This window comes from Notamacropus eugenii, chromosome 1 (assembly GCF_028372415.1).
Source record: "Notamacropus eugenii isolate mMacEug1 chromosome 1, mMacEug1.pri_v2, whole genome shotgun sequence".
Taxonomy (NCBI): Eukaryota; Metazoa; Chordata; class Mammalia; order Diprotodontia; family Macropodidae; genus Notamacropus; species Notamacropus eugenii.
In genome coordinates, this window is record NC_092872.1 from 429,339,607 (window position 1) to 429,411,695 (window position 72,089).

General features: G+C 39.5%; 1 protein-coding gene across 5 annotated transcripts; it reads left to right on the forward strand.

Annotated features, from left to right (window-relative positions):
- Positions 1–722: 722 nt before the first annotated feature.
- Positions 723–28,644, forward strand: CDK5RAP1 (CDK5RAP1 mitochondrial tRNA methylthiotransferase). 5 transcript variants are annotated; one of them, XM_072631570.1, is made up of 15 exons: positions 723–1,252; positions 2,294–2,437; positions 2,581–2,925; positions 3,855–3,958; positions 7,617–7,651; positions 8,873–8,973; positions 10,924–11,134; positions 11,408–11,528; positions 13,420–13,650; positions 14,975–15,072; positions 19,581–19,636; positions 21,206–21,336; positions 21,590–21,739; positions 27,376–27,516; positions 28,264–28,644. In XM_072631570.1, exons 3-15 carry the CDS (start codon positions 2,613–2,615, stop codon positions 28,342–28,344), a joined length of 1,773 nt encoding a protein of 590 aa, XP_072487671.1. In that variant the 5' UTR covers positions 723–1,252; positions 2,294–2,437; positions 2,581–2,612; the 3' UTR covers positions 28,345–28,644. The 5 variants fall into 5 exon arrangements, with proteins under 5 accessions (XP_072487671.1, XP_072487672.1, XP_072487674.1 ...); XM_072631571.1 differs by having other exon boundaries at positions 727–874; XM_072631572.1 differs by lacking the exon at positions 723–1,252 and adding an exon at positions 1,267–1,416.
- The last annotated feature ends 43,445 nt before the right edge of the window (positions 28,645–72,089 follow it).

Consider the following 72,089-nt stretch of genomic DNA (forward strand, 5'->3'; position numbering starts at 1 on the left):
TTGTAATAAGCTGGAAACATAAAGAGTATGGCCTAATGTTCCACATAGGAAAAAAAATAATGCTTATTTCCAGTATCAAGACGCATATTGGCGCAGACAGTCCTTGGAGTCTCTCCATCAGCAGGCCCGTCTGGGAGAGACCCAGCAAACCGGACAAAGGCTTTCACAGAACTGGACAGGAGGAGAAAGCCTTTGGGGAACGGAAGCGTCCTTTTAACGACCCTGAGCTTGCCTTGAAACAGGCTCATCATTTTAACTACTCTGTCTTTCCGGGGATAACGTCTAGGACGGCAGGGGGTGGAACGTGAGAGTCTCCACGTCGGCGCCAGTGTAAGGCTTCCCTCCTGAAACTTCCCCCCCATCGCTCCCCAAACTGTCTTCCGGGGACATGCGGGGCCAGGACGTGCCCCTTGGCACTTGGCCAAAGCCTGGGCAGGCCGTCATGGTGCCCCACACGCTGCTTCTTCCGGTTCAAGATCCCCAGTTCTTTAATGGAAGCACAGCCAGTTCATGGACATTATAAGTCATAGAATTTCCTCCCGCTCCCGCCCCAGGCCCTCCATGTTAGCATCCTTATCATTTCCTTGGGGAGGGGAGGGCTGTCGCCCACATAAGAGAAGCGAATACTTCTCCCATTGTAGGGAAGCCAAGAGAATGGGAGCGGGGGACGGAACTCACCTCGTGGGGTTTGTTTCCGGGAGGGCCCGTTTCGGAACGGGACCAGACGCGCCTGCGCAGTCGCCGCGGGAATCGCGTGGTGATCGGGCTCTCTGGGGACCCAGCTGGCGGTCACGCGTCCTCCCGGCAGCGGCTGCCGGCTGGTCGCTCTCCGCAGCGTCCTTGCAAAGCCGAGAAGGGGACCACTGAGGGACAGGTGGGAAGGAATGATATTTTCTGGGGTCAGCTTAGCGTGTTAAGAGGCCCTAGCAGCGGGCCAGCTGGTGTTACTGGGCATCTCGCACGTGAGTGTCCCGCCCTCCCGGCACGACCCGCCTCCCGCATGTGACCGTGAGGTTCTGGCCGTGACCTTGAAGCCTGGGGTCCCGATGACGAACGTGGAGGGACTGGTGGCAGTCAGTGTAGCTGGTGCTGTGGGGACGGAGACGGGGGCCTTCGCACCCAGAGTCGGGTAGGGACCCACCGGGCGGTGGTGTCGAAGCAGGAGCGGCAGAAGGCGCCAGGCGCTCCATTGCAGGTGCTGCACCGTGAAGCGCACGGGCTCGTCTGATCTGGAACGGAAACTTGCTCCTTTGTAAGTATTACTGAAGTAGAAGAGTACGGTAGCGTGAGCGCCCCGCCTGCCTACGCTCTGCGATGGACCTTAGGGTGACCCCCTGCCCTGGACAGCGCTAAATGCCGCAGCACTCGAGGGGAAAATTTTATATCCCTAATACAATGGCGGTCTGCAAGTTATATGTCAGTATACGGTGTCTGGGAAAAAATTCTGTCTCCCAACTGAACACTTAATATATTTTTAGTAAGACCATCCTCCCCCCCCCCCCCCCCCGCACCTGTATTTTAGACTTGCCATCTGTTTGACCTTTGTTTTCAGCTTTTCTGGGACTAAAAGATGAAGTCTCCAACCTTTTCTTCAGATCAAAAGTTCTCTCGTTAGTCATTCTGATTCAATTAGTATTTCTTGAGGTTCCACTGAGTGTACTCTGGGAAGAAGCAAAAGTAATGAGAGTTGTGGACTTGCCACAATAAGGAAATTATAATTTAATTGGTTAGTCAGAATGTGGCTTGATGTGAAACAACTAAATAAATAACAAGTAAAACCGTGAATGTTATATCACATGGATTTTTCCTACTCTGATATCACATGTGTTATGATCCTGGAGTAAGGTGAGATGAATTGGCAGGTAGATGGCTTGTAAAATGGCAATTTTTTTCATGCACTTTTGGAAAAGGAAAGGGTCTGTATAGGTGGAGAGGGTGTTCTCGATGCGGGCCATGAAATATATAATATGAGGAGAATGAGAGATTCCTTTTCCAAGATACAATGAGGTTTACCTGGCAAGTGTGCAGCATGAGTTGGAGAAGAATGAAGAAGGAAGTTTGTGAAAGTTTGTGATTTGAGGGCCTTTGTCCATAGAAAGTCTTAGTGATTTATATATAATACTTCATGCAAAATGGCTTTATGTGGGCAGAATTGCAAAGGAATAACCTTAAGATTCAAGTATTTACTATTTTTCAAAAATTTTGTTACATTTATCATACTTTGAAACTTGGGATCAATAATTTTGTTGATGTGAACACACTCTCCAAATTTCACTCCTTTTTAACTTGACAGATGCCTCTTCAGAGATGCTTTGGTTAAAAAAATTTAACCACCTGTGGCCAAGCTGGTGCTGAAACCCTATGAATTTAGGCAGATCTGCTGGATAGTCAACATACAATTGGTGTCTGAATCCACACTCAAAGTCTTTCTTACTTGGTAAGACAACCAGGGCTTGCACACTGCTGTTATAGACTGTGAGGAGCCAATTCTATCTCTATGCCATATTGAAGCATCAGAAGCAGTCTTCAATAGAAGTTGGTTCATTGATTGTAATTTGTTTATAATATTTTTTTTTTTAGACTTGGCACGGTTTGGATCTCTTACTCCCAACATGCAGCCTTTAAAATATGCATTGAAAACCAGTCAGACTTTGAGACAGAGTCCATTGTCCTCAGTAATCTGGCAGATCCTCAGGACCTACAGAACAACAAGCCATCGCAATACAAAAGTATATCCAGAGTTAGTGAAACATCAAGACGATGGAGTCCAGAGGGATTTCAGCTCCAGACTGGCAGCAGGACCAACATTTCAGCACTTTTTAAGAAATGCCTCAACTCCTCAAGAGAAATCTGATTCCTCTGCAACAGTGGAGGATCCTCCCCCTTATCTTACTACAGAATCCCTTGCAGGAACAGGGAGAAAAGGTCTGTCTTTACTTCCTTTCTGTCTGTTTGGTATCCCTCAGTGCCAACATACAGTTTGCATGTCTCAGGTCTTAACTTTTAAAAACTGTCATGATGTTGATTATTGTGACATTTATTTTTCTTCTTTCTTTTGTTTTATTTTGTAGGTCCATGACATTTAATTACTAAGATAAGGATCACTCATTTTTAATATCTATTAATTAGAGCCCCTATTTTTTAATTTAAGCAATAATCTGTAGAATGGATCCATCATACTGGTTCATAACGGTTCTGAGCCCTAAGGGTTGAAAAGATTTGGCTTCAGTTGAGGGTCATTGTGGAATTGAATATCTCCATGGAAAAAACTTTGAAAGTATTGCAGATAGAAAATTTCACAGGGTTGTATGTTAACATAGAGGAACTCTGTACCTTTCCTGGGGTTTGAATTCTTGGGAATTTATCCTTTTGGTATGCCTCTGTCTTGCTGCGTGACCCTTGGTTATCTGTCTGCCCTTTTAATTGTTAAAATGATTGCCAAAAGGCATAAAAGAAATAAAGAATCATTTAGGCTTATAATGTTAAACAAATTCACTGTTTATTTTTGATGTGGGGATTCAGTAGAAACTTAGTCACACTTTTTAGTTTTATGGAGAGTTTTGTGAAATTAATATTCCTATTTCAGAATAAGCAGGATCACAGATCCCAAAGCTAGTAGCAGCCTCAGTAAATCATCTGGCCCAATCCCTTTCTTATCTTATAAAAGAGGTAACACATATTGTGGTGATGTGATTCTGTTAACATATAGTTACAGCTGCTATTAGCAGACCTGATATGTCACTGTAGTATTTCCAGGTGTTGTCAGGGTATTTGAAAAGGTATTCTTGCCTATGACCCTATGTTTTCTCCCTCCTCTGTACTGTATTTACGTGGGATTTCCCTTCTTTTTCTAGTCTATCTTGAGACTTACGGCTGCCAAATGAATGTTAATGATGCAGAGATTGCTTGGTCCATTCTGCAGAAGAATGGCTATTTGAGAACTAACAATCTCCATGAGGTAAGATGTCGCTTTAATTTTTCTTACATCCTAGGCCTAGAAGAAAGTTTTCATTGATGGTAAGTTCTTAAATATGGTTTGATATCTTAGTCACAAAGAAGAAATAATGAAATATACTTACCTTCTCTTGGTAGAAGGGTGGAGGACTGTGAGAACAAAATGTTGTATAAGCTATCAGGCATGATTATTTTATCAGTTGGTTTTACTTAACTTTTTCTTTGTTATGTGAGGGAAAATTTTTTGGTGTAGAAAGGTGGTGTTTATTAGGAAATAATTTATGAAAAACAAAAAGAATCAGTAAGATATTTTTTAAATGCGGTGCACATTGGAGTCTTCTTTTTAAAGAAAAAAAAATCTTCCATGTATGAGATTCAGTTAATCAGCCATTTAATGTCTATTATGTGCTGGATACGCTGCATAGAAAAATGACAAAATAGCACTTCCTGCCCTCAAGGACTGTACATCTACTAGAAAAATATAACATGTTTATAAATAAACATGATAAAAGTAGAATGTGAGAGTGGTAAAGAAGAGATCCAGATAAAATATTCTAGGTGAATCAGGAGAGGGAGTGGCCATTTTTAGTTGATGGTGAAGGTGGGTAGTAGGATAGATCAGATAAAGCTTCATTGCGGAAGTGGCAACTGAGCCTCCATCCTGAAGGGAAGAAGAAAGGGATTTTAACTAGTAAAGATGAGGATGGAATTGTGTATCAGGCATTGTGGGCAGTTTACATGAATACATATAAATCTGAAAGGAGGCATGAGGTCAGGGAAAAGCTCATAGTTTGGTTTGGCTATTTAGAAGTCAAGGTGCCTGAATTGGAATTGAATGAAAAAATGCTAGAAAGGTAAGTTGGAGCCAGAGTATGGAGGGCCATATATGCTAGACTAAGAAGTTTGTATTTGTCCTATAGATAGTAGGGAACTACTGTAGGATTTTGTGTAGTGAGTGACAGAGGTAGAGCTGTGTGAATGGTTATTTTGATGGTTGTGAGAAGGATAGATTGAAGGTGGGAAAGATTTAAGACAGGGTTTCTTCCAAAGCAAGAGAAAATGTGGACTAAGGTGACAGGATTGTTAGTGGAGAGAATACAAGATATGTTATGAAGATAGAATTGATAGGACATTTGGTATGAGAGAGAAGAAAGAATCAGAAATAACATTTGAGATTCCATTCTGAATGACTGGGAAGATGGTGGTACCATTAATAGTAATATGGAAATTGAGGGGAAGAGTGACTTTCAGAGGAAGATGAGTTCAACTATATATAGATTGAATTGGGGATTCTCTTGGGACATCCATATATAGATTGGACTTAGATACATAGATTTGGAAGTCAGCTACATAGAAGTGATAATTAAAGTCTTGAGATTGAATGAGATCTCTATGGGAAAGAATAGAAAAAAGAGAGAGAAGTGGGTAGAAGATAAAGCCTTAGGGAATACTCACACTCAAGTGGCAGGTGGAGGATGAGAAACCAATGAGCAGTCAGAGACATGGGAAAACCAGGAGAGAGTATTGAAAAAAAGGAGATAGTAAATAGTGTGAATTACTGCAGACAGGGCAAGTTTTGCAATTTAGAGGCTTTTGGTGATTTTAGAGAGAATAGTTTCACTATAACACTATGGTTAGAAGCTGGTTTGCCAAGACTGGAGGAGTGAGTGGATGGTGAGACTATCAGTAGAATCATTGGAGTGCTGATTATTTTTTTTGGAGGTTAAGCACTTAAGGTAGTAAGAAATATTGATTAGTAGCTTGTGGGAATGTCAGATTTAAGGTAAGGTTTTTTTTTGTAGACATCTGAGCCTATTTGTAAGTGATGGGAGGAGGAGCTGATAGATAGGGAGGAATCAAAGATGATGAGAGAGAGATTGGAAATGATTTTTGGAACAAAGTCCCAGGGAAGAAGAAAGGCTTATGTGTATAATTTAGCATTTGTGAGGGGGTGGAACATATCCTCCGAAACTACTCTCTCAGTTGGCAACTTTTAGTTGCCAAATGTCATGACCTTTTCTTAAGTCTCATCCTTGATCTCCCTGAAAAAATTGATGCCAGTGGCAAGCCTCTCCTTCTGTATACTCTCTTGGTTTTCCTCTTTCTTATTGGATTCTCATGCTCCTTTGCTCATCCATTATCTAGCACACCACCTAACTGTGGATGTGTTCTAAAATTATGTTTTCTGCCTGCTTCTCTCCTTATTAGATCTCAAGGGTTTAATGATCTTGTCCATACAATTAATTCAGTAAGTCACTGAACATTTATTAAGCACCTATTACGTTCCAGGCACTGGACTAAGTGTTGGTGATATAAAAAGAGACAAAAGATAGTCCTTGTTCTCAAGCAGCTCACAATCTGATGGGGAGACAAGAAGCAAACAAATATATAAAACATAAGATATATACATGATAAATAGGACATGATTAACAAAAAGAGAAGGCACCAGAATTAAGAGGGTTGGAATTAAGGCTTCCTTTAAAAAGCTGGGATTTTAGTTGGGGCTTAAAAGAAGCCAGTGAAGCTAGTAAGTGGCAATGAGGAGGGAAAGCATTCCAGACATGGGGTACAGATACCTGGAGAAAATGCCTGTGGCTGAGAGATGAAGTGTCTTGTTCCTAGAACAGCAAGCAGACCAGTGTCACTGGATTGAAGAGTAAATTCATGGTGGGGAGTAAAGTGTGAAAAGACTGGAAAGGTGGGGGGAAGGGATAGGTTATGACTCTAGTTGACTCCAACCTATAATCTCTTTCCTGAATAATAGTCTTGCATCATTAATTATCTGTTGGACATTTTAAACTTCCTGCCCTGGATGTAGCTTCAATTTAATGTGTTAAAAACAGAACTCATTGTCTTCTCATCAAACGCACTCCTTTTCTGAACTTTTTATTATCCTTCCAGTCAGCCAGATTTGCAGCCTCAGTGTTATCATGGATTCCTTATTTTACTCATTCTATAAATCCTGTCATTTGCCAAATCTTGTCATATCCACCTCCATAACATCTCTCAAGTCTATCTACTTTTTTCTGCTCACATCCTTTGCATTCCCTTTATTACCTCTTTCTTGGACTATTGCAATAGCATTCTAACTGGTTTCCCCACCTTGTCTTCCCCCTCCAATTCATCCTGTATATAGCTGCCAAAGTGATTTTCTTTGTCCATGTCACTCCCCTACTCAGTAAACTTCAGTTGTTCCTGATTGTCTCTAGGCTTAAATATAAACTCTTCCCTTTGGCATCATCTTTATAACCTGATTACAACTTACCTTCCCAGCTTTATTCCCTATTACTCTTCTTGACTCTACAGTCCAGCCAAATTGACCTTTTTATGGTTTCCCATATACAGTATTCCATCTCCCATCTCTTTTTTTGTGCACTGGTTGTCACTAGGGTCGGGGTTGTGGGTGATAGGATAAGGGGTCAGAGGACTCAAGGGTAGAGAATAGTATAGTTCAACTAGTTACCTGTAGGTTCTAGATCTTGAAGGGGGACAAGGGAGGGCAGACCTGGAGAGAGAGCCTGGGAAATCAGAGCAAGATAGACTGATCAGAGATTGTCATGAGGATAGAGAAGAGGTGGAATTTATGGTAATGATTCTTCAAGGGAATCCATGATTTCAAAAATGATCAATTTTCTTTTTTTTTTTTTCTGCTTTCATTTCAGGCTGACGTGATTCTTCTTGTCACATGTTCAATCAGGTGAGGATTTGTTCATGTGAGAAGATAAGAATGATTCAGTGTCTTTTGTATTATGGAGTACTGACCTGCTATCTATAGGATACACAGTGTCTGGTACTTAAAAGGTTCTTAATAAATGTTAATTGATTGAGTGATGTAATTGAGTGATGTAATATAGGATGTAGTATTTTTTCTAGGAGTGAGGATGGAGATGACCTGTGCTCAGTTTTTCTCATTCCTTAGATAGTTCTTGGATAGTTCATCAAAACATTTTTGAGGCTACATTCTAGGACTTAGAATATGCTGTATGTTCAAAGGACCTATTTTTCCTCCATTTGAAGTTAGGTGCCTAAGTCTTACAAGCATCCTTTACTAGTTAAACGTAGGTGTTCTGTCCTTGTTTTCCTTTCTAAATACGGCTATATTTCTTTCTGTTTTATTAATGCTCTTTTAAAAAAATTTGTCAGTTCCCAATGTCCCTCTCCCTACTCCTATAGAATACCTGTGATAACACAATTAATTCAGCTATGCAAAGCAAACCATTCTGTTGGCCACGTCTGAAAATGTATATTACCTTCCATACCTGTCATCCAGTGCTTCTCTACAAGTGGTCAAGGGGCAGCTAGGTGGTGCAGTGGATAGAGCACCAGTGCCGGAGTCAGGACAACCTGACTTCAGATCTCACCTCAGACACTTGACACTCACTAGCTGTGTGACCTTGGGCAAGTCACTTAACCCTAATTGCCTCATCCTGGGTCATCTCCAGTCATACTGATGAATATCTGGTCACTGGATCCAGATGGCTCAGGAGGAGAAGTGAAGCTGGTGACCTGCATAGCCCTCCCTCACACAAAACAAAGTCAAGTGCAAGTCATGTCATTATTTCTGTGATGGCATGGTCTTCTTCAGCAGCGAAGGATGAACACAAGTAGTCAGAGCCTTGTTTCATTGTCAGTGCTCTGAAGTTGCTAATAGTTACTGCACTGAACAGGAGTTGTGAAGGTTTAAAGTGTTGTTTTTCTTTATGTTTCTGTGTAAATTCTTTGCTTTGCTTACTACACACATTTTCCACAGTTATTTTTTCACCACTGGTTACTTTAAAGTTAAGTTACATTAATTGTCCTTCTCTGCAAGACCACTAAGAGGACCAAAGTAATTTATAATATTATTTTCTCTGTCTCCAGTTATGTGGTATGTCCTGATCATTTCAATTCTAACTTGGTCTATTGATTTATGCCACAGGGAGAAGGCTGAACAGGCTATCTGGAATCGCTTGAAACGACTTAAATCTGTAAAGGCCAGACGTCTCAAATCACAGGTTCCTCTTCGAATTGGGATTCTAGGTATCCTAAAGTTTGGAAGTGAAAGCCATTTTGGTGCATTGGGCTCTGTATTGCTGGAGTGTACTAGATTCTCCCTTGGACATGGCCATTTGTGAACTCTGAGCAGACCCAATAGGACATCACTGTATCTTGGCTTCACTGTACAAAGGCCTTCCATAGTGCAGAATTTTGTGTATTATAATGTTAGAAAATGAGAATAGAGTGACAACATGTAGTTTCTATGAGTAAATGGCAATCTAAAAGAATGAAGAAAACACATGGCCCTATGTACATTGGGAGCACATCTGATAAGTCTGAGTTAGGACGGTGCCTTAAGTCCTCAAAAGAACCATCATTTTATCAATGAGAGTGCTTTCTCCTTGGGTACAGGTCACAACCCCATCATACCTCAGTTGAAAGTATTCATGATTGCTGTGGCCAAAAAGTCACTATCTGATGACTAACCTCCTGGTTATGGATCCTTTTGAGCTTAACTAGCCTGCCTTTAGGATTTAGAGCAGGAAGCGTCCTTGGAGAGTTTCTAATCCTATCACCTCCTTTAATGGATGAAAAAATTGAAGCCTAGTTCTTCAAACAATAGACGTTACATATAGCTGTTCCCAGAGACCAGACTATAACAACAAAAACTCTGTCCTGTTTGTGATAGACAAACTCTGTCAGAGTTTGTGGTCTTCCTTGTGTACCCCTCATAGGTTGCTTCCATACCAGGACTCATCAGAATAGCACTTTAATGAGAGCCCACTCTTCCTGCGCTTCTAAATGAGGGACTGAGACTTCTTCTGAGCCAGTCCTTGGATGATTCCAAAGAGAATGGGGGAATGAGGCAGCATCTGTGATTGCTTCTCACACTTCTGATCTAAAACACATTGTTGGAGAAGATAAACCGTAAAGTGGTAGTAGAGACTTTGCCAGTAATGCTGTGGAAGGAACACTGACTCTGGAGTCACAGGACCTCCTATGTTTGCTCCTTGTGTAACCTTAGACAAGTCACTTGACCTCTCATGCGATCGTGAACTTTTTGGTAGTTTCATTTAAGAATTACTATATATAAGATACATTTTCAAACTTCCTCAAATATTTCATTAACCTGTGATCACATTGGTGTTCACCCTCCTTCCACCAATGCAGATAACTCCTGTATGATTTAGCAAAATTTCTTTGAGATTTGTTGTGTTTGAAAAATCTGTCTCATTACATACAACTGGTAATGAATGTCTCTGAATTTACTTTGTCTTTGCATGAGAGACACCACAGTCTATCAGCATTTCCCTTCTAGTACCGTAGGGCTAGTCAGAGCTTATAACTCCCTGGCCCAGCCTTTGAGAACCCAGGGTAGCTTCTACATCAATATTAGGCTCCGGGTCAAATGCCCCAGGTTTTTTGCTTACACGTAAGTGTGTCTTCGATACCATCCAAGAAGATTTGTTCCTGGTATTCCCAGAAACATCCTCCTTCACAACCAGGCATCGTGGAGTGGCTCTCAGACATATGCCAGATTCCATTTCCTGTATTTTTAGCAGCATTTAGTAGCACAGGGAAAGCGGTGGGGGGAGGGAAAAGCATAGTTTTAGTTGCAGGAAAAAAGTTAAATGAACTCCTGACATAGTGTCATTTTTGGCCTACAAATTATTACAGTTAATGGTCCATTCAGTTTAAGGCTCATGCATTTAAAAGGTTTCTGAATAGAAGGACATTATCTTTTCTTTGAGCAGTTTAGGAAGTTGGTGATCATTTGGCTACGAGGATTTAAGGTTCTTTCTTCTTGATTTCCTTGTGCAGAAAAATATTGATTGCAAAATTATTCAAGTTTTGATCACTTTCAGAGGGTAGCTGAATGCTCTCAGACAACTCATGTACATAAATTTTGTAGGTGGATGTGGATTTATGTGCTTGGCATGAACTGTAAGAACAAATATCTCTGGATAAGTATATTTATTTTTTCCTCTCCAGGATGTATGGCTGAAAGGTTGAAGGAAGAGATTCTGCAGAGGGAAAAATTGGTGGATATTATAGCTGGACCAGATGCTTACCGGGATCTTCCTCGGTTGCTGACTTTAGCCGACTCTGGCCAGCGATCTGCTAATGTTCTCCTTTCACTAGAGGAGACATATGCAGACATCATGCCTGTCCAGACAAGTTCAAATTCCACATCAGCGTTTGTGTGAGTCATTTCCCCAATGTTGGGTTTTGAATTTCTCCTTTTGATGGTCTTTGTATTACATCAGATACAAAGGATTCAGAGCAGAGCCCTGTGTTCTAAGCCTTAAGAATCTTAAAGATGACAAGTTTCTGCATGTCTCTACAATGTGAATTTGATCTTGTGTGGATTTATAGCTTAAAAACACACAATGAAATATGGTAATGTTGGGAAAGATTTTATTACTTTTTGAACCTCAGAATATTCTTTGATAATTTCTGATGATTTTCTCCCCAGGTCAATTATGCGAGGTTGTGACAACATGTGTAGCTACTGCATTGTTCCTTTCACACGTGGCCGTGAAAGGAGCAGGCCACTTGCCTCCATTCTGGAAGAAGTGAAGAAACTCTCTGAGCAGGTGATATATTGCCTGTGCTTTATTCCTTTTCAGCATTGGGGGAAAGTAAGACACTGATATTGTGGGTTTGGTTTGCCAGTTCTGGAAGTGAAAGACAAAGAAGTGGGAAGAGAGAACTTCTCAAATGGAGTTAAGTAAGGTCTCTGGGCAGTTGATATTTGTTTCTATGTTCATGTTTGTATCTTTAGCTTCTTACTTTCAACTAATTATTTCTCTTTTGTCTTCAAACGTACCTGAGTCTCCTTTATCCTTTAGAACCTTCTCATTTCCTTAAGGTATCTTCCTATATCTCTTGTTGCTTTCTCAACCAAACACTTTGAAAAAATAGCTTGCACTTACTGCCTCTATTTCATTTCCTCTCATTCATTCCTTGGCCCTTTGTGATTCAGCTTCTAAACTAAAATTACTCTTTTCAAAGTTACCAGTAATCTCTTAATCGCCAAATCTGAAGGTCTTTTCTCAGACATCATCTTTGGAAATTGTCATAAAATTTGAAGAACAAGAATGTTGGGTTGCCCATCCCTGTTCAAGCCACTAGTTAAACTCATGGGCATTAATTATTGTTTCATATTCATCTAGCATGGTCAGATGGTTCATTTAGTCTAGTCAAATTAGAAAGAACATTATTTGAAAACCATACTGCTTTGCAAAATTATGATTATCACCACCGTTTCAACAGAAGTTATTTATTTCAAATGGTTATATGGATATTATTAAGTAATGATGTAATTAATTTATTAGTAATTTTTATGATGATTTCTTTTGAATATCATAAACAAATATTTAGATTGTGACTATAGAAGGAGTCCTGGTGCCCTTCTCTTTATTTCATTCATATTTTTAAGTTCTGTATTTTTTTAAGCTGAACTTAAATTAGATCCATCTTGTTAGTATTTATTCAGCTACAGAATGCTAAAATTTTAAAATGAGAAGGTACTTCAGGAGTTGCCAGACAAGACATCCCCAGTTCCTTCCCCTCATTCTTATGTGACAGGGTTTTCAGTACCAATATCATCTTGGTCACCTTCTTCTGGATACTCTCCAGTTTGTCAGTGTTGTCTCAAAAGTGTGTTGTCCAAGTCTGAGTGCACTGCCCTAAATGTCATGAGATTAGAACAGACTCCAATGGGGACTCTCATAATGAGGGAAAGTCATTATGACTTTAATGTCTCATTATGAAAGTTAGGAAGAGTATACTTCCTATCAGCATATCTTAAAATCAGATATTTTTTCTATTACTGAAATATCATACTGTCAGCTTACTGAATTTGTAGTCCAGTCCTGTAGAATAAATTATTTTGATTATAATGAAGTTATGATTAAGAAGAGACTTCCCTTATAATTCAATTCTAAAGGTAGTAGTGGGATTTAATTTGTAGTGCAGATTTAATTTGATTTCCTTTTTCTGTTGAGCCTAAAGTTCTTAATCATTAACAAGTGAAAAACTCAAAATCCTGGGATTCTGGAAGGCAGGTGGCTTTCTTTTTAATATTATCTGTGAGTAACAGGTTCTCTTTGCAATAAGCACTTACAGGAGAAATATGACTCCTTCTCGTAGGTTGTGAGTGGGTTAAATCTGTTAAGAGTCCCTAAATTGTTCTGTAGTTCCTCAGTTTATTTTAATCTTGCCCAAAGGTCTAAAATAATGTAGTCAGGTTCTGGATCATCTTGATAGTTACAGTTTGGGGAGGTGTATTGGTACCTGTATGGCAGTCATACCAAAATAGTTTTAGTCACATCTTATCTGCTACTTAAAGTATGATATAATTGCTTAAAAACATAAATTTCTGCTTTATTTTTCCACGTTATTTCTAAAGTAATGGTTTGGTATGAAGGTGCCAATATGATAATTTCCTAATTTCTTCCACTATGTATTTGTGATGTTATACAGGGCCTGAAAGAAGTAACACTCCTTGGTCAGAATGTCAACAGCTATCGAGACAACTCAGAGATCCAATTCAGTAATGCCATACCTACTAACCTGAGTCGAGGATTTAGTACAAATTATAAAACAAAGAAAGGAGGCCTTCGATTTGCTGATCTTCTGGATCAGGTCTCTAGAGTTGATCCTGAAATGAGGATCCGCTTCACTTCTCCCCATCCTAAGGACTTTCCTGATGAGGCAAGTTTGGACAACTCCCTGAGGAAGTGATGTTGCTGTTATGATGGAAACCTTTCTTTCAGAAAGACCAAGTTCAGGACCAAAAAGAAATCAGAGGGCTGGTGTAGTGTATTCCCTATCTTTGAAATACATTGTGCTTTTGAAGGAATTGAAAATTCCTTCCTGGATAAAAAAGGAAAGTTGAGCTTATAATGAGGATGAGACTGGGGCCAACTGTTGATTTAGTGAATCTTGAGAGGAGAGGCAAGGCTGAAAAGGAGGATCGGCTCTTGCAGTTTTTATGGTACTCTTGCTATTGCATTACCAAGGAAACATTGATTGACTTACCTGTGCTGATGTCTCCTCACTCAGTCTGTTGAACTAAATATGGGACTAATTTCACCACAGGATGCCGCCATAAAAGTTTGACCACATTCCAGTGAACTTAAATTTATTGTGGGACAAGTTCTCTTAAACATGACCTTTCCTCAATAAAAGTTAGTTAAGACAGCCAACCATTTAAACAGGTGATATTACTCTCCTTTGACAGTAGCATTCTGTGGCTGTTCTGTTTTCAGAAGGATTTATGTTGTTATGCCAGTTAGTAGTGTGAGTGGGAGAGGCAGTCAGCAGGTCTTTTATAGCTCTGTCAGTCATCATTTATTAAGGTGTGCTGTGGTATGTGAAGTTAGAACCAAGTTAGTCTAAAAAGAAATTGAGCTGTAGCCAAAAACAAATTTGAACCCATATAAAGCAAGCAGTAGTTGGTCCTTTTGTGGCTGTTGATCTTCTTTACCTCATTACTGGTAGTACAGTACACTCTTGTGGTAGTGTAGACGACAACCTTGAATCCAGGTCCTCTGCCTCTGAGGCCAATGCTGTTTCTATACCATACTGTGCCATTTTGAGTTCTTAGTAAGAAAGTGACTAGATTTGTTTATGAAAATCCAGTCAGATCTTAGATCTCAGTTATTAGTGGCTAGTTTGAAATTCATAAGTGATTCTTTTTAATGTCACTTTAGCCTTTAGTTTCACTACTCTTCCTCATTGAACTTTTTGCCTGAGCACTCCCAGCTGCAAAATGACTTTGCTGTTTTACCTTTTTTTTTCTCCCCCTCCCAGTTTTGTGGAAGTGCTGTGAGACACTAGAAAGGAGGAAGAACAGAACCATAGTCTAAGCAATCCATAGCTAATACTGTCCCTGCTTCTCTGGCCAATTCTCACTTATTCAAGAATTGACTATGAGGAGTAAGAGTTGTTAGCTATTGGCCATAGAAGAAGCTAATGCTACCATTTGTTGAAACTTTAACGACCTCTCCTGTTTCAATTGTTTTCTTTGGTCCAGGTTCTACAATTGATCCAGGAGCGGAACAATATTTGTAAACAGATCCATCTACCAGCCCAGAGTGGAAGCAGCCGGGTCTTGGAAATCATGAGAAGAGGGTCAGGCTTGTTTGAGACCATTGACTACCACCGTAAATTGCTATGTATTTCACTAGCCTTAGTTTCAGCATTGCTCACAAACCTGTAGACTTTGGAATTTAATGTAAACTTGACAAAGCAAAGACCTAGAAAATAGGTATACTTTTACAATTTTTAGCATTAAAATTCTCAGGCCTTGGGATTTAAACTGTGGCTCCTTTTGAGATACCTGTTCTCATGAGGATCAACACTGCAGAGTTAACAACCTGAGGAAGAGAATTCAGTATAGAACAAGCTTGAATTCTATCATCTGGCTTTTTTGCTACATTGGACAGACTTTTAGAAATCACCTTAAATGTTTACTTGTTCTTTTCTTTATCAAAAAAGAAATGAAAAGAATTTATTAATTCAATAATTTTCTTAATTTCAATTTTATTAATCTCTCCTTTGGTTTTCATTATTTCTAATTTGGTATTTACTTGGGGATTTTCAATTTGTTCTTTTTCTAGCTTTTTCAACTGCAAGCCCAAGTCATTGATCTCCTCTTTCTCTATTTTATTTATGTAAGCATTCAAAGATATAAAACTTCCCCTAATAACTGCTTTTGCAGTATCCCATAAGTTTTGGTATGTTGTCTTACTATTGTCATTCTCTTGAATGAAATTGTTGATTGTTTCTATGATTTCTTCTTTAACCCAACCCTTCTTTAGAATTAGATTATTTAGTTTCCAATTGATTTTTGTTTTCTCTTTCCATGGCCTTTTATTACATGTAATTTTTAATGCATTATGATCTGAAAAGGATGCATTGATTATCTCTACCTTTCTGCACTGGATTGTGAGATTTTTATGTCCTAGTACATGGTCAATTTTTGTAAATGTTCCATGTACCGCTGAGAAAAAGGTATATTCCTTTCTATTCCCATTTAATTTTCTCCAAAGATCTATCATATCTACCTTATCCAGAGTTTTATTTACCTCCTTAACCTCTTTCTTGTTTATTTTGAGGTTAGATTTATCGAGTTCAGAGAGGGGGAGGTTGAGGTCCCCCACTAGTGTAGTTTTGCTATCAATTTCTTCCTTCAACTCCCCCAACCTCTCCTCTAAGAATCTGGATGCTATACCGCTTGGAGCATACATGTTTAGTAATGATATTGCTTCATTGTCTATGGTGCCTTTTAGCAGGATATAGTTTCCATCCTTATCCCTTTTGATTAGATCTATTTCTGCTTTTGCTTTGTCTGAGATTAGGATTGCTACTCCTGCCTTTCTTACATGAGCTGAAGCACAATATATTCTGCTCCATCCTTTGACCTTTATCCTATGTGTATCCCCCCGTTTCAAATGTGTTTCTTGTAAGCAGCATATTGTTGGATTATGGCTTTTAATCCATTCTGCTATCCGTCTCCGTTTTATGGGAGAGTTCATTCCATTCACTTTCACAGTTATGATTACAATCTGTGTATTTCCCTCCAACCTCTTTCCCACCATTTTTGCTTTTAGCTCTCCCGTCTCTCTTCCCCTCCTCAATAGTATTCACTTTTCTCCCCCTCCTCCTGCAGCCTTCCCCTCCTTCTTTTAGCCCCCCTCCCTTTTAGTCCCCTTTACTCTTATTGCTTCTTTCCTCCCTTTTAGCCACCCTCCCCTTTCTTCCCCCTTCCCCTCCTACTACCTATAGAGCTACTTAGGATTATCTACTTAAGATTATTGTTCCCTCCTTTGAACAAATCAGATGAGAGTACCTCTCAAACAATGCTCATCTCCCTCCCCTCCTTCCCTCTACTATAGTTTTGTACTTCTTCCTGTGATATAATTTGCCATTTTCTGCTTCCCCCTTTCCACACCTCCTATTACATTCCCTTCTCATACTTAAATCATATTTTTGACATGACATCATTTACTTTATGCCCGTTCCCTCTACATATATCCCTTTTATCATAATAGCTGCACAGTTCTCAAGATTAACAGGTATCATCTTCCCTTATAGGGAGGTAAACAGTTTGCCCTAATTGAGTAGCAAGTTTTTGTTTTTGTTTTTTCCCCTCTGTTTACCTTTTTATGATTCTTTGGAGACCTGCATTTGAAGATCAAATTGTCTATTGAGTTCTGGTGTTTTGGTCAGGAAGCTCTGGAAATCCCTTATTTCGTTGAATGACTTTCTCCTTGCCTGAAATGTTATGCTGAACTTTGCTGGGTAGTTGATCCTTGGTTGAAGTCCCAACTCCTTTGCCTTACGGAATATTGGGTTCCAGTTCTTTCGATCTTTTAATGTAGAAGCTGCAAGGTCCTGTGTGATCCTAACTGTGTGTCCTTGATATTTGAATTGTTTCTTTCTGGCTGCTTGTAGTATTTTCTCCTTCATTTGATAGCTCTGGAATTTGGCAACTATATTTCTTGGGGTTTTGAGTTTGGGATCCCTTTCGGGAGGGGAACGGTGGATTCTTTCGATGACTATTTTGCCCTCTGAGTCTAGTACTTCTGGGCAGTTTTCCTTGATGATTTCCTGGAAGATGTTGTCCAGACTCTTTTCTTCATCATGGGTTTCTGGCAGGCCAATAATTCTTAAATTTTCTCTCCTGGATCTGTTTTCCAGGTCAGTTGTTTTTCCAATTAAATATTTTACATTTTCTTCTATCTTTTCATTCTTTAGATTTTGTTTGACTGATTCTTGTTGCCTCATTGAGTCATTAGTTTCTACTTGCCCAATTCTAATCTTCATCGTATTGTTTTCTTCCGTTAGCTTTTGCATTTCCTTTTCCATCTGACCAATTTTTCCCTTTAAGGAGCTATTTTCTCCATTTAATTTTTGTATTTCTTTTTCCATTCGACCAATTTTCCCAGTTAGGTTTTGGGTTTCCTTTTCCATCTGTTCAATTTTCCCAATTAGGTTTTGGGTTTCCTTTTCCGTTTGATTAACTCTTCCTTTTAGGGAGTTATTCTCTCCAGTTAATTTTTGAACTTCCTTTTCTATTTCTTCAATTTCCTTTTTCAGAGTGATGTTCTCATCAGTAAATTCTTTTTTTATAATTTTAAAATCATTGGCCAGTTTTTCTTTTATATCCTTCTTCAGACGTTCCAGGTAATCTAGTTGTGCTTGGGAGAAATTCATAGTCCCATCTAAGGTTTCAGATGGAAGTACAGTCTCAGCTCTGACCTCTTTGGTGTTTGTGTTTTGGTCCTTATCCCCATAGAAAGATTCTATGGTTTTTTCACTTTTCGTCTGCTTTTTCCGATTCATGATGTTGGCTGAGTGTTGTAGCTTTTGGTTCTTTCAGTCAGAAGATACAGATCTTTTAAGTTGGGCTGCTGTGTGTCTAGGCTGAAAGCAGGCTTTTTTTTTTTTTTTTGTTGTTGTTGTTGTTGTTTCCCAGATCAACCCTGGGGTTAGCTTGTTAGGTGTGTGGGAGGGGTGGTCTGGTCTCAGGAGATCTCCTCAGCTGACTTGAGGCAAAGGCAAGGTCAGGGGATGGTGATCCCAGCTTCCCTATTGTCTTCCCTTTTCCCCTGGAGGGCTGGGGTACGCCTAGAAGTTAATGCATGTTCCCGCCCCTCCTGGGGCTTGTCTCCCGGCTCTGAGGTTTGCCGGGTCTCAGTGCGAATTTTCTCTGCCCTGGGTCGTCTGTCCCTCCAGATCGCCTCCGCCACAGTAGGAAGAATCCCTCCTTGCCACTTTTCCAGCCTCTGGTGTTATGAGACCACCCGCCCCCTTCTGCTGTTCCCGCTGATCCAGGATTAATCTGGGGAAGAATTTTATGGTTCCCTCATGGTCATCAGGGGGGAGGAGAGAGCACTTACTGATCACTCCGCCATCCCAACTCCTGGAAGTTCAAGTAGCTGACCCACCGAAGTCCAGTCTTCAGGCTGAAGGTTTTAAGGGCTGCTGCGCTGATATCTAGCACTCAGCGGCTCTCATCGGCTTGGCCTGGCTTATCTCCTGCTCCGCTGGTCTCGCCCGCCACTCTCGGCCCCTCAGATCCCCTCCGCCCTGTCGCGCCGACCGCGCTGCGCTGTGCGCCGGGGTCTTACCCTTGCGGAACAGATCCCTCTCGTGGACCCTCCAGTCCAACCTGGGCTCTGAATCCGTCAAAGTCCGTCACCCACTGGATTCTATACCTCCAAAGTCTGATCAGACTCTCCCCCCAGAGATATCCAGAGGAGTTTTTCCAGGAGCTTGGGTGAGTCGTTGCTTTCACTTCGCCATCTTGGCTCCGCCCCCAGAAATGAAAAGAATTAACATTACCACCCCTTATCCCCAGATTAATCTAAAATACAGATTTTTTCGTTGCAGTGCGATTTTCCTGGACTTCTACTTAAACAGTACTATAAAAACACAAAACCTTTGGTTTCTGGTATTTTGGTGAAAGAAGCAAATTTTGGCAAACCACAGTACTTAGGATCCCATACATAATATAACTTTTTTAATAGGATCATAGATTTATATATGGAAAGGACCTTAGAGGCCAAGGGGCCACTTAATCCAAACTCTCATTATATAGATGAGTTAATCTTTTTCTTTGCCTCCTATTGTAGATATACAAGGGAAGCTTATTTGGACTTGATTCACCATATCAGAGAATCTATTCCAGGTAAGCTTTATTTTTTTAAGTGATGTCTTGTTTTTTACACATCAGATATTCCCTGATATGTCTCCCACTCTCAAATATTGCCTCATTACAAAGAAAAACAGTTAAGTTAGGCTTTCTTAACCATTTTTTGTGGTATGGACCCCTTTGGCAGTCTGATAGATCCTATGGACCCCTTCTCAGAATGTTTTTAAATATATAATACGTATGATTACAGAGGAAACCAGTTGTGTTGATACATAGTTATCAAAATGTAAAACAAAGGAAAAAAATTCTACAGACCCCAGGTTAAGGACCTTGAGTGAAGCAAGATTAGATGATACAAGTAGTCTCCCTTCTTTCTTTTTGGAAGAGGGAGATGTGTTTCATCACCTGTACTCTGGAATATTGGTCATTGCCTTCGAGCTAAGTTCATCTGCCTTTTAATGTTGTTTCATGTACATGACCACAGTCATTTTGTATATTAATGTACACAATGAGCCTTCTCTCCTGGGTCATCTTAACTCAGCATCAGTTCATTTTTTATGATATGCTCTTTTTTAAATGGTGCAGTAATATTCCATTACATTCATATGGCACAGTGTATTCTGCCATTTTCTTATCAGCATGCACCTGCTTTATCTACAGCTTCTTATTCCAGGTTAATATTTATTAGCTTTTTTTGCTGTTCATATTTCCCATAAGTGACCACAGTCCTATAGCCCAAACATAGGTTATTTTGGGCCCCTAAAGCAATTGTTTTGGGGCATCCACTTCACCATGCTCACTTTTTATTCCTTTTGGCCTCCTGATTCTCTTAGCAAACACATTTTAAGCACCTGTCCTGTGCAGTTACTCAGCCAGATACTGGGAACAGAAAGATGAAGAGGAGCATAGTCCTTATGCCTTAAGATGATTCTCTTTGTACTTGGTCCCTTTGTTCTAACCTCCACTTTTTAGCACTAAAGCCCTAAGCTGCATCAAGTGAAACAGAATTAATTTTATCCGTAAAGAAAATAGAGATCAGATGAAAAGTTTTATTTCAAAGTAAAATTTCAAAGTATTTTCTGTCACTTACCATGCCTGGCCCTTGTAGAGTTAAGCCTGATGCATCCATACATTCCTTAGCAAATTGCTTCACCCCAGGGCTAGATAGATGAACAGTTCTAGCTGTACGTTCTAGTTTCAGGTCAGATGGGAGAGAGATCATGCTCTTTTAAATGCATTATGCAGGGTCTGGAATAATTAACCTTAGGTTCAGATTTCATGCAGCTAATATGTGTTAAAATATAAAATGTCTGTTACATAATATATTGTTTGGAATTCTGGAAATGAATCCTTTTCCTGTTTGAGATTATAAAAATTACTTGCCTGGCAGTTGTACTTGATTGTTGTTTATATTTTTTATTTTACTTCATGGAGCAAATTTTAACTGTTTTACAAATGAATTATGTGAAACCTTCTTTGGTGTATATCACAAGGAATTTGCCGAATTTTCTGTACATCTTCAATGAACAATGTCAGGTACAGGTTGGACTAGATGTCCTCTGAGGTCCCTTTTCACCGTTAGTTTCTGTGATCTTTGGATGGCAGGAGTGAGCCTCAGCAGTGACTTCATTGCTGGATTCTGTGGAGAAACGGAAGAAGATCACCTCCAGACTCTGTCCTTACTTCAGGAAGTCCGCTACAACGTGGGTTTCCTTTTTGCCTACAGTATGAGACAGGTGAGTTCTGGAAAAAGAAAAGAGACTTGGGCAGTTGGGTGGTTCTTAACATTCTCAGCTGTCCTTGTGTCTGGGGGTGTGGTAGGCTTCTAGGTGGAACACAGAGTGACAGCAGTGTGGCTCTGGAGAGCTTCCACATGCCTTGTACACAGCTGGTTGTGTGATAAATACTCTTTGCATGTGCTGCAGATATATTAAAAGTTGAATTAACTCATTTCCTTTCTGACTCCTTTCCCCTCCTTTCTCATTGTAGAAGACACGAGCATATCACAGGCTGCAGGATGATGTTCCAGAGGAGGTAAAACAAAGACGGCTTGCAGAGCTTATCATTGCCTACCGAGAAGGTGCCGCAGAAGCCAACATGGCTGTGGTTGGCTGCACACAGCTTGTCCTTGTGGAGGGGGTAAGGGCCTCAGGAAACTTTCATCAATCTTATGAGTAAATACCTTAACTTTCACCCTTTTCAGTGAGCCTTCTTCACTGCTGTCCCAGTATAGACATGGATTTACAAATTTTCCTGCCAAAAAGAATGTGAACATTTCCCATAATTATGTTTGTGTCAGATTGGCCATTGCCAGGGAAATTTAGGCAGGTAACCAGGCATTCATGTTAATAGTCATGAATCCAATCAGGCAAATGTATCTCCCAGGCACAAGGTGTTAGGTATCTAAGTAGCACAACAAGGAGAGGGGTTCTAAAAGCCTCACAAAGCCCAGCATTCTAGGTGATGGCTTAAGGGTGAGTCTATTTAATTTGGCAGTGGATAGAGAGTGGGCCATTTGACCCTGGGCAGGTGTGACCCTGGACAAGTCCATGTAAGTGCATAGCAGGTGCATTGATCTGCATTGATGGAGATTCTTCATTGGGAGTTAAAAGACATCACTGATTCAGTGCTACCCCTGGAGCACACACAAAAAAATGTAAACTACTTAATAGTAGGAAGAAGGGATTTTAAGATTTAGAGCTGAAGAGGATCTTAACATTTCCTCTATTTCAGGTCACTTAGGATAATAAAATTAGTACTTGGGTATCTATAGTGACTAATCTAACATTTGGATCAAAATGTCAGCTATTATTATTATTAACTTTTATTATTATTATTATTATTATTTTATCCTAGGAGAGTTTCACTCCCATCACCTCACAGGGTCCTCAGTGATGATTCCTGTGTTTTTAGGTGCTAAGTCTCCAAGAAGTACAAATTGTTCAAACATACTTGCCCTCAAGGAGCTCACATTCCAACAGGGAAGATGATATATAAATAACTAGGCAGACACAAGATATCTATCTATCTGTCTACCTATCTATCTCTTTTCTGTGTACACACATACACACACAGACATAGAGAGAGAGTTGATAAGAAGTAATCATAGCAGAGAGACCACTGCATCTGGGAAAGGCCTTCTGAAGAGGTGGAATTTGAGCGATGTTAGTTAATATTTTTTTTAATGAGCAGAAATCTGTTTTTCCTCCCACCTCCCTCTCTTTGAAAAGAAAAAAACAACAACACTCTTGTAATAAATATGCAAAGTCAAACAAAACAAACTCCTGCCCTGGCCATGATCTCCATCTCCTTCTCACCAAAAGAAAAAAATTACTCACTCTGCACCTTAAGTGCATTACCTTTCTGGAGACAGGTAGCATCATGAGTCTTTTAGAGTCATTGAACAGAGTGTTGAAGCTGCAGAAGTGGGAAAAGAGGTATGGGGGACAGTCAGTGTAAAGCCACAGAGATGGAATATGGTGTGTGGAAGAAACAGCAATAGGTTGGATTGTATAGTGTGTGTAGAGAGGAGTAGAGCATGAGAAGAAGAAAACAAAATAGGGAAGGGTTATGCATAGCTTTAAATGCCAAACAGAGGACTTTATATTTTGATCCTGCAGGTGATAGGGAACAGCTAGAGTTTGTTGAGTGTGGGAGTGACTTGGTCATTTCTGTGCTTTAGAAAGTTTCTTTGGTGGCTCAGCAGAAGATAAATTAGGGTGGAGTGAGACTTAAGGCAGAGTCTAGTTAGAAAGCTGTTGCCAATAGTCCAGGTGACCTTAACTAAGTGTCACTGTGTGTGTATGTAGAGTGAAGGGGACATATATGAAAGATGATGAATATTGAACAAGTGCATATTTTCCATTTTTCACCAAACGACAGCTCAGTTAATTTGATCATATTTTACAAAGCATTTAATTATTCCACCCCAACTGCTGTAACTTGATGTACTGGAATGTATTGTGCTCTCTACCCACTATATCACACTGCTCCTTGAGTGTGCTGGTGAAGTGGTAAGAGCACTGGATTATGCTTGTGTATTATGTCTAACTCTGGGAATGAAGTTTCTGACAAAGAAGTGTATCCCTGGAATATGTCGTTTTCACTGTGTTTCTGTAATTTTTGTGATTATCTCGTGTTTTAGATCAGCCATGTCACTGCTTCCTTCATTGTGTCTAACAGCTCATATTTCTAATGTATATTGACTGAGCACTTTTGTCATGTCTTTATAGATAGCACTTCACTCCTATTTTAGCAGTAAGGAATAGACTGCTTTGGGAAATGGTGGATTCCTCCTTATTGGAAGCCTTCAGGCAGAGGCAGAATGACTTTTTATTGGTTATATTGTAGAGGGGATTCTTGATCAGCTATTGGTTGAACTAGATGTCTTCTTGAGGCCTTGAAAATTTAAGGTCATACCACTAATGGTGTGTTTGGGATTTGAGCCAGGCTTTTCTGACTTTGAGTCCAGTGTTCTAACCACTCCACCAGTACATTCAAGGAGCAGTGTGGTATGGTGGATAGAGAGCTGACCTTGGGAGTCTGGAAGACCCTAGCTCTAAGTTCTGCCTGTGCCATGTATTTTTTGTGTCATTTTGGGCAAGTCACTGAATCTTTTGGTGCCTTGGATAACTAAGACCCTCCGTCACAGAACAGATACTGATCTGCATTAGTAGAAAAGGGAGTTTCTTACTAAGATTTGCTAATACAATGAAATCGCAGATCCAGTCCCCCCGAAAAAACCATATCTCCCCACATTCCTCACCTTGGTATTTATTTGTTCACATAGGTGAGTCCAGTATTTTTACTAGATGTTTTTCATTTGGAGGCAACACAACAGGTACAGGAAGAGGGTTTGGTTCCTCTTCTTTTTCCCAATTTGTCTCTCACCTTCCTCACTGAATCTGAGATTCCGTTACATAGAGTGCAATCCTGCCAACACTAAAAGAGTTATTCTTCTTTTGTTTATGTGAATACAATTCATTTTCAGCATAATATGTACCTTAAGTCGGGCCACTGAATTTCAGAGTTGCATTTCAGAGATGATAGAGTACAGTCAGTAGCTAGAGGAAAAAATTCCCTCCATAACATACCTGGCAAGTGTACCACAGCTAACTTTTACTGAGACCTTAAGTGAAGGGGAACCCATTGCCTTCCATGGTGTCTTCCTTCATACTTTGATAGCTCTGATTGTTAGGGAGTTTTGCCTTATATCAAATCTAAACCTGTCTCTTTACCTCTCACTTCTGGTTCTGCCTTCTGAGACCAATTAAAACAATTCTAATCCTTCTTCCTCAGGAGAGCCCTTCACATACTTGAAGACAGTTATCATGCTTCCCTCTTAAGCCTTTTCTCATCTCCAGGTTCAATATCCCTACATCTTTTTTCTGAGATAGTTTGAGTTTAAGAGCTTTGAGCACCCTAATTATCCTCCTCTATAGACTCTCCAGCTCATCAATGCCTTCCGAAAATGTGGTGCCAAAAACTGAACACATTTCTAATGAAATGATCTGATCAGGGTGGAATAGAGAGAGTCTGTAATCCACTTATTCCTAGAATTGGTATCTTTCTTAACAAAGGAAGGATAAGACCACATCAGCCTTATGACTGCTACATCATACTACTGATTCATACTGAGTATGTTGTCCACTAAACCCCTCAGACCTTGATAAACCACAACAAAAAAAATGCTTTTGAGATTAAAATTCCCCATTAGAGAAGTTCTCATCCACTTACTCACCCTCCTCTGACTGTGAGTGCTGTATAACCGTAAAGTGATAAAAATAAGCAATTTCCAGAATGGAATTGCATTCTGCTTTTTCATTTCCTAGTCTTTGGTAACCATGTCTGAAAATGGAAATAAATCCTTTATAATGTAATGAATATCCCATTTCAGTAAGCGTTCAAACCAGTGCTTAGTGCTATCTGCCTAGGAGCATTAGAGTAAATTAGTTGGTTGTATAACGGTTTGGTCTAGGGTTTCTTCTAAGACTAGGTATTTGTGATCTTGCATATCCTTGTCATGGTGCTAAAGACCGTAAGCATCTTTTCTCCTTGATACTCTTTTTGTTACGTCAAATCATGTGTTGCCTTCTGACATCAGAGGTCCTTTATAATCCTTGTGCTTTCACTCAGCAGTCCTGACCCACCGAACTTACAGGGTTGTTTTAAGAACAAATACGATAGCTTTATGAGAGGCTTTGGAAGAGGACAAACCACTGTGCCAATGCAGTGTTGTTTTTTAAGCTGGGAGGCAATAACAGTGATACTTTTTTCTTACTACTCTGTCTTTACCTTGGCTTGTGGCTCACTCCCTGTTCAGTGATGCTGACCAGTGATGCTCAGCATCAAGGAATACTAAGTTTGCCTATAGTTCTTCATATTACTGAGACTTAGCTTGTCCTGAAGTTACTCTGTGTTATTCCCTTCTTCATGAATGTCCTTCATTTTCCTTCTACTTATCCAAATCTTGTCCATTCTTCAGGTCCCAACTTAAGCCCTGTCTTGTTTGTGAAGTTTCTATGATCACCACAGCCCCACTGCTCTTTCCTCGAAGTGGAAGGAAGCCTTAGGGCTTAAGCCTCCTCATTTTGAAGATGTAGAAACTGAGGCCTCCAGGGATTAAGGTCTCATAAGTAGTTTAGTTAGGAAAGCAGAGATTTAAATCCATATCTTTTGACTCCAGGTATAATATCTCATTTCATTACACAGTTTAATAGTTTTCTGTTGTTGTCTTCTGCTTTTCACTGTTGCTCCATGTGATTTAATTTTGCCTGTTCAACAAGATACTAAACTCTTTGGTCTCTAACATTCTTTCCTTTGATTCTTTGGGGCCATGTCTTAAAGACTTCTTCATCCCCTGCATTGCCTAACTGCTTAAATTGCATCCAGTACTTTTTAGCTGAGTGGTACTATTCTAGTCCTTGAATCTCTAGCATTTACCTTCTGTGTGATTTCTAAGGATTATCTAAGCCAAAATCAGTTCATATTCTGCTATCCCCAATTCAGTGATCCTAAATGGTTTAACATTGTATCCCCATTCTTCTGCCTTCTCAACATATGAGTCATTTCATGGCAGTTAAATAATTAATGTTATTATCCTGAAACCCTGCTTCTTGACAGGGAGCACAATTTCCCAGTAATAGCCTGATTTTTAATTGAAAACCCTATATTTGACCATTTTGGTTCCTGTTCACTGATGTTCAAGGGTATTCAAACATGGATACAAGTAATTATCCTTTCAAAAAAAAGTATTGATATATTTTGTTTTTATATCACCATAATTTTCAAATGTATCTTTCTTCCCTCCCCTCTTTAGAGAACCAATCTCTTGTAACAAATCAACTTTTTTTTTAAAGGAGACAGAAAAGAAGTTCAACAAAGTTAGCCAAAAAATCAAGTCTGACGATATGTACAGTATTCTATACTCATGCTTTCTCATCTCTGGAAAGAAGAAATAGGGCATTTTCTCTTCTTTTTGTCGTGACAAGTTCGAATTATAATTACAAAATGTTTGGTTTTGTTGTTTCTGTTCTTTCCATTTACATTTTTGTCTTCATTGTATGTCTTGTTTCTCTGGTTCTGCTTACTTCATTTGCATCAGTTCATAGAAGTTTCCCCATGCTTCTTTATATTCTCATGTATACCATTTCTTATAATAAAATGATATTCCACTAATATTGCTTGAATTTTTTTAAGGCATTCACCCATCCCCAATGATTATTCTAAATATCATTCACTGCCCTATAGGTAACCCATTTTATTTCTCTCTGCAGCCCAGTAAGCGCTCTACCACTGAATTATGTGGAAGGAATGATGGAAACATCAAAGTGATCTTTCCTGACATAGAGATGGAAGATGACACTAACCCTAGGGGCCTAATCCGAGCCCAGCCAGGAGACTATGTGTTAGTAAAGGTGTGGATCCATTTTTAATTTAAGTTTGCTTCAGAAGATGAACATTTTATTTTTCTGTTAGACCTGTTTCAATGACCATTTCAGTAATTTCTGCTTTGACTACTGAAATCCTAGTTACTCTAATATGTACTTCTCAGTTCTTATTTTGACTCAGTGAGAGATGCTGGGTTTGCAGTGCTCAGGAGAAAGATTGAGTGGAAAATACATGTTACCATTGCATCAGTAGTCTTCCTGGCAAAGAGACAGAGATATGGAAATGGAAGGAGGAGTGGAAGAGAAATGCAGTTTCTTTGCTTCTACCTTTCCCCCCTCCTGCTTTAAAGGAGATGGGAGAATAAGCTCTATCCTGTCCCCACTCTTTCTACTACTCTCCATTCTTGTTTCCGTTCTTTGCCACAGAGCCCTCACTCCTCTCTCTTCCCTCTAGCCCGTGTCCAATTCTCCCTTGATTTACATCCCTGTTCTTCACTTCCTGTCATATTGCTCTGCCTTTTCCACACTGCTCACTTCTCCACCCCCTTCCTCTTTCTGTAAGCCCTTACCTTTCAGAGCACCACCAGAACATCTTTCTTTGTAGGTCTTCCTGTATAGATTATCTGGTGCTTCTGAAACTTGGAATTCCCTAGCAGCCATTGCACCTCTTTTCCACAGTAGTCTTTCCCCCAAAAGAGCTACAGATGAATTCTTGATGAACTGATGCTTTGGCCCTGTTGACCTTGTTTTTTTCTTGGTTCACTGTTTTTCTAGATCACCTCTTCCAACTCTCAGAGCCTAAAAGGAATTGCTCTCTGCCGAACATCTCTGCAGGACTACTCAGCATGTTGCTGACCTGGATTGACAGCCACAAAATTCTTCTGGATGCCCACTTATTAGTGATGTTACAAGAAGATTCTTGTGGCTACAGATCATACAAGACACACTCTGAGGTTGCTTCCAACTCTGAAATTCTGTGAAAATGGCACTGAGAAGGTTTTACCAAAGGGAAAGGGAGAAGGAACTGGTTAAACCAGTAGTATTTATGTGAAGGGAAGTAAGTTTATGTCAAATAGAAAATGAATCTTCTGGATTCACTTGCTATATGGAAGCATCTCTAAGAATCACTATTAAATGATTCACCTGCAGTTAAAATGTTTCTCTTTTTTCTCTTTTCTCTCATGTAATTTTTCTTTGCTTAGGTTTTTGGGAACTATGAAATTCAGTCAGCTACTTTTTTTGTCTCCTCAACATCAATCAGTTTTCTAATTTAGTTGATAGGTGGTTGTGTTTGTCCTTTGTTTTCGAAAACAATAGAGAAATGATGACATGACTTGCACTTGACTTTGTTTTGAGTGAGGAAGGGCTGTGCAAAGTCACCAGCCTCTGGATCCAGTGACCAGATTTTCATCTGGATGACTGGAGATGGTGCAGGATACGATGGGAGGCCTTGGCTTCTTTAGGATGGGGCCTTATTCAGGTACTCACTTAGATGGGTTAACAGATAATCTTTCACCTCATCTTGCATGGCACCAGGACTCCATACCACTTCCTGGACATCTGTCTCTAGACCATGCTGCCACAAATATTCCCTTTCCTTCTCCCTATCCTGCCCCAGTGTGCCCTTTCCAACCCCCCTGTATGTGTTGACTTCTCTCAATTGAATGTATACCCTTTGAGGGAGGGAATGTCTTAAACTTGTATCCCTAGCGCTTAGCACAGTGCCTGTTATAACACTTGCACTGTTCTTACCTTCTCTCTGTTTCCACCTCTCTCTCTGACTCTGTCTCTCAACTTACCCACTGAATGCACAGTTAAGAGTTGAAGGGAACTATAGAGGTAATTTAATCCAACTCCTAAGAACCTGGAGCAAAAACATCAATATTCCTAGCAAGTGTTTGTCCAATGTCTGTTTTAATACATCTAGTGACAGGAAATTCACTGCTTCCAGAGGAAGCCCATTATATTTTTGTATTTATTTATTTTTAGTTTTCAACATTCATTTCCACAAGATTTTGAGTTCGAAATTTTCTCCCCGTCTCTCCCCTCCATCCACCCCAAGACACCATGCATTGTGATTACCTCTTCCCCCAACCTGCCCTCTCTTCTTTCACACCCCTTCCTTTCCTTATCCCCAGCTCCTCTATTTTCTTGTAGGGCAAGATACATTTCTCTATCCTATTACCTGTATATCTTATTTCCCAGTTGCATGTAAAAACAATTTTTAACATTCATTTTTAAAACTTTGAGTTTCAACTTCTCTCTCTCCCTCCCTGCCCACCCATCCTCACTGAGAAGGCAACTAAATCAATATAAGTTATACATGTGTAGTTATGCAAAAGACTTCCATAATAGTCATGTTGTGAAAGACTTAACTATTTCCCTCCATCCTATCCTGCCCCCCATTTATTCTGTTCTCTCTTTTGACCTTGTCCCTCCCTAAAATTGTTTACTTCTAATTACTCCCTCTTCCCCTTTGCCCTACCTTCTATCATCCCCCCCACCCCACTTCTTCCCTTCTCCCCTACTTTCCTGTAGTGTAAGATAGATTTTCATACCAAATCGAGTGTGCACGTTATTCCCTCCTTAAGCCAAATGTGATGAGAGTAAGCTTCACTTTTTCCCTCTCACCTCTCCCCTTTTCCCTTCCATTGAAAAAGCTTTTTCTTACTCTTTTATGAGAGATAATTTGCCCCATTCAATTTCTCCCTTTCTCCCAATATATTCCTCTCTCACCCTTTAATCTTATTTTTTTAGATATCATCCCTTCCTATTGAGCTCACCCTGTGCCCTTTATCTATATGTATATAATCACTCCAACTACCCAAATACTGAGAAAAGTCTCAAGAGTTACAAATATTATCTTTCCATGTAGGAATGTAAACAGTTCAACTTTAAGTCCATTATGATTTCTCTTTCTTGTTTACTTTTTCATGCTTCCCTTTATTCTCATGTTGGAAAGTCACATTTTCTATTTAGCTCCGGTCTTTTCATCAAGAATGTTTGAAAGTCCTTTATTTCATTGAATGACCATTTTTTCCCCTGAAGTATTATGCTCAGTTTTGCTGGATGGGTGATTCTGGATTTTAATCCTAGTTCCTTTGACTTCTGGAATATCATATTCTAAGCCTTTCAATCCCCTAATGTAGAAGCTGCTAGGTCTTGTGTCGTCCTGATTGTATTTCCACAATTGTTTCATTCTAGCTGCTTGCAGTATTTTCTCCTTGACCTGGGAACTCTGGAATTTGACTACATTCCTAGGAGTTTTCCTTTTAGTATCTCTTTGCAGCAGCAATCGGTGGATTCTCTCCATTTCTATTTTTCCCTCTGGTTCTATCAGGTCAGTTTTCCTTGATAATTTCATGAAAGATGATGTCTAGGCTCTTTTTCTGATCATGGCTTTCAGGTTGTCCCATAATTTTTGAATCGACTGTCCTGGATCCATTTTCCAGGTCATTTGTTTTTCCAGTGAGATATTTCACATTGTCTGCTATTTTTCCTTTGGTTTTGTTTTATAATTTCTTGATTTTTTCATAAAGTCATTAGTTTCCATCTGCTCCATTCTAATCTTTAAGGAATTATTTTCTTCAGTGAGCTTTTGGATCTTTTCCATCTGGCCAATTCTGCTTTTTAGGCTATTCTCCTCATTGAATTTTTGGATCTCTTTTGCCATTTGGGTTAGTCTATTTTTTAAAAAGTTATTTTCTTCAGTATATTTTTGGGTCTCCTTTAGCAAGTAGTTGACTCATTTTTCATGATTTTCTTGCATCACTCTCATTTGTCTTCCCAGTTTTTGCTCTACTTCTCTTACTTGATTTTCAAAATCCTTTTTGAGCTCTTCCATGGCCTGAGACCAATTCAGTTTTTCTTGGAGGCTTTGGACGGAGGAGCTTTGACTTTGTTGTCTTCTGTTTGCATGTTTTGGTCTTCCTTGTCACCAAAGTAAGATTCTATAGTCTGATTCTTTTTCCAGTTTTTGCTCATTTCCTCAGCCATTTACTTGATTTTTGAGCTCTTGCTTAAGGTAATTCTCTGCTTCCAGTGGGGGTTGGTAGTATGCTGTCATCTGTTTGATCCCTTCTCAATCTATGGGCCTAGAGCTCCAGAAACAGTGGCTGCAGCCTGTTGCTCCTTCCCCTTCCCCCTCCCCCTCTGCTGCCCTGGGACTGGGGCTGAACCACTCCACTCTCTTGCACTGGTCCTACAGGATTTTTCTACTGACCTTCCAATTTCTCCTCGGTGTTTTGGGGTCACGAAGTGTGGAAACCACCACAAGTTCAAGAGATTCAGTCCCCTCAAGGCCTGCCCAGGTCCCCTCTGTGCACTTGCGGCCCACGCTGGTCTGTGCTCTGCTCCCAGTGTGGTGTGATAGACACTTCCTGGCAACCTTCTAGGGTGTCATGGGCTGGAGATTTGCTTCATTCTGTCATTCTGTGGGTTCTCCAGCTCCAGAATTCATTTAAAACCATTTTTTACAGGTATCTAGCTGGCCTTGGTGGGAGGGTGCTAGAAAGTACGTGCAGTTATTCCTCCATTTTGGCTCCACCCCCTTTATTTTTAGAGAGTGATGGAGTGCTTGGGCCTTAGCCCCTAAGGTCATATCTCTGGAAGCCTCCCAATTTCTCAGTAGGTTTCTGTCCTATGAGAAACTTTTCTCTTACTGCAGAACACATACTCTTATCAGAACAGACAGGAGTGTCTGACCCAAGGATTTTTGTCCTGGCTAGCCTAAGGACTTTTCTTCCTGCCAGATCCCTAAGATCCATGCCTCTGACAACTTAATGTCTGATATACTCCTTACACTTTCACATCCATAGCTTCCAAAGACACCTGGACCCTTAGATTACCGAGTTAGTATCCCTGGCATTCCTTTCCCATGTTCCTTTTCCATATAAACCCCAGCACCATCCTCAGTCTCTTACATGGTTCCCATAAGGACTCTTACTTGCTTTTGCTAAAGCATTACAATAAACTTTTTTGCCACTTGACTAAGAGAACTCTTGAGTGTGTGAATTCATTCCAGGCAACTCTGCCTTGGCATTCTCAGCGTCCCAGCATCCCAAAATCTCGTCATGTTGTTGACCTGGTATGGACTTGCCTGACTTGCAAGTCTTTTCTCCTGTCAAGTTCAGATGGTATATAAGCCTTCTTTCTTTCCCTTTTTCACCTTGTAGTCAGGGGTTGCTCTCCAAGCACCTAAGAAGACTAGAAAGTGCTTTTTGAGCCTGACCCTCTCATATTCTTCATCCAGGAGTTTGAGGCCCTGGACCCAGGCACACCTTGCGCCACATAGAGGACTCCTTATCTGGAAGCATACGCCTACTTTACTCATTTCTTTGGGATACTGAGGAACCTGAGTGACTGCAGGTACTTTGTGCACTTTGGCTTACTGGCAAAGAAATGAGCAGTCTTTTTCAATCCCCCCAAATTCTTCCCTGGGTTGTCTTTTAAAGAACTGGAAAAAAGTTCAGTTTCTCTTGAGTACCCCATCAGATACCTCTAATTTTTTTTTTGAAATAAAATGTGTTTCACTTTAGCTTTCACACCCCCACCCCCATTAGACCTAGTTCTGCCCTCTGACTCCAAGAATAAACTAATCCCTTTCCTACACGATGATCTAAGTAATTGAAGTCAGCAATCTTATACATACCCACTAAATCTTCTTTTCAGATTAGACTTCCCTTGTTTCTCCAAGTGATCCTTATGACATATTTTCAGATCTCCTTCCCTCCTGATCACCCAGCACTTTATCAATATGCCTCCTAAAACATGGTACTGAGAATTAAATGTTTTTATTCAAATGTGATTTGATCAGGGCAGAACCCAGTAGGACTATCTTCTTATTCATTCTGAAAATTAAACTTCCATCAATGAAGTCCCAGACTTCATTAGTGTTATGTTTGGTTACTCTGCCATGCTATTGACTTATATTGAGCCTGCTGTACAAAAACACTTCCAGATCTCTTGCATATGAATGGTCTTATGCTAGTCTATAATGTACATTAAGTGGTCTGGTTAAATCAGTGTGGCTAATTACCCATATCCCAAACAACTGATACTTTTATTAACAATTTTCTATAGAATGAAATCCTCTATTTTTAGAGAATTAAGGAAAATGAGTCATCTTTTTTTGCAAAGAAATGAGGTCATTTATTGAGAAAACAGTGACAGAAATTCAAAAAAAAACATGCTGCCAAGGCATACTTATGGCTTTTAGCACATTTAATTAAAAACAATTAGTTAGATTAAAATGCTAGTAGTTAGTTATGTTTTGACACTCAAAAACTCCTACAATCACGTGGATGTTCTTGGCTCAAAATGTCAGAAAAAAAGGTATGTTGGGACTTTTTGGTCTTGCCATTCTCTTCTAGTGAAGGCTGGAATAACTCATCCTGGCTTCAGGTTGGTTGTTTTATTTACTTGCTATGAGATCACCCTGAGGAGATGGGAGAAGAGAATGATAATTGTTCACAACGTAATTTCTTATGGTTACAAAGGACTTAACATGCATTGGTTTCTTTGTTCCTTACAATAGCCCTATGGGATAGCTCCAGTAGTAGTATCATTGTTCTGTGTATTAGAAAACCTAGACTCCAAGAGAGTGTGATTCTTTGAGATCAGGTGGTTGGTACATGGTGAAACTGAACCTGAGTGTCCATTGTTCTTCCCACTACACCATGTGAAGCATGACTCTTCATTAAATCAAGAAATAGATACTTTTAGGGGTTTGTTTCTCTGATAATTATTTCCATGAGAAACAGAGTTATGATGATGAGGTGAGAGGACCAGGAAATGAGGTGAGATCATGATAATCCTGGCCAGGAAGAGTGATGACTAACTTTTGAGACCTTCCATTCTCTGACCCTACCCTATGTCAGCTTTTCCTATTCAGATCCTCCTCCTCCCACCTGACCCTCTGGCACCTAACTAAAGTATTCTCCTCACGTTTTCCAGATCCTACTGACTCTTCAGCTCATTTCTCCAGAATACCTTCCATAGGTATCCCAGCCCACCCTGAGCTCTTCTTCCTCTGAACACCTCTTGAATTGATAGTAGCACACCTAACATAATATCCCATTCAGCGTAACCTATGTGTAATTTGCTTAATGAGTAAATGGATTTAAATCCTTCACAATGTTAGGCACATCAGGCTCATAGGATTTAGAGTTGGAAGGGATCTTGAATACTATCTGATCAGTCAACAAACATTTTTTGATCACCCAATATATGAGCAGTACTTAGACACTGGGAATGCAAAAACAAAACATTACACTCTACTCTCAAAGGAACACAGGTGGGGTAGAAAACATGCACACATGTAAGTATATACACAATAACATAACTTGGTGGGTGAGAGAAAGGTATATGTAAGAGAACTGTGAAAGATCTCATCCAGAAGATGGCACTTGAACTGAGTCATGAAGGAAACCAGGAATTCCAAGAGATGGAGGTGAGGAAAGAGAGCTTCCCAGGCATGAGAGACAGAGTATTGTGTCCAAGGAACAGCAAGGGGTGCAGTCTGATTAGACAGTAGAGTAAATGAAGGGGAGAAATACTTCAGAAAGCTAGAAAAGTAGTTTGACATGAAGTTGTAGGAAGCTACAGGTTTAGGGAATACCATGGTCAGACCTGCACTGTAGGAAAGTCACTTTCACAACTTTTGAAGGGTTGGCTAGAGAGTGGAGAGACTGGGGGCAGGGATCCTAATTAGGAGGTGATTGAAGTAGTCTGTGCCTGATGTAATGAGAGCCTGTGGTAGGTATATGCACAGTGAGGAGACAGGTGTGAAAGAAGTTAGAGACGATCTTTCTTACCTGTGGATCAACTTGAACAGGGGCATTGTTTAAAACTTCCATTTCTGGACCAAGTGGCATGTTGAAGCGTCTATAATCCTCTGCAGTAAAAAAAAAACACTGCTGAGATGTGAGCTAAAAGGAAATTGGGCTTAAACCTTTATAGGGTTGGAGGAGCTGAGTCATCTCAACCAAGGCCAACTTCTGAAATAGCCTTTGTATCCCATTTATGCACCTAGACAATGATTTCCCATAAAGGGCTTATGCAGACCCAAGAGAGTTCTTAGCTCCCTCCCAGTGTTTCTATCATTGAATTTAAAGCTAGCCTGGATTTTCACACTAATTCTCAGTGGATATAAAATCAAGATTTAGAGCTGGAAAGGAGCTCAGATATTGAATCTAACATCTTCATTTTAAGGAGGAGGAAACCAAGGCCCAGACAAATTAAGGAACTAGTACAAATTCATACAAATATCAGGGTTGAGACTTGATTTTAACATCTCTTGGGGTGTGAAGATGGAGAAACAGGGCAGATGTAAGGGCATAGTTCCATGGTAGTAGATTGTGCAAGCTTATTTATGAAGCTACTGCCAGTGGGTCACTATCAGAATATCAGAAGGACATGTACTCTAAGTTGTTTTCCAGCAGTGGGGATGGATTGCATTTAGCCATTCACGTATTTATTTGAGCCCTTTGGTGCCCAGTTGCTTAAGTCAGTGAGATGATGTAGGGAATGAGTTTTCTCTATGTAGCACCAACTTGTCACAGACGAATAGAACATTCTCTTTTGTCTTCATTAGCACCACACTTTTGTGGTCTGTGCTAATGGATATTAAGCACAAACAAGTCATGCTTTGGTGGAGGATACCAGAGGTGCTTATTTAATGTTTGGAGTTGCTCAAGAACTCAGTTTACAATCATAGAATGGATAGCTGGAACGGAGCTTGGAGATCATTTAGTCTAACCCCAGCAGTTCACAGGACACTGACTTGTCTATGTTCACACAAGCAGTACCAGAGCAGGGCTGAACCAAATGCATCTTCAGATGTCAAATTCATTGTTCTTTCCATTCTCTGACTCTGCCTTCAATGCTGCTGAATGAACTTGACCATAGTCCTCTTTCAACAGTGCAATGGAACAATTCATATCTTTAAAGATTTCAGACCCGGTTTTTTTGCCTGCTGTAAAGTCTAAGTCTTCAAATGGTACGATATCTAAAAGCAAGGACTAACCCTATAATAACAGAATTAATTTTGCACTTGGAAACTGGAATCCCCACAGTTATGCAGGCCATGCAGTTTGTCATACATCGGGCTACTTAAGCCTTTAAGTTTACAGATAGCCAATTCAACATACCATTTGAGTTGCTCACCACCTTCATAACCAACTGTTTTCCCATTTCTCTGGCAACATCATTCTGCAAGAAGAGCAAGGAATAATATTTTTTAGTGTTTTAATTTTTTTTTTAATTCTGAAGTTGTCAAGCAAAAAAGAACAATTCCACGTACAGAAAAAAAGGGATTGCATATGAAACTTCAAATTTCAAGTATAGTTCGGTGTATGTGTGTGTGTATACACATGTATATGTGTATTATACCATATATAATATATGATATACAACATAGTAAAATACACATATGTATATAAATAGTACACAACTTTATATCTATACATGATTATATCTATAGAGCTATATATATAAAGATAAGTGCAGCATATTAGTTTCGAAGCTGTCCTTTCGTTGTTGTCTCTTCTGAATTTTCCTCTGTTTTATACATTTCAACAAAACATTTTATTAACGTTCTTTTCTTTTTGTCATCATCATCACTAACTCTTTCTGTGCAAAGGAAACCCCTAATGAAAAGTATAGTCTAGCCAAATTAATGTTCACATTAGTTCTGTCTGAAAATATCTATCACTGCACCTCTAGCCCATCACCTCTCCACCAAGAGGTAGTAAGTATGCTTCCTTATTGCCCTTCTGGGATAACAGTTGGTCACCGCACTGATCAGAGTACAAGAATTCATTTTTCTAAGTTTTGGGATGGATAGTCTCATGCCATTACTTAAGAACTAAAGGTTGTGTAAAGAGCTCAACTCATTTCATTTTTGACTGATGATCAGTTCAAAGGGCCTTGAATTGGGAAGGAATGTTAGAGGCTGCCAAGTATAGCCTCTGTTTATGTTGGGGCCTCCTGAGCAGCATCCCTAGAGAGTGCTCAGTCTGAAGACCTTGAGGGATGGAACTCTGGAGAGACCCCACTCCACACATTGACAGATCCCTTCATTAGAAAAATTTCTTTCTACTGATCTGTCTGCTTCTCTGTTCTACCTTCTCCTTGTTCTACCCTCTGAGGCTAAAAATTTCTAGGATTTACATAGCACCTGAGGGTTTGCAAAGTATACTTGGTCCTCACAACAACCCTGTGAAGTGGATGATACTAGTACACTCATCTGACATATGGAGAAACTGAGGTGAGTTTAAATGACTCATCCAGGATCACTTAGCCATTAATTAATGGCTAAGGCACACTTTGAGCTCAGGTATTCCTGCATTCAAGTCCAGTACTCTTCACTAATTTCAAGGGCTACAGCAATTCTTCCATATGATAGCTCTTCAGATACTTGAAGACAAGGTTTGCATCCTCTTCTCCTTTCCACCCCAGCCCTCAAGTCTTCTCTTCCCTACCTTCCCCAGTTCCTTCGATTGATCCTTGCTTTCACCATCCTCATTTAGGTATGTTCCAACTTACCAATGTCTCTGCTAACTCTGTTATCCACTATGGTTGGTGGATAGAGTAATCTGGCTCATAAGGAATTCGTATCTATCCCATATATGGATTTTCAGAGAACTGAAACATGATAAAGTCCATTTAAATCTAATATGATAGTGAGTCTAACTACAACATTCAAGGATTCAGTAAACACTGGGGAAGCTGGCAAAGATTTAAGTTCTTTATTATAAGCATTAGTTCTCAGACCCAGAGGATTTGGAGATTGCCTACTTTAACCTCCTCATTTAACATATTTTTAAACTGAGGATTAAAGAAATGGAGTCATGTGTTCCAGCTCACACAGTAAAATGCCAGAAGTGGAATTTATTCACATTTTAACTGAGGCCTCTGAGAGCAAAGCCTTTGCTCATTCCACTAAAGAGTTAATAAGTGAAAAGAAGCATTTATTAAGCTCCTGTTATTTTCTAGACACTGTGCTAAATGCTTTACAAATACCTAAATAGGTCCTCACAACAATCCTGGGAGGTAGATATTATTATCCAATTTTATACTTGAGGAAACTGAGGCAGACAGAAGTTAAGTGACTTGCCCAAGGTCAGATAGCTGGTAAGTGTCTGAGGCTGGATTTGAACTCTGTCTCTGAAAATGTTAGTCTGTTAGAGCTGGGAGGGATCTTAAAATATACAATATTGGATCTGAAAGGGACCTTAGAACACAAATGATTAGAGACAGAAGGCTCCTAGGAATACAGGATGTCAGAATTTAGGAAGCATTTAGTCACAGCCTCACAATTTTAGAGCTAGAAAGGACCTCAGGGATCATTTAGTTAAACTCATACCTAAGAATTCCCCCATGACTGATAAATGGTCACCTAGCCTTTCATTGAAGATCTATCTCCAAGCAGAAGGAACCTACCACTTCCCAAGGCAGCCCATCCTACCTTTATTAGATAGTTCTGTTAGGTAGCTTTTTTCTGATATCAAATTTTCCTTTTTGTAATTTCCACTCACTGCTCCTTTTTCCACCATCTGATGCCAAATAGAACAAGACTAACCTCAATTCCACATAAAAGCCTTTCAAATACTTGAAGACAGCTACCATGTTCCCCCTGGGTTTTCTCTGCACTAAATATTGCTTCACATTGCCTCTTAGAACATATGCCCAACCACTTCATTTTAAGACTGGGAAACTGAGAAAGGAAATTGCTTCTCTTTGGTTATTTAGTGTTGAAGGAAGACCTGGAATCAAAGCCTAATTCTTCTGACTAGTTTTGGTATTGATTCACCCTGCTTTCTGTCTTCCTTATTTTGACCCATATTAATCTTTCCTTCTGAACTCCTATTGCCCTTATATTATGCACTACGTCCATTATTTCATACATATATATTCATATACATATATACATATACATATATGCATATGCACATATATACATATATTTATACACACAGAGATATATGTTAAAAACAAAACCAAATCTAGTTGACTTACATCAGGAGGATCTATCGTGTGTTTAGAGCTGTCAAGAAAGGAAATATAAGAAAAAATTGGTTTTGTTTGGTGTATTTCCTCCCTCTGTTAAGGTAGTATTTTTTTTTAATTTTTTTTTTATTAGTTCCCTTTTATTTCACCCAATCTTCAATGAGCTTCATAACTTAGACATTCCAAAATACATTGGGAAATAGTTAATGAAATAACTAGATGACTATACAAGAGCAGATGAATTTAAGACTTAATATGCTGCTGGGTTAATCACTTGCCAACTTACCTGCCATCCCTGACTAATGAAAAATCTCCCAAGTAAAAATAGTGAAACCTGGATATAGGAATTTTGTCAGTATGGGAAACTCCTGTAGGGAAAGTCTCTGCCCAACAGCAGCAGATTAAGTCCTCTATGATTTAGTAGATATGTCTTGTTCAGTTGCCAGAGATGGTGTTGTTCAGTCATTTCATTTGTGTCTAACTCTTGATGACCCCTTTTGGAATTTTCTTGGTAAAGAGCAAGAATGGTTTGCCATTTCCAGATGAGGAAACTGAGGCAAACAGGGTCAAATGACTTGCTGAGGATCACACAGCTAGTAAGTTTCTGAGGTCAAATTTGAACTCAGGTCTTCCTGATTCCAGGCCCAGGACTCTATCCACCATGCCACCTAGTTGCCTGCTGTTGTAAGAGGTATACATTGCTAATAAGCATTAGAGGTAGGATTTGAACCCGAGTTCCCCTGACTTCAAACTCATAAATATATCCATTATGCCATAATGATAATAATATTATTAATAATAGATTTCTGTAGCTTTCCAAGATTTATAAAGTAGTTTTCTTACAAACAGCCTTTGAAGTAGGGAGGGCAAATAATATTATCCCCATCTTAGAGATAAGGAATCCAAGGTTCAGAGATAGAATGACTTAGCAGAAATCATCTAGTCACTAAATCAGACTTTCTGCTACATCAGGCTACCTTTGTCTCCTTCTTGTACCTCTTTTTTATGGGTCTCTCTGAACTTGGCCTTAAATTCTACTAAGTACTAGGTAGGTAATGCAGTTCTAAACAATACCTTAAAAGGTTGATATTACCACTCACATAACCATTGATAATCACAATGCTGTGGGAAATCTCAGCACACTAAAATGAGAAAAAAAATAAAGTGAGTTAGAATTGAGAATTAGCCCTGACAACTGTCTTGAGTGAACAGTTTACAAAATAGTTTCATAGGACATCTTGAACAGGAAGCTTTCTTATCTTCAGTCCGACTCATCCTATTGAATCTAGCCCATTTTCCCCTCAAACTGACCCTCCGTTTTAGTTAGGCAGACCTCATGCTTCTCTATGCTTGAAATACCCCCTCATCTTCTCCACCAACCAAACTGCCATCCTTATTTTGACACCCCCCCCCCAGCTTAAATGATAGAATTCAGAGTTGGGGAGGGGTGTTAGAAATCATCTACTCCATCCCCCTTACTTTATAGATGACGCATAAACAAGATAAGCGACCTGCTTAAGCCCAGACTGCGGATAAACTACAGAACTGGGATTCAAACCAGGGTCTTGAAATCCCATGTTCTTTCCACTGTGGCATAGGTCTCCTTTGGACCTCTCCCAATGACTCATCTGCCTCACTTTCAGGGACACTGAATCCAGACTGTCTTCTCAGTACTCACCGAATTCATACTAGCAGTCTTGGTGCCATTCTCTTTCACATCAGAGTAGATACTTAATTTGCCTTTTTTGTTATCTAGTTTATAGCTCATCGTCTTCACTTTAAGTTCTCCATCTTTTGACTGTTCATGAAAAGAAAGTAACAGAGTATGAAGACAAAGGAGGATTTATCAATGCAACCAAGAGTAATTTATTTTTAAAAATCCTATTGATATCTTCTGTGTTTATCACAACATTTCCCAAAGTATCCTACCCCAGAACCTTTCCAAGAGAGAAATCCCTTATAACAAATAATAAGAAAGGGAAAAAAGAATTCAGCAAAACTAACCACCACATTGAAAAAGCTCAGTGTTATATAACCCATAACCTCTTACCTCTATAAGGAAGGGGGTGTGGAATGCTCTCATATGTAGGTACTAGGTAGTGTAGTAGATAGGAAAATCTGAGTTTAAACACTGTCTTAGATGTTCATTAGTTCTGTGACCCTGGAAAAGTCACTTCTTCTAACCTCAGCTTTCTCACCAGTAAAATGAAGATAAAACACGTACCATCCAGGGTTTGTTATGAGACTCAAATGACAATATATCTAAGACACTTTGTAAATTATTATTCTGTTATCCTTTGGAGCCAAACTTGGGTCATCATGATTTCACATCAATCAATTCTAATTGCTTTGTTGGTGTTATTTCTATTTGTATTGTTACAGATATTACATATTATTTTCCTGGTTCTTCTCTTTGCATCAATTAAGAGAAGTCCTTCCATGCTTCTCCACAGTCACCATATTTATTGTTTCTCATAGTTTAATAATATTCCATTATATTTGTGGACCACAACTTGTGTAGACATTCCCTAATTGATGAACATGTACTTTATTTGACCAATAACGATTTCACCTTGCTTTTATATGTAGTCTTTTAAAGCTTTCAAAGCACTTATTTGATACTTGAAAGGGCCATGATTTCATCTTTTTTGAATACTCTTTCTGTTTATATATAAACCCCTTAAGAATTTCTGTGACCAAAAAAATTCAACTGACAATCTTTTGGTAATGAACTTCTCCACACTTAGCTAGGCTGGCCCTTTAAAGACAGAAACTCAGTGTATCACTGGCAATATACTCCAAGTCTTGGGTCAATAAGACCTGTGAAAGCTTGCGTGCCTTTAGTGTACATAGGGTCATGCCCATATCACAATAAGATAAGGGACTTTAGTCCGTTTGTTCACATGTTCTCCTTTAATCCTCACAACTACTTGAAGTCAATGTTATTATCCCTATTTGCCAAATGGGGAAACTGAGGTTCAGCCAGATTAAGTGACTTTTCCAAGGTCACACAGGAATGGACTCTTGAGTTCCTTAGGTATTTTTTTTGATGCTATTGCAATGCCTATCATTAAGATAGCTGTAGGCTGTTTATTGCTAAAGAACTCTCAAGGCATGGCTAGAACTTTGTCCCTAACAAGATGAGATTCTGGTGATGCTCCCACCTATTCAGAGCTGATATACAGCTACAGGAAGGAGAGCTCTCATTATGCCCTCTGAGCCTTACTCCCTGAGGTATTAAAGTTCAAGCCCTCCACAATCTGGCATCATCTTTCCTCTCTAGTCTTTAATATTGTTGCCCTACTTTGGCCAAGCTGGATTTCTCTTCCATCTGAATATGTTCTGCATCAGCCTGACTCTGTGACTTTGATCATGCATCTCTCTCTGCCTGCAGTGCTCTCCTTCCTTTTCTTTGCCTGTTGAATACCAATTATCCTCCAAAGTTTAATCAAATGTGATTTCCTTCATGAAGCCTTACCTGATCTCTTCTCACTGTGGTTATAATGCAGCTCCTCTGTGTTTTTACCTCTCTCTGATTTACTTATCATGTGTCATTGTGCATTAATGATCTGTGTATGTATCTTCACCTCTTCACCTCTATTACCTCTAATAGGGCAAAGACTGGATCTTATCTAAACTTTGTACTTTCCTCAGTACTCTGAACAATAGGTGCTTAATAATTGTCTATTTAATAAAAGAAGGAATGAGTGGGCATGTCTGAGTATAACTGATTTTCTTATTTATCTTATTGGCCATTAGGTCCCATGGGTGAAATTCAGAGAAAAAAATGCAGAATGCCATCATTCTATGCTGTCTCTACATTAGAATCTCTTTGAGAATTGTTAAAAGAATCAAGCAAAGAGAAGAGAAAGTAACCTCACTTAAAAGTCTCTTGGAAGAAAGAGTTTGTGCTGGGCCACATAGTCAGAGGAAGATGGAGGAAGATGATAAACTGAGAAGGCAAGTCGGATTTCATTTTGGAATTTGTTAGTGCATTGCTTCTATCCATTATTTTTCTTTTGATCTTTCCAAATGACTACTTTTTAAAAGGGACTTTACTTTATTTTCATGATATTCATGTCTGATAAAGGCCTTCCAATCACCTGTTAGGATATATGTAAAGTACTTTGAAAACCTTATTAGCTATATAAGTGGTAGTAGTGGTGGCAGACAATAGTACATGGTGGAGAGTAGTAGTAAGATCAGTAGTTGTCCCTGGGCTTATACTGAAGTTTATAAGTAGACTTATGTACATAGTTTCTAGAGCTGGAAGGAACCTCAGAGGACATCTGATCTTACCTCCTTAGAAAACTAAGATACAAAGAAATTTGCCTAAGATCTCATAGGATGAATGGAAAAAAGAGAAAGGAAAGAAGGAAGGAAGGAAGAAAAGATGGAAGGAAGGAAGAAAAGAAGGAAGGAAGGAAGGGAGAAAGGGAGGAAGGAAGGAAGGAAAGAAGAAAGGAAGGGAGGAAGGGAGGGAGGGAGAAGGAAAGTGTTAGATATTATTATGCCAAGTTTACAGTTAAGGCTGAGAGAAAGTTGTTTCCAGCTCTCCCAAAGTCACACAGCTAAAGTGAATGAAACCAGATTAAAACTCAGGTTTTCCTGACTCCAGGCCCAGCATTGTCTCCATTTTGCCACCTGACTGAGGTAGTAAACAATAGCGCAGGGCCTTGAACTCAGGCCTTCCAACTGAATGCAGGCCCTTCCCTGCAACACTGCTCAGTCTTGAAGAGATTAAAAAAGTAAGGAGGCTTCTCAGCTGAGTTCAGAAGGAAAGGGGCCCAGACCAAGGATATTCCCTTTGGAAACCACTGTTCACAATGCTTACCTTTACAGAGCTTGCCTTTATAATATCAGTAACTAGAGCCCTGACCATGTGGGAAGAGAGTGCCAGGGAAGCCTCACCGTCTTCAGGGATTGGAGGAAAAGGGCCGCCAGGCACAGGAATTGACTTCTCTTTATAGTTGATCTCAGACTGGAGAGAGATAGAGAGTCAGTACTTCAGGTTCTAAGCAGCGTGTCTATTTGCTTGGATATTGCTCATCTACTCTGAGTCTACTATTCTACGTGACCTGGTTCAACATTATCCCTGAGGACCTTTGGGAAATCAGGGAAAACTCAGCTACCAAGCTTAGATAAAGAGCTACAACACATTTTAGATGCACTGCCCTGCACTGCATCCCAAATCCATTTCCAAGAATTCATCAGGGACTATAATTCTAAATTAACTCAGCAGCCCCATGAAAAGAAGTCTTTGAAGTGCCAACCAAAGACTTAGGGTGCATGTAAAAAAACACTCCAAAGTCAATTCCCAAACTGCATTTGTAGTGTTAGTGAATTATAGGTCTCTAGCTTTGTCTGCCTTTCCCAAATCCCCATTAAAATCTCTACTTGGAATGCTAGAATAATCACAGAGATTGGTTCAGGTGTCACAAGTCCTAACCTTCAAAGATCTTTGTCATCTGACACTAGATGACACCACTCTGTTCCAGGCAATTCTGTCTTCCTGCTGTCCCTCAAATATCGTTTTCTGTCTCCTCTCTATGCCCTGTCCCTCCATCTTCCGCTGCCATCTGGAAAGTTGTCCCCTTCCTGTCTACTTTTCCAAATCCTGCCTAACTCCAGTCAATCATCTTCCATGCAGTCTTCCCATATTGCCCTAGGCCCCCCCTAGTTTCTGCCACTCTTGACATCCTGTGAAATCACAGCTGATAAGATTTGTTGCTGGAAAGGACCCTAGAAGCTGCCAAGTCCAACTCCATTATTACAGAGAGGAACAAACTGAGGGCCAGAGAAGGCCTCTAAGAAATATTTCTTTAGCTCATAGGAGCATCTGATTTTAGCCTCATCTTTGTATGAAAAATAACACTTACATAGTAGGTCCTTGTCCAAATCATGCAGATAGAAAATAATGGAGGCATAACTTGAACCTGGGCTCTGACTCCAAATCCAGTTCTCTACATTGTGTAGCTTCATTGTGACCAAGCTACCAAATTTGGAATTTTCCACAGATAACACCAATTAAAAATAATCTATCCAATTTTAAGTGAATATTCTTCCCTAGTCACTTTATTGTTTAAATAAAGGATTCAGCACAATTAATTTTTTAAATGTTTGTAAGATTTCTTATATAAATACATTTCTACATCAAAGAAGAGAATCAGACTATATGCCTTGAGTTTTGATTTGGAAAATATGAGTACTACATATTGAATATGAGCACTGCAAAATTTGGCAGTTACTGGTTTCTAATACTTTTTGTGCATAAGACTTATTTCTTTAAGCAGATTGTAAACTCCTCCAGTACTGGGTCTACCCACTCTTCTTTGCTGATGTTCCCCTCTACCTTCCTCACAAACTTGGCACTGACCTGGGGGCATACGCAGTATGCACTTGTTGATTGATTTCTACCTCAGCGACTTACTTAATCCACCATAAGGGAAACTGAATAGGAAATCTGGTTTGGTTGCTCCTGATGTTTTCCCAGTGCCTCAGCATTGGAGCAAGTTAGGATACTTAGCAAGTTGGTCCCTTATTAAAGGAATAGGGACCAGAGAGTAGAAGGGCCTAGCTTCCTATTCTACTAGGAAATATTTCTTTAGCTCACAGGAACATCTGATTTTAGTTTCATCTTTGTATGAAAAATAGCACTTACACAGTAGGAGATCAGAAGACCTTTGGTGGTGAAATTCACATTTTTTAGATGGTAATTAAATAAGTCTCCCTTGGCAGATGAAGTTGCTTCTGTCAAACACAGAAAAAAAAGATGTTAGAACGCTGTCAGCAAAGACTAAGCAGCCACTGAATTTGGAAGGATGTGCTTTACATTCAAAATAATTTTTCTGAAGGATGAATAGTCACAACAGCTGATATTTGTAACAAACTTAGCTCATGGAGCCTTATCCCAGAGATCATAAGATCTATATTTAAAACTAGAAGAGAGATTAAGGGGGTCATGATAACAGCACTTGAAGGTTTGCAAAGAGTTCTTATATCTCTCGTTCAATCTTCTCAACAACCCAGGTTGTTGTTCAGTTGTTTTAGTCATGTCCAACTCTTTATGACCACTTGGGGTTTTTTTGGCAAAGATACTGGAGTGATTTGTCATTTTCTTCTCTAGTTCATTTTACAGATTGAGGAAACTGAGGCAAACAGGGTTAAGTGACTTTCCCAAGGTCACACAGCTAGTAAGTGTCTGAGACCAGATTTGAACCAAGGAAGATAAGTCTTACTGACTTCAGTCACAGCACTTTATCCACTGTTCCATCTAGTTACCTAGAGCCATTATTATCCTTAATTTACAAATGGGGAAACTGAGGTTGAAAAAGGTTAAGTGACTTGCCCAGAATCACATTCAAACCTAGATGATCCTGACTTCACATCCAGTGCCATGCTATCCAGGTACCTGCCAGCTAGCCCAACCCTCTTCTTCTGGAAATGGGGAAATGAAAAACCGAAGAGCTCCTTAGGCAAGTAGTAAGTTATTTTACATTGTCCCAGAACACAATTTAGGTGCCACAGGAAAGATGTAGGGCCACAGAAACTCCAGGAAATGTTTGGCAATTCTCTAATGATGTAATTTCCTGAAGAAAGTCACAATATCATAAGATTTAAGAGATGGAAGGGACCTCAGAGATACATTAATACAATTTTGTTCAATGATTTTTTCAGTCATGTCCAATTCTTTTTGACCCCATTTGGGTTTTTCTTGGCAAACTGGAGTGGCTTGCCATTTCCTTCTCTAGCCCATTTTACAGATGAGAAAACTGAGTCAAACAAGGTTAAGTAACTTACCCAAGGTCCTATAGTTAGTGAGTGTCTGAGGCCAGATTTGAACTCAGGAAGATGAGAGGCCCAACACTCTATCCACTGTACCACCTAGTTTCCCCTATTAGTCCAATACTCTCATTTTCAGGTGAAGAAATGGAACCCCAGGGAATGGAAGCAACTTGCCCAAAGTCACATAGTTAGTAGTAATAGCAACCTGTTGCCCATAAGATAAAAATCTAAACTCCTTAGCTGAGCAATCAAAGCCTCCCAGGATCTGGTACCAATGAACTGCCCATTCATTCATTCATTCATTCAATGAACATCTGAATACTTCCTGTGTTCTAGGTCCTATATAACCTCTTGGAGATTTCCCTTCCTAAACCCTTTATTGCTGCCAAGTTGATGGATTTTTCCACCTCAGCTTTTGCTTAGACTATTCTCTCATATCATATGCTTCCCCCCACTCCCACCCTCTCCATCTAAACAAATCTAAATCATTCTTCTAAACTCTGCCTTACCTAATTTTGTTTCCCTCCTAGAGCTAAGCCCTAGGCTTTATACATAGTAAATACTTGTTACTTTTTCTTTTCTTTTTCTTTTTTGTATTATATTGTTTTATTAGGTAGCAAAGGTTCAATAACTATGTTGAATAATGGATTTCAGTACATCTGTGGACAGAACACAACTTCTGCCAGGTGATCTTGCATGTATGCATAGTTTCATTCATATATTATACCAATCATTTATTAAACTCTTATGTGCAATATATTAATCAATCAACTAGAATCTCAGTATCAGCCTCAGTAATTTATATTCCCCAAAATGAGAATGACTAAAATAATAGTAACCACTATCTAGATGGCCACTTATCAAGATGTAGACCACAGAACCCATGGGATTGGGACCCTTAGAATCTTCTAATCCAGGGGTATCAAGCACAAGACCAGTTGGCTGCAATGTTGGCCTGAGCCAGATTAAAATTTCATTGGGAAAAATTTAACAAAATAAATCAAAACACAGTTAAACATAGATAATATTAATTTGTGGTTTTCTAAGTCAATATATGACCCACCAGGACCCTCATGTGTGGCTTAGTGGCCCCATTTCTATTTGGGTTTGTCACCACTGATCTAGCCCAATCACTTCCTTTTACAGAAGAGGCCCTTGATATATGCAGAAAGGGAAAAGACCCTTTTTTTAGTCACATGGTTCATCAGTGGCAGAGACAGATCCGAATTCTAATATTCTAATAGTGCTATTCCTGCTCACTGGGAGGAAGGATATGAGGAAGGATATAAGGAAGGTATAGGAATCCCCCAAAGGTCAATGAGTAGATTTCCCTTGAATGGGGAACAAATTACCTTTGTTTTTCACTAACCTCTAACTGAAATTTAATATTCCCTTCAAAAACACAATTCTGAGAAGGGGTCCACATGTTTTACCAGACTGTCAAAGGAATTGAGGACATACCAAAAGGATTAAGAACCCTGGTTTACAGAACTTCCGAGGCAGCAGCTTGTGAAGTTGCTGTTGGACAAGGCATTGAGAGACCTGCATTTGAATCTCACCTCATGTACGTCTAGGAAGAAAAATTCACCTAACATTTCCAAGCCTCAGTTTCTTCCTCTGCAAAAATAGGAATAATAATGCTTCTACTACCTGATATGGTTGGGAAGAAAGTGCTTTGTGAAGCTGAAAGCCTTGTAGGAATGACAGAATTCAAAGACTCTTAGGACCCCATTGACTTTGAAATTGATTTCGTAACTGTCATCTTTAGTCTAGGGAATAAGGCCTCAGAGTTGTTAGAGGCATGTCATCATTTGAGATCCGCCAGCCAGTATGTGTGGATTTGTGCCACTCACCAATTTTGCATGCAGGATTCTTTAAAGTAAGGTCGCACTCTCCTTCCTGTAAATAGACATACAGGGGAACTTCAGGAAGGACAGACTGAGAATATCAGAGTTGAAAGAGACCTTGGAGGTCAGCCAATCCAACTCCCAACTGAACAAGCATCCCATCTACAATGTACACAATAAAAGGCCCCTAGCCTTTGCTTAAAGAACTCCATTGAGGGAGGATCTATCACCTCCAATCTAGCCAGTTCTCACTCTTCAGCAAGCTGAAATCCATCCTAAATCTACTTCTTAGCCTCATTGCTCCTCATTTTCCCCTTGTAGGCCAAGCAGGACAAATCTAATTCCCCCTTCTACAGGACAGCCCCTTCAAAGACAGATACCATGTTGCCCTTTTCTTCTCTAGGCTAAACAACTCCAGTTCCTTCATCCAATCCTCATTTGGTATAAATTCAAGGCCCTTCATTATCCTTGTAACCCTTCTCTGGATCCTTTCCCACATTCTTATAATGTAGCCCTCCAGAACTGAACACAGTACTTTATATATGGTCTCATGAGAAGAGAGTACATTGGCATTATGATCTTCCCCATTCTGGATACCGTTCGTATCTTAGTTCAGTCTAAGATCTTATGAGCTTATGGGGCTGCCATACCATGTGACACTATTGACTTTTAGTAGGCTTTCATTCTACTAAAACAAAATAGAACAACAAGAAGCACTAACCCTTCAGTTTGTTGAAAGGACTACTTTGTCTGATTTTGAGATTTATGTTAAGATTAGGAAGTCCAATGCCTCACCTAGCATTGACAGACCGTAAGAATGGTATCCCTGAGTTATGGTTAATCCAGTTATCATCACCTGAAAATCTGAATCTCTTTTGTTTAGATCTTCTACCCTATCTTATCTCTCCTTCATCTTGCCAATATCTGCTCCCAAACCAGGTATTGCTTAGGGTTTATTCCCAGATTTAAGGAGGCAGTTGACCTTTTTACCTAGGAGCTTATTTGAGACTTAGTCACTAAACTCAGGTTGTTAGTGGGCCAGGCCTGAAGAGATACTAGCTTTATGCCCTTACCTAGCAAAACACTGAGATGGGACCCGGTAACTTACCGGAGATGTCACATTTAACATCAGCAGGGCAGGTGCAAATGAATCCAGTGAAACTGGCACTAATTCCTTTAACTCTCTTTTGAGTCTGGAAAAGCAAAGGGATGGGCTCTTTGTGTTATGAGTTTTAGCACAGGTACCCAGAAACCCACTGGGTAAGGGAATAACCCCTCCTGGGTCATACTGCTTTATTGAATGCATTTAGGTATCCCACATTTAGGTATCTAAGTCCCTAGTTACCTTCTCCTTTCCTGTAACTCCCCACATGTAGAAAGAACATTGTACTTGGAGTCAGAGGACCTGCATATGAATTCTGTCTTTGCACTTTATTAGCTATGAGTATGCCTTGGCCTTAGTTTTCTTCTCCACAAGGTTGGACTAGATTCATAGGTCTCAAAATATGGTCCAAGGACTACTGGAGGCTCCTGAGACCCTTTCAGGGAGTCCATGAGATCAAAATTATTTTTATAATGATGCCAAGTCTCGTCCCTTTTCCACCCCATGGTGTTATTAGGAAGAAGGCCCCCTGTGAACTGTAAAAGCTACAAATATTAGATATTCTATTGACATTCAATAGTCCATATTTTAAAATTGCTTTCTGCCCTGACATTCTAGTTTTTTAGCTCCTTTGCTGCTCTGATATTCTGTATTGTAAAGTCCCTTCCAGACTGGCCATTCAACAGTTCTGTGATTCAGTTCTGATCCTCATTGAAAGAACTAAAGGGGTTGCTACAAATGTGTGAAAGTTAATCCTACTCACCTATCAATTATTTTAATTTTTATCTCTTCAACTTTCATTTGGTTTTCTAGGACTTCAAAATGAATACATTTGGTACCATTTGTATTCAGACCAATTATCAGCTGTACTGTAGTTTCCACTTCGAAGCCCATTAGGTCTGTGGCAGAACCCAGCAAACTAAAGAAGAAGCAAGATTTAGGTTAAAATGCAGTATTAGAAGGAGACTTTGTTAGCCCAAAGTACAGCTAGCTTATGAATCTTCCAGTCAAATTCATGTGTCTTCCTAGCACATTTTTAGGCAGATATAATCATGGCCTGGCCTTGATTGTCATATAAGAAAAACAAAAATTTGGCAAAATTAAAACCTTGAGTTTTTTAAAGGGAATGTGAACCTTGGCACAAGATTGGAGCTATGTGAACATGAAAGGGCAAAGCTCCCCATGGGACCCATCTGCCTCTCACATGAATCTAATGCTATGCGAATTCACTTTTAGGTATAATATTTAAATTTTTGGCATAACATTTGTTTTGTGAAATTTTAAGTATTGTCATATTTCCTTTTTTCCTAGAAAGGGTGCATTTTTTCAAGGTGTGATTTTAAAAGTCATTCATAGGTATATCTTTCATTACATAATTGGTCTGCCTTTTTTTTTAAAACCCCAGTGGAACAAATCTATGCTTTTATAATTGAAATCAGTTGGATCATGGGAATCAAATTGTAGAAGTCCATTACACAGTAGAACCATCCAGAACCTCTTTTTGTAAAGCAAGATAGCCATGCATGCAAGAGGGTCTTCCTTTGCTCACAGTCAATGTAAAATTCTTCAGGCCAATGGCAAAGTCAAGAGAGTCTGCCAATTTTCACAACCTCACTTTGAGAGACTTGCCATGCTTTAATCTATAGGGATGATAAAATCTTTGCATGCCAAATCCAATAGCCATTTAAAAAAAAGACCATTAGAAACCTTTAAGGTTTTCACTAATGAGGGGGGAATATCCCTCAAGATCAAAATATTTTAAGGGAACTTCAATCCTTTAAACCCATGGAAAGGTAGTATGAATAGGACAAAAGAATGCAAGATAACACTATATACTGACTTCCTACAGCAACACTATGTGAATGTTTTTTCTTATTACTGTCCAAACACTCAGTTCAATACACATTGCTTAAGTGCTTGCAACGTGAGAGGCACTGGGGATATAGAGACAAACTCTCTGTTCTTTGGAGCTTCCATTTTCCTGGTTGTGGGTGGGAGGGGCAGGTATGTAAAAACAAATAAATATAAGGTAATCTAAGGAGGGAAAGGGGACTAACCTCTGGCTGTATCAAGGACAGCTTTATTGAAAAGTAGCACTAGACAAGTGAGACTTCTAAGAGGTTGAGGTGAGTGAAGGCCTTCCAGGCCTGGATGAATGGAGGAAGGTGGAGAATGGAGCACTGAGTTTAGGGAACACAAACTCTCAGGCTCTAAGTTGTTATCAGGCAAGGACAGTGGTTATGGATTGTGGCACTGAGTAGTTAAGGATCTCTTAAGGGTTTGAGAGGAGAAATTAATTGCCATTGCAACATTTTGTCAGCAGGGATTGAACCTTGATAGATGAGACTGATAAGAATATTTGAGGATTGTAGTGGAATGAGGTAGAAAGGAACTTACTCATCTGATCCTCTTATGTTTGCTGAAACGGAGGCTGTGACCTTTACATCACTGCCCTCAGTTACTGTAGTCATATTCTTTATAACGATATCACTGGCATGAAGTCTGTAAGGCAACGAGAGTCATAAGAAAGTCAGGAAAATGAATTCTCCAAGTAGGGGAAGCCACCTTTACAAGGTGCTTGATAAACATCTTAACCCAATTCTACTGGGCATATTTTAAGATTTTGTGGAAGGAATAGTCTTTAAAATCTATGAGTCTTCTCTTACTTCCCTCTCTCCTCCTAATTACAGAGAAAATCCCAAATTACTGATCAGATTTCTAAGTAGGGGATCAATTTTGCAGTACAAAACTTGAATTTGGTGTGAGTAGATTATAATTTGGGGTGGGAGTGGGTAGAGAGCAGAAAGGGGGAGTTCAAGTCTTCTATTTCATAACTTTAGGGAATTCCCTCCATCAATGCAGATCAGGAACTGATTTGTAACTTCTTGTCTTAAAGAGTTATTCGGGAGCTCAGGGAGTGTGGTTAAGTGACTTACTCTTGGTTACAAAGCTATTTTGCATCAAAGTAGGACTTGGAACCCAATTTTTCCTATGTCCAAGACCAGCTCTCTACCCACTCTGCTATGCAGCTTTTCAGACTGTAGATTACTTCAATATAAACTCATTAAGGATGAAGACTATGCTTTACAAAGTGACATATTCCCAGAGCATGAAAGACCTGAGGGACCATTGTAGCTGAGAAGGAAACCTCTCTATATGTGGTGATCAACTTCTGCTTGCATAACTCCTGTGACTGGGAGCCTATAGTCTCTCAGGGCAGTCCTTTCTGGTTTTAATCTTACCTCTACTCAGAATGTGCAACTCAAGAACTTCCCTCCACAGTGTAACTAGGAATAGTTAATGGGTAAGACACATTCCGGTGTTCTGTAACAGTCTTCCTAATATTCAAAAATAGCAATCAGAATCCCATCCCTGCAAATATCTTTTTCTCCTCTGGTCCTCCCAGTGGTGCAGTTGCTAGTCCCCTCTGCCATTTGCCATGGCCCAAGTCACTTTCCATACTCATCCTACTCCACCAGATCCTATTCTCCATATTTGAAGAGAAATAGAAGATCCCAAGGTTCTCTTTAACTTCAACAGTAAATGATTTTATAATTTCAAAGTCACTGTCACCTGAAAATCCATCCCATTGCTGGATAGCTCTGACTATTGCAAACTTTTCCCCCTTATATCAAGTTTCAAATCTACCTACCTGGAACCTATTGTCCCAGGTCTGCCCTGCTGAAGCTGCCTATCCCAAGTCCAAAGTAGCATTGTTGTCTATCCCTTAGCATGGTATTCTACAGATAATTAGTATATAATTAATGGCTATTGAAGGAATGAATGATTGAATGTGGGCATTGGTTTGTTGGAAAAACAGCCTTTCTTTTAACGTTTGTTGTCTCCTCTGTAAAATGAGGGAATAGGCTAGATGGTCTCAAAAGTGTCTTCTAGCTCTGTTATTCTACAGATCTCTACTTTTAGGAATTTTGTGATATATTCACTTTTAGAGAAATGTGGACCTGATACCCTGAGGAACTTTTTCCAAGCCAGGGAAGCAAATGTTTATATAAATAAAAACAAATCTTAAATTAGAGTAGAGGCCCAGTCCTGCCCGTACTTTCCTCTCCACCTACACACCTTTCTTCACCTCTTCACATTCCTCTAGAAAATTCACTGGCCTCTTGACCTTGAAGAGAACTCAAGAATATCTCTTCAACGCATCATTCTCCCCTTCTAGCTACTGATTTTGGAAGATCTATTTGACTCCTTGTCAAGATACCATTTATTTACACAAATGGGATCTAATTTTTCTGCCCTGAATTTAGCTAAAAACTTGGGATCACAAACTCTGAGATGTGGAAGAGATCTTAAAGACTTCCTTGTGCAACATGTACTTGACCAAGAATCCTTTCCAGAGTATAGATGACACAAGTGGAGCATCCATCTTCTGCTTTAATTAAATGGGGAACTCCACCCCACCCCCCTTCCGGAGTGGCCTCTTCTACCATTTAGGTGAGTCTTCCAAGTTCTTCCTTGTATGGAAATCTAATCCCTTTTCCACAGACCAGACCTTTAAATACTATAGATAGCTATTATGCCATCCCTTCCCTAGGCTAAACCTGCTGGTTGCATTAAGTAAGTATCTAAAAGTATGCATTTTGTTTAAGGAGTTGACTTACTTTAGATCCAGTTTTTCAAGTAAATGACCTATCTTCTCAGGGTTTTCTTGTAAAGTACTCAGGTCCACACCAGATATTTCATTTGGACCTAAAGAGGCAGCTTTTATTAGATCTTCACTTTTGCCTAACCCTTGGCTTTGCTGTGAATTTTTGGCACTCTTTAAAGCTGAATTCAGCAAATCACCAGGATTTTTTCCTTCCAGTGGATTTCCAGTACCCAGTACATTTTTTGCTCCTCCAAAAGCAGACCGCAGTTTGTTTCCATTTCCAATGAAGTTAGATGCCATACCTAAACCAGTACCACCGCCTATACCTGGTAAATCACCAGGCAGAGAATTTAAAAAGCCACCAGACAAATCATTAATAGGAAGTGGCAAAGAACCCGTCAAACCAGACAAGGGACTGCTCTCTCCCCCTAGACCTAATGATGAGGTGGCTTCCAACACAGTGTTGATATCCAGTGTCTCCAAAGCCATTTTAACAATTCCTGTCAAGTCGAATTCAGCACAGTTGATCAACTTTTTAATAGCTTCTGGAACAGTTTCATTCAGATCTGAAAAGAGTGAAGGAAATCAGATTTACATATGAAAAGTGATGAGTTCCATGTGGTATCCTCATTCTAACTTAGTGAGTATTCCCACCATTTGGAGGTTGGACTCAAGGTAGAGAGAGGAATGGGTATGTTTGGTGATTGTGGCTGAGCATATCAGAAGAGATGATGACTCAACAAGGAAGGCTGAAAATACCAAATCAAACCATCTAGTCCAGGAGTGGGAAACCTATGGCCTTCTAGATGCTTGGGTGCAGCCTTTTGACTGAGTCCAAGTTTTGCAGAAAAAATCCTTTTATTAAGGGATTTGTTCTTTAAAGTTTGGATTCAGTCAAAGGGCTGCACTTGGGGACCTAGGGGACCACAGGTGACCTTGAGGCCACAGATTCCCCACACCTGATTTAGTCTAACCCATCCTTGAGTGAGATCTCCTTTTTCACATCCCTGACAACACACTGCCTCTGGAGGCACTCCACTCTACTTGGAGGGTAGTTCTCATTGAGAGGGATTTTTTTATGGATATCAAACCAAACCCTTCTCTTCTATAGCTTTTCTCCTCTGTTCTTTATTTTGAATCTAGGACCAAGCAGAATCCTTCTTCCCTATGAAAATCCTTTAAATACAATGATCATGTTCCCTTCTAGAAGAGTTATTTGTCTAGATTGTTGGAAATCAAGGAGGCAGAGAAGCTAGTACAGTATTTTATTATCTATCATCATTTACTGCATATTAATTATCATGGCCTGCTAAGGTGCTTGTAAGAAAGCTGTGGAAGATTATACTGGCTAAATAGGCTTTGAGTAGGGTCTTGCTGACAGATTGTTGGTCTGAGGATAATGCTGAGAATCTTTTCTTCAGAAGATTACTTCTCAATTAATCAGCAAGACTAATGAAGTGCCTACTATGTGCTAGGAACTGTCAAAGATGAAACAATCCCTACTCATGAAGAACTTATATTCTAATGGGGAAGCAACACATACTTATGTAAAAATATATGAAGTAAATATAGAGTGAATAAAACTAGAGAGTTTGAATGAGAGGGTGCTAGCAGTTGGAGGATCAGGAAAGGTTTCATGCAGTAGATGGTGCTTGAGTTTGCATTTTAAAGAACAAGAGGGGCTCTATTAGGTAGAAGTAAGGAAAGAGGATTTTCCAGGCATGGTGGATAGTCAGTGCAAAAATGTAGAGATAGTGTTAAGGGAACAGTTGGGAGATCTGGTTCAAATTTGGAAGAATTTACATAGACCTTCTCTTTAGCCAAAAGGATCTTTATTGACACAAAGGCAGTGGGCCTGAGATTTAGCAAGGAACTAAAGAAAGGCACTGATATAGAAAAACAACCAGGCTTATATACACAGCCTATAGGATGATGATGTAATTTTTAGGGTTTCTAATGAGGGTTGGAGATTTTAGGGAAAGGATGAATAAGATGGATGACACCAGATAAGGGAGACAGGGGAAACTCTCCCAGGAGGGGAGAGACAAAGAATCTTATGATCCAGGATAAGGGGGAACTTTTATGGTATTTCAAGATAAGGAAGATAGACTTTAGGGCCCCTTCAGGCTAGAAAATAAACCAGGGCCTTCACAAAGTACTAGAAAAGCAACCCTTAATATTATTTTTAGCCCATAGGGCATTATTTTTATCCACATCAATAGGAGATGGATTGTTGTACATGAGTAACAGTGAGAAGACCAGTGGGATTGAATTAAAGAGTGCAGAAAATGTCCAAAGAAGCTAAAAAGCTAGGTTGAGACCAGGTTGTATAGAGCTTTAAAAGCTAAAGAAAAAAGTAATACAAGGTATCAAACTATATTATAAAACAGTAATCATCAAAACAATCTGGTACTAGCTAAGAAATAGGATGGTGGATCAAATGTAATAGATTAGGTACACAACATACAGTAGTAAGTGATCATAGTCACATAATGGCCAATAAACCCCCAAATTCAAGCTTTGGAGGCAAAAAACTCACTATTTGATAAAAACTTCTGGGAAAACTAGAAAGCAGTTTGGCAGAAACTAGATATAAGCCAACATTTCACACAAGATAAGATCAAAATGGGTCCATGATTTAGACATAAAGGTGATATAACAAGCAAATTAGGGAAACATGAAAAAATGTACCTGTCAGACCTATGGATGAAAGAAGAGTTTATGACCAAACAAGAGACAGAGAGGATCACAGGAAGTACAATGGATACTTTTCAGTACATGAAATTAAAAAAGTTTTTGCACAAACAAAACCAATGCAGCCAAAATTAGAAGACAAACAGAAAACTATGCAAATTTTTTGACAACAAGTTTCTCTGATAAAGGGCTCATTTCTCAAATATATAGGGAATTGCACCAAATTTATAAAAATAAAAGATATTTCACAATTGATAAATGGTCAAAGGATAGGAACAGGCAATTTTCAGGAGAAGAAATCAAAACTATCAATAGTCATATGAAAAAAATACTCTAAAATACTACTGATTAGATAAATGCAAATTAAAACAACTCTGAAGTACTACTTTCACACCTATCAGATTGGCAAACTTGACAGAAAAGGAAAATGACAGATGTTGTAGGGAATGTGGGAAAATAGGTATATGAATGCATTCTTGGCAGAGTTATGAACTGGTACAATAATTCTGGAGAACAATTTGCAGTTATGCCCAAAGAGTTATCAAATTGTGAATACTCTTTGACCCAGCAATATCACTGCTAGGTCTGTATTTCAAAGAGATCTCCATCCTCAAAGGAAAAGACCTATATATGCAAAAATATTGAGTAGTTCTTTTTGTGGGGGCAAAGAATTGGTAATTGAGGGGATGCCTATCAATTGGGAAATGGTGGAACAAGTTGTGGCATATGATTGTGATGGAATAGTATTGTGCTATAAGAAATTATGAACTTCAGAAAAACCTGGAAAGACTTATATGTGCTATAAGAAATGATGAACAGGAGGACTTCAGAAAAACCTGGAAAGACTTATATGAACTGATGCTGAGTGAAGTGAGCAGAGCAGGGAGAACATTATACGTAGTAACAGTCACATTGTATGAGAACTGTTTTTGATAACTGCTTTAGCCCTTCGTAGCAATGCAAGGACCTAGAAACATTTCCAAAGGATTCAAGATGCAAAATGCCATCCATATCCAGATGGCATCCGACTATGGAGTCAGAATGCAGAATGAAGTGGACTATTTTCCCCTTTGCTGTGTTTTGTTTTTTTCATGGTTTCCCCCACTCATTTTAATTCTTCTATGCAACATGGCTAATGTGAAAACATGTTTAATAGGAATTCATGTGTAGAACCTACATGAAATTCCATGGCCTCTTGGGGAGGTAGGGGGGAGGGAGGGGGAGAAAATTTGGAACTTATGGAAATGATTGTTGAAAACTAGAAACAAATTTGAAAATTTGAAAAAAAAACCTAAAAATACTATAGTAAAAAGAAATAATGAACAGGATTGCTTTCAGAAAAAAAACCTGAGAAGACTTAGAACTGATACTAGGTAAAGTGAGCAGAACCAGGAGAACATTGTACAGACTACTAGCGATATTATAAGTGATCAACTGTGAAAGACTTAGATACTCTGATCAATACAATGATCCAAGATAATTCCACTGGACTCAGAAAGAAAAATGCTATCTCCAGAGAGAGAGAGAGAGAGAGAGCTGATGAATTTTGTATATTGCGGTATACTTTTCCATTTTATTTTTCTTGCTTTTTTGCAGCATGGCTAATGTGGAGATGTTTTGTGTGACTTAACATGTACAATTAATATCACTTGCCTTCTCAATGATGGGAGATGAGCAAGAGGGGGAAGAGAATTGGGATCTCAAAATTTTTTAAATGAATGTTAAAAAGAGTATAAGTTTTTTAAAAAAGAGATGAGTTTTATTTTATCCTAGAAGCAATAGAATCTCACTGAATTTGACTGAGGAGGGGAATCATGTCGTTGAATAGAAATCAAAAGACAATTTCTTTGGCAGCAGTGTGTAGCATGGATCGGAGTGAGAAGAGACTTGAAGTAGGGATTATTGTGGCCACAGCAATTTTTGAAACTATGCTAAGGCACCTGCCTGAATTGAGCAGGTACTCATCCTGATAAATATCATAGATATTTAAAATATTGAAGTTAAAGCAGTTACACCTGCTGCTGGGACTGCAGGATAAAATATAACTTTTCTTTAGGTTTTAAAACAGGAAGTCACTGAAGTTGATGGAGTAGGACAGTCACATAGTTGGATGTACACCTGAGGACCTGAATTAGGATGGTGGCTTTGTGGGTGGAGATCAGGTAAAGAATGGATGAAATACCATAGGAAATTCTCTCTTCTTCCCACAATGGAGGACAATTTAGAGGGGACTTGTCTAAACAAAGGCAGCTTATTGTCATATTGGATACAGCCTTGGGTCTGCAGTCAGGAAGACAAGTTCAAATCTAGCCCCAAACACTTTACTACCCGTGTGACCCCAGGCAAATCTCTTAGCCTCTGTTTACCTCAGTTTCTCTCACTGTAAAATGGAGATTAAAAATAGCACTTACTTCTCAGGATTATGAGGATCAAATGAGATAATATTTTTAAAAAGCACTTAGCACAGTGCTACGCACATAGTAGGCAATATATAAATGCTAATTACCCTCCCTTGCTTCTGTGTTCAAGCCTTGCCTCTGATGCTTGATGGTTGTGTGACTTTTGAAAAATTACTTTGCTTCCTGGTACTCTAGGTAACTCTCTAGCACTTTAAGTTTCAGAGAAGGAACCCACTTTCATTGGTTAAACATGAGAGATTCCCCAAGTCAGTGAAATCACAGATCAAATCCCCGTTCCTGTCCCACACAGCTAGTGAACAGCAGGACATAAGATTTGAACCTGAGGATCTCTTATACCAAAGTAAATCCTCTCTCTGCCACTCCAGATTCCTTTGGTTAGAATCCTAGTTCTGATACCTCCTTAACAGGCTAATATTTTTCATGCTGTTTCACCTTTCTATGCCTCAGCTTCCTCCTCAAATAAGGATAATCATCATTACTCATGGCTACACAGCTACTTAAGTGCTAGAGTCCAAACCTGACCCCAGGACATCATCTCGACTTCAAGTCTAGGGCTTGGTCTTAATCCTCAGTGCTCTGCCTTGCACAGAGGGGACGTGTGAATAACATCCTTGTCTATCTAAGGTTTGTGTGATTAAGGTGGCCCCTGATCATATGGGGCAGACTGACTATTGAAATCCTACTGTTTGAAAGGCCATGTCCTAGAGATGATAATGACCAAAGACCCACCTCTAGATTTACCTTCGCTTATGTTGAAGGTGCAACAATGAGCACATTTGGGAATTGTGCATTGCATGGAGACCATCAGTCTCAAAATCAGATGTGACCATTTCAAAATATTGAATGTCTCCTTGAAAATGATGTGTAAGTCTGGGGTGACTCAACAGCACTTATAAAAATATAGGCACGTTTTCATTTACTGAGATATTTATACAAGGCAGAGATCCATCCAGTGAGAAAGGAGCTATGAGAATAAAAGTCTAAATAGAAGGGCAATATATGCATCTACTAATTGTTCTCTCAAGATGACATTGACTAAAGTTTACTGCTTGGTCCCCCACCTTCTTACCCTCTTGGGTGGACAGTGAATCCAATAAGGTTATAAAATATCTCTTTCTCTATTTTGAGTTCCACAAAATCAGGGACTTACATTTTTAACTAAACTTTGCATTCACCCTCACAACAGGTACAGTGCTCTACATACAGTAGGCACTTTAGGGTAGAATGCTCCTACGTTAACAAATTATTGCCTCCTTGGGAGACAGGAGTTGGTGGGATCCTTAGATCGGTCATTGGGAATAATTCAAATTTAGAAACCAGTAGGAGCTGTAATCTACCCAATATGGTAAACTCCAAAATAAAAAGAAAGAAAAAAGAAAGAAAGAAGGGAAGGAAGGAAGGATGAAAGAAAGAAAGAAAAGAAATGTTTTAAAACTCTCAACTTACAATCATCAACTTTCTTCTTAGAGATGAAGTACCATGCTGAAGCTTCACAGTGCTGTCCATTTGTTTCAGCTGGGTCTTTGTAAGGCTTTTTCTTAGGTTGGGGTGGAATTTCAGGACCAGATATTAATGGTGGTGGTAGCCTTTGCGCACTTCTGGGAAGTCTCAGAAGGTCTGGTGATGGTAGTAGACTATGATCACGTGTTGGTAAAGGTACCAAGAAATCATCTTTGAAAGATGGCAATAGCTGGCCTGAAACACCATTGAGACCTCCAAGTTGGATGGAGAGAAGGGCAACCAAGGCCCAGAGCACTGACATCTTTGATCTTGATCCCTGCAAAAAACATTTCCTTTTAATATTGATCATGATCCTTCCCTGTTTAGAAATATGCAGTGACTCTCCATTAACTACTAAAAAAAATGCCCAGAGTCCTCTGGCTGGCATTCAAAGGCCTCTACAATCTAGCCCCAACCTACCTTTTTGGTTTTTTCATCCACTGATCCCCTCCTTATACTACAGGCTCCAGGCAAACTGGACCCCTAGGCATTTCCTGAAAATACTCCACACATTTTTACTGTTTGTATTCTTTATGCACAGTCTCCCTTTCCCATTTACTTCCCCTGACCCATGCTGGAATCTTCTTATCCTTCAAGCATAATGAGATATACTTGGTTTCAGAAGACCTGAGTTCAAATCCTAGTTCTCACACAATAGTTGTGTTGCCTTGGGAAATCATTTAGCCTTTCTGGACCTCAGATACTTCATCTCTAAAATGAGGGGGTTGGATCAGATGACTTCTCAAGTCCCTTCAAGTTCTAAATTTGTGATTCCAAGGTCCAGCTCAAATGCTATTTATTGCATGAAAATTTCTCTAATTCCTTCAGTTCATAATTACCCTTTTCCTCTCAGGAACAGTTAGGTGGTACAATGGACAGAGCAGTGAACCTGGAAGTTAGAAGAACTGAGTTCAAATCCAGCCTCAGACTCTTACTAGTTTACTAGCTGGATAAATCAATTAATGTCTGTCTGCCTCAGTTTCCTCATCTGTAAAGTGGGGATAATAATAGCACCACGGTTGTTGTGAAAATAGAATGAGATAACATCTGTAAAGCACTTTGTAAACTTTCAGGCACTAGTTGCTAGCTATTATTATTAGATTGCAAAATGCTTTGTTTGCCTCTGGATTTTTATTCATTTACTACATTTTGTTTCATCTCATAGCCTGTGGGGAAATCCCCCCGACATCAGTGGGGTATGGGCTGGAGGTCTGAAAAGGAGTTTGTCTTGTTGGCTTTTTCCTAGACAGAAAGAACAGCAAAGCATCTGTAAGATGGGCTAACAGCAAAGCATCTGTAAGATGGGCTGGGCCTGCACTGAGGAGCATCCCCAACTCTGCCAGTTGGCCAGGCAGCTATCTTCTCAGAGAGGTCAATTTTTTTTTTCTAAATGAAGGCTGTGTGTAGCCGTTTTGGTGGCATTTTTTTCAGACATTCTCTCTTGGAGAGAATTTGGTCTTAGTCCTTGGAATTTGAGGGATTCTGACGCTAGAATATGGGAACCAGAAGAAAACTTAATACATAGATGATTGGACATTGGGACATTAGAACAAAGAACTTAGTAGTCAGAGTTGAAAAGGACCTTGGAATGTCAAACAGAGAAAGTGATTCTAGAACAGTGTTAGAACTTAAAAGAACCCTAAGACATAGGAGATTATCAAAAGAGGAAGGGTGCTTGGAAAATAGAATACAGGATGTCAGAACTGAAGATCTTTGAACACAGACTGCTAGAATTGGGCAGAGTAGTAACATTAGAGCTGGGAGGGATCTTAGACCACACAATGTTGGTCTGAGAGAAACATTCCAGTGCCTGGCACAATGATAATCATTTATGAAGTATTTGTTAAAATCAACGATTGGAAACAGGATATGGATGTTAGAACTTATGTCATCTAGTCAAGCCTCCTCATTTTATAGCTTGGAAATCTGAGTTGTAAAACTCAGATGTGATTTGTCCAAGACCACACAGACAGATTAGTGGTGGAGCTGTGTGTGATTTGAACATTGATCCTCTGACTCACAATGCAATCTTCCCTCTACTTTGCTATGGCTGGTATAGGGCCCTAGGGGGGTATCCATATAACACAAAGATGGCTATTTTAAAAAAAGTTATAAATTCAGACCCTTGGGTGCTTATAAGTCTATTCAGGACCAAACAAGCAGTCTGACTAATTTGTTTACAGATTTGATGTTTAATGACATTGGACTAATTTGACTAACTATTTTATTATTGTTTGTCTTAGCTTTGGGCCTCAATTTCCTCTTTTGTAAATTAAGAGATTTTGGCTAGATGATTTCTAAGGTCCCTTCCTTCTCTGATATGCATAATGTAGTAATATTTATTGGAAGGGAAGAATATAACTTAAATTGTGGATCTTCCATTTACTACTGGTGTGACCTTGAGAATATAACTTACCTAATCTTAGAGCCTCAGGTTCAAAGTGAGGGGTTTGGACTACATGATCTTTACAGTATATAATTTATGATCCAAGAATTATAAAATTTCATGAAATAGAAGTGTTTTAAGCTTCTGAATCCTAAACAAAGTCAGTTTAGAAGAAGAAAAATAAGAGAAGCAAATGTATTGAACTAAATAGCACTGATTTGGGAGTCAGGAAAACCCATTAACTTAAAAATCAAGCAGTCCAGTAGTCATGCCATAGTAGAGTAGTATTAGCCCAAGCCCACTGAGTTTGAGTCCCAGTTTTGACACCTCCTAGCTGCGTGATCCTGGACAAGTCCCTTCCCCTTGCCAGATTTCAGTCTCAATGTCTATAATATGGAACTGATAATGTCCATATTACCATCCTCTCAGGGTTGTTGTACATTGCAAAATGCTAGAGAGAGAGAGAGACGAGCACTTATTATTACTTAAAACAACACAAAATAACCACCCATTACTCAAAACAACATGAAATAATCATTGAGGGTCCTTTCAATAGATATTTCATGCTCCTGGCATGCCCTGTTTTTGTATTCTTGCTTACCATTCACTAGCCAAAGATTTCTTACCTTGTTCAGTTGGGAAGAGACTCTTTAGAAGTGACTTCTTCCCCTCCCTCTGCTGAGCTTTTGGTAGGGAAGGAGAGACCCCTTTTTATACTTTGCACCTAACTAGGAGAAGAGCAGAGAAGACAAAGAAGGAAGTGTGAGCCAATCATCCTGATAAGGGATGGCATGAGAGGCAAGCCTGGGACCTCCAGTCCAACATCAACAATCCACAATGATGTAACCTTTGGCCATCTGGATTCCAAGAAGATGCCATGTCCTCCAGCTTGAGAATGTGAGATAGTGCTTCTGCTGTTGCCCACCATTGAGAGAGCCATGTGTCTCTCCCAGGCCTTCAGATTTTTTGGTATCTGATGGAGGAAAGAGTTGAGTGAATATCAGATAATATTGTCATGTAGGGTCTGGTGTGACCCCTAAAAGGCTATGCTGAAAGCCACTGTCCAGGTCAGTTCTATAACTTTGTAATAGAATTAGGTCAATCTCAAAGTACACACTAAATGTTCACTATGCATCTAACATTCTACAAGTTTCTGTAAATCCATAAGGAAATGTTGAGAGTCTAGTCCTAGCCCAGGGAAGACAAGCCATGATGGGGTTAGCACCATAGTGTGGGCCCTGAGTATCCAAAGTACATCTTGAAGGATGAGTATAAGGATACAACATGTAGGAAGGACTCCAAATTAAATGTTCACCTCATGGTTGACCCAGAAGATTGAATTATACAAAGCTACCTGAGATTGAGTCCTTGCTCTGACACTGACTTTCTATATGACACTGGACAAGTCGTTTTACCTTTCTAAGTCTTCAATCTCCCTATCTATGAAAGGAAGGCATTGAATTAGATAATTTCTGAAAGCCATCCTAGTCCTAAGCTTTGAAGATACTGTGGTCCTGAATGTTGATGAAGATGAGTTTAAAGGGCAGAAGTAGGGGAGGTGGAGAGAAAAGGAGTGTATAGGGTGAGATGCAGTCTCCAAGCACTGAGCACTGCTGGAAAATGAAGCACTGCAGTATCCCTGGGCAGATGTTGACACCCATCCTAACTATGTGGGATGATACCCACAAGGAAAATGGAGGGGCTGTCTTGAGGCAGGCCACCTCTCTCATCATTTTCTTATGGTCTGACAGATAAAAAAAGAAATCATCGTGCTAGTTCAATCACCAATCAAGATCAGAGGATTGGGCTTGAACCAGCTCTGCTCTTTGGAAGCTTCACTGTCTGTACTGCTCCTTTGTTTACAGGGAATACCCCTGACCTCTTAACTTCTAAGGCAGGGGTTCCTAAGCCTTTTTCTGTGGCATGGCCCTATCTGTCAGACTAGTAAAGACAGAGGGTTTTCAAACATGTTTTTAAATGCATGAAATAAAACACAGAGAGTAACAAATGAAACAAATTATACTGAAATATACTTATCAAAATAGTAAAGAAACAGATTCGTAGACCCCTGGTTCAGGTGCCCAGCATCTAAGCTAAGATTAGTTTTTCCTTAGCCTTGTCCCTCAAGACAACATACTAAGACTTTACGGGCATTTTGCTATCTCACAGTGGCATTACTATAATTTCAATGATACAGAAGAAAGATTGTGTGACCTTTTCATAGGGGACAGAGCTTAGACCATTATATATGGAAAAGGGCAAAAGACAAGCCCTAAAAGTTTGGGGCCTTATTTTTCTTTGAAATTGGAGAGGGATGTAATGCTTGGGTCTTAAAAAGCTTTGACAAGTCAGGGCTTAGTTTCTTTCTGCCAACTGGCACAGTGACTGGTTTAAGGGCTGTAGCTGGGTCACAGGACATGGAAGGGGCTGAGTCCAGCTTCCAAAGAAGAAATGGGATATCCTTCATGACTGAGGCTAATCCCTCTGCCCTTCTGTTCTTTGTCACTATCAAGCATTAGGAGGGAAACAGGAATTCATTGAGCTAAAAAGCCATTGAGCTAAAGAAGCATGCCACCTAAAATCATGAAAGTTATGTACAGGGTCTTGCACACAAGGGGCTGTTTGTTCCCAATTGCTAGGTGATTTGACCTTTTGGATTCATGGCTGTGAGTCTTTTAGGAAATTATTGTCAAGCTCCATGAATGCCAGCCCTCAAGGTCATAGCTGCTATGCCTGACAGCACATTGAGGACAGGGATGAGTCTGGGCTTCTGATGGTGGACTCACTCAGTACAAATTCCACTCAACCTCAGCTTTTCACCAGAGCTGATAATAGAGAGACTCAAACCCACGTATTTTGAACAGCTTAAATGCTTCAGAGTCATCAAAGTACTTTCACATTCATGAGCTTACTGATTCTTATAGAGAACCCTGGGAGATGGATTGGGCAAGACCTCACATAATTATATATTGTTAGAGCAGTTCTTAAGACCTTCTCAGTCAGTCAGTCAGCAAGCATTTATAAAGCACTTACCATGTACCAAACACTATGCTAAGTGTTGGAGATTCAAAGAAAGACAAGGTCCCTGTCCTCAAGGAGCTCACATTCTCAAGGGGGAGACAACATGCAAGCAACCATGTGCCTATAAGACATATGCGCTCTCAATGCAGGTAGTCTTAGAGAGAAGGCGCTAGCAGTGGGAGGAGGCTGCAGTGAGTGGGGGAGAGGGGCAGGACAAACACACAGAAGAATTTGAGCTGAGCCTTGAAGGAGGCCAGGGAAACCAATAGACTGAGTCATGGAAGGAGAACATCCCAAGTATGAGGAAAAACCGGTGCAAAAGCACAGTCTCAAGATGGAGTGTTATATTCAAAGAACTCCAAGGAAGCCAGTGTGGCTAGATAGAAGAGTAGGTGGAGGGGAGTAAAGTATAAGAAGGCCTGAAAAGTAGGAAGGAGCCAGGTTGTAAAAGGCTTTAAATGCCAAGCAAAGCACTTTATATTGAATTATAGAGGTAATAGGGAGCCCCTGAACTTTATTGAGTTAGGGGTGGGAATGACATGGGCAGAATTGCACTTCAGCAAAATCACATTGGCAGGAAGTGGAAGATATACTGGAGTTAGGAAAGACTTGAGGCTGGAAGACCAACCGAAAGGTTAGTGCAATGACCCAGCCACGAGGCATGTAAGGTCTGTATCAGTGTTGGCAGAGTTGAGTCAAGAGAAAGGGTGGCAGGGGGGAGGTTATATTGGAAGAGATGATGGGAAGGCAGAAATGTTAACCTTTAATAAGTGGAAGTGAGGATGACACTATGGTTGTGAGCCTTGGAGATTGCTGGTGCTATGGTGCTATTGACACTAACAGGAAAATGAGAAGAGGGGACCTGATGGGGCAAGATAATGAGTTCTCTTTTGGACAGGTGGAGTTTGAGATGCTTCCAAAACATCTAGCTGTAGATGCCCCAAAAGTGGTTATTGATGTAGATAGACAGATAGATAGATAGATAGATAGATAGATAGAGAGAGAGAGAGAGAGAGAGAGAGAGAGAGAGAGAGAGAGAGAGAGAGAGAGGGAGAGAGAAAGATTAGAATATCCCAACCCCTCAGGCTTGTTCCAAAGATATAAGTAGTCAGTTGCTCTCTGTCTCCTGCCTGTGACAGTAGGGATGCAGAAGGTGAGTCCAGATGGTGAACTTCAGTAGTATAAAAGAGATGGAAGTGTAAGAAGGAGTAAGAGGTCCCCAGATTCCAGGCTAGAAAATGAACATTTCATTCTGGAAGTACTGGAGAGCTGCTGAAGATTTTTGATCAAAGCAGTGCCATAAGGTTGTGCTTATAGTCCTAAGCTCTATAGTGATCTAGGGGGTATTCTGTGATGATTTATTTCTCATCAACACAATCACAAACTTTATCTGAATTTTTAATTGTTAACTATAACTCACTCCTCAATTGATTAGATATAATTTAATAAACTAGAGAAATCTCCCTTCCCAACAGCAATTACTTTATTCAGTGAGGTGCAGTAGCTCCCTATTATATCCAGGACCAAATATACATTCCTTTATTTGGCATTTAAGTACTGCATAACCTAGTCCATCTTTTACTTTACTAAGATTTTTATATACACTGTGCATATATACACTTTACTATGTATGCTTCCCTCTTCTCTTAATGATTTGACTATATCAGTCAATTTGTAGTTTCTCATATATTACATCACATCTCCTATCTCTGTGCCTTTGCATTAGCTGTACCCCACACTTGCAGTGTTCTGCCCCCTCATAGCCACTTCCTGGTTTTCCTGGATTCCTTCAAGACACAGTTCAAATTCTACTATCTGCAGGTGATTTTTCCTGGTTCTCTCCCCTTTCCCTCTTCTATCACTAGCTGCTGATGTTTCTCAAGGGATTAGCATAGTGTCTGTCACATAGTAAATGCTTGTTAATTACTGTAATTGAATAAGTGATTGGATGGCTAGATGGCACTGCAGCAGGTAAAGCCTGGAGTCAGAAAGACTCATTTTCCTGAGTTCAAATGTGGCCTCAGACATTTAGTAGCTGTGTAACCCGGGACTACTCACTTAACCTTGTTTGCCTCAATTTCCTCATCTTTAAAAAGAGCTAGAGAAGGAAATGGCAACCCCTTCTCTATCTTTAGCAAGAAAACCCAAAAGGGGTCATGAAAAGTCTGACATCACTGAACAAAAACAAAAATTAAGTAAATACTAAAATTTTTTAATAAATGTAATTTATTAACAAATGGAATCAATAATAAACAATGATATATAGTAAGTATAAAATATGATGATTGTAATATTTTGGCTATGACTAATGTCACACATTGACATATCTAAGCCCTCAGTGTTGACTCAATCAATAAAAATTTATTCAGCATTTATTGTGTACCAGGTACTGTGCTAAATGTTAGGGATACAAAGAAAGGCAAAAACTAGTTCCTGCTTTCAAGGAGTTTACAGTCTCATGAGAGAAACAACATGAAACAATTATGTACAAACAAGATATACAGGATCAAAGTCTTAGAGTGTTTTAGCTTTAGTAGCTTACCAGGGGTGGGGAATTTAGGGCCTTGAGGCCACATCAAGGTGACATGTGACCTTCTAGGTTCCCAAGGACAGCCCTTTGTTTGGATTCAGCCAACGGGCTGCACTTGAGGACCTAGAGGGTCACATGTGGCCTTGAGCTTGCAGGTTTCCCACCCCAGGGACTATAGGGACAATAATAGACTTTAGAGATATGCTCTATATAGGATAAATTGATAAAATAGCTACAGAAGGGAGGCACTAGCATGAAAGGAGGAATAGGGAAAAGCTTCTTGTAGAATGTGCCATTTTAGCTGGGACATGAAGGAAGCCAGTGAAGCCAGGAGATGGCAGGAAAGAGAATTCTAGGCATGGAAATCTTTCATAGAAAATATCTGGAATTGGAAGATGGGATATCTTGCAAAAAAGTGTAGCAAGGAAGCCAATGTCATCAGATGCCAGAGTCTTTGGGGGTCAGTATAGTGTAGTGTCACTGGAAAGGTAGGAGCTGGTCTGGTAATGAAAGACTTTGAAGTGCAAACAGAGATTTTTATATTTGATTCTGGAAGTGATAGGGAGCCACTGAAGTTGATTGAATAGGAGAGTCACATGGTCATACCTGTGCTTCAGAAAGATCAATTTAAAAACTAAAGTTTCTTGGTATCTTTTTAATATTTCTCTTTAGGATTAGTTCTTTATCTTTTCCTTCCTTAGAAAACAGTCATGTACCTTATTTTAAGTTCTTCATAGAATCTTCTTTATAAAATTCTCTTTGTAGGATTTCCTCATAAAATAAGAGTCCTCACAAGAAAGAAGTCCATCTTCACTGAATTAGCTTCCCGTCCTCCCCATAGTATTCATAGATTTCCCTGGACAATGAATAAAACACACCATTTCTCTAACTTCATAAGGAGAAGTACTAAGTCATTTTCTCACTTGACTTTTTAAATTTGTCAACAACAGCAAAAACAAAACTGTTCTTTCTCAACATTCTGAGTTCTTTATAACCTGTAGTTTCTTTAGAATCTATAGTTTAGAGTTTCTGTAGTCTTTTAGAGAGATGCATTTGAAACAAAGATTTCCTAGCCATGTTATTATTAGTACATAACAATATAATGCTTTAAGATTTCAAATTATTAAAAAAAAAAGATTTCAAAATATTTTAAATTACCTCAGTTGATACGCCAACCCTATGAAGCAGGCATTGTTATCATTCTCATTTTACATGTGAGGAAAGTGAGGACTGAGTAGGTTATGTGACTTAGGTAGTAAGTATCTAAGGTAAGGTTCAGACCCAGGTCTTTCTGACTCCAGGTCCATCATTCTATTCATTGTGCCCAATCACTTATGGGACATCCAGAAGATGATAGTTAGCATGAAGTTGGCAACGTGGAATTAGAATTCAAAAGAAAGATTGAAACTAAACATACTTATTTTGGAGTCATCTATATAAAGATGATACTTGAATCCATGCAAACAGATAAGATCTCCAAGGGTGGGAATGTAGAGTCTGAGAAGGTCCAGGATAGAGCACGAGGAAAAGCCCCCCATTAATGGGACAAGGGATAGATGATGGTTTCCCATTTAAAAATTGTTTTATATACATTTATGTGTAGATATTTCACTCTGCTAGCAAGAAACAAGCTTCTTAAGTTTCATTTAATCTTTGTATCCCTGGCACTGACTTCTGTGACTGGCACATAACATAATCCAGGTCAGAAGACATGAAGGCCTTAACAAACATGGTTGCATTATTCTTGGACTAGAGATGCTCTGGGTGTCATATTAGTCCCATTTTGCCCTTTCTTGCTGGAATAAGAACTGTTCTGAAGAATTTTAGGGACAGTAAAGAAGACAGGCATCATTGTAGCTACCATCATTTGTCAATATTCATGATATAATTTTTGGTTCCTGTGTCTTAGTGATGAACCTAATTTTAAGCATACTGAAATGAAGAAAAAAGAAGAAAACAAAGTTAGGTCAAAGAGACTCAATCAACTCTAAACCCTGAAGGAAGAATGTATCTTAATGAGAGTAATTTTTGATGAAGGATGTAAGAAACACAGTAAAGAATCATTAATTCCATTCTATCCATTATCACTTCTCTGTCAACCTCAATTTAGTTAAAACTACTCCCTTCTCTATAAACTTCAATTTCTTCCTCTATCAATAGTGACTAAACCACCAGGACCCAAATGTTAAAACTATTCTTTTTTTTTTCTTTTTTAATGTTTTTCTTTTTTTAACATTAATTTTAAAATTTTGAATTTCAAATTCTTTCCCTCCAGCCCCTCCTCCATCTATTGTGAGGGCAAGCAATAGGATACCCCTTATAGGCATGTTACCAAAAATAGGTAAGCAAAATAAAGACAATGAAAAAATGCTTTGCTCTGAAGAGTCTATCACTTCTCTCTCTGGAAGTGGATAGCATTTTTATCATGAATACTTTGGAATTGTCTTGATCAGAGAAGTTAAGTTTTTCACAGTTGATCATTGTTAACAATATTACTGTTCCTGTGTACAATGTTCTCACTTCATTTTGCATCAGTTCAGATAAATCTTCCCAGGTTTTTCTGAATTCACTCCCTAATCATTTCTTACAGCACAAGGATATTTCATCACAATCATATGCCACAGCTAACAGACATCCCCTCAATTTCCAATTCTTTGCCCCCACAAAATGTTTTTGTATATATAGGTTCAACTCCCC

Bases quoted from the DNA above. Each gene is read 5' to 3' on its own strand.
- CDK5RAP1 (XM_072631570.1), top strand. From the start codon at position 2,613: ATGCAGCCTTTAAAATATGCATTGAAAACCAGTCAGACTTTGAGACAG. The intron at 3,959-7,616 runs GTAAGATGTCGC...CTTTCATTTCAG, and splicing joins GAACTAACAATCTCCATGAG to GCTGACGTGATTCTTCTTGT. The intron at 27,517-28,263 runs GTGTGGATCCAT...CTGTTTTTCTAG, and splicing joins GAGACTATGTGTTAGTAAAG to ATCACCTCTTCCAACTCTCA.